The sequence below is a fragment of the Lithobates pipiens genome, unplaced genomic scaffold (genome assembly GCF_037356315.1).
Source record: "Lithobates pipiens isolate NorthernLeopardFrog02 unplaced genomic scaffold, aLitPip1_a1.2 Scaffold_3, whole genome shotgun sequence".
NCBI lineage: Eukaryota > Metazoa > Chordata > Amphibia > Anura > Ranidae > Lithobates > Lithobates pipiens.
This window is the reverse complement of record NW_027507790.1, coordinates 280829180-280901268: the sequence shown is the minus strand read 5'-3', so window position 1 is coordinate 280901268 and position 72089 is coordinate 280829180. Positions and strand designations below refer to the sequence as shown.

Below are 72089 nucleotides of genomic sequence, written 5' to 3'. Positions count from 1 at the left end.
TGATATCTTTTATATCTAGTCTACTATTTATCCTGTATTTCTACAGTAAAAAAGACAAAAGAAAGATATGAAAAAAAACACGGGGGGTGGGGGGAAGAAAAAAGAAAAAAGGAAAAAGGGAACGGGAAATAAAGATATCCTCCCAAAATATAACACACAGGTCCACTACGTGGACTTCTTCAGTGATATGTCAATATGAAGCCCACCTTTTTAGAGACACTCTTCCGGAAGTGCTTGAAAATACCGAAATCACTTAAACAAAATGGCAGATCTATAAATGGCATGGTAATACATGGTGCCGTCCTCCATAAATAATTTCAGAGTGTAGGATGTGAGTGTTACATTCGCTTTCCCTGTAACAAAGAGGAAATGTGTGGAAAGCCGAGGTTTGGAACTAAAATAAAACCAATGAGATATAAGTATGTTCAAATAACTCTATCCCGAGTGATTCAAAGTGCATACTAATCATATCTCCGGTGTATTTTGTGATGGCTCTATGGCACTTCCGGTACACGCGCATCTGGGATATGATGGTGTTTCCACCCTTTTGGTGCTGTGTTTCATCTAATGCCATTTGCGCATGTGCGCCGATGGTAAGGCGCTGAGTGTGTGGCGGATGTGATGTATGTGGTGCGGCCGCGCGTCTACGCATGCGCGGTCTGGGCACCACTCTTCCCATGTTTGGACGCCTTGTCGCAGACATTTAGGTGTCATCATTGACGCGGATGTCGACATATCAGATGTCTGTTTAAACACAAAGGGCCACTTACAGTTGAGCTACATCATTAGCCTGAGACCGCATGCAGCGCACACCGCCAGTTTGTTCTTGGTAACCATTTTAACTTGATATGATCGATACTTATCTTTTCTCTTGGCGATTACTTGATAATGGTTGGGCTTATCTATGGGCTTTATTTTAACAGGTATTTACACCCATAGGTGACGTGGGAAGCCTTATTTGGGGCCGACAACTCTGTCGATAGGGGTTGCTTATCATTAATAAACCCCTTTCAGTCTTTGGGTAAGCTCTGTTGGTTCTGCTAATTTTAGGCATGTCACTGCTAAGTTTATATGGTTACCAGGGAGTGGCGGGGATGTTTTTTTATTTTTTTTATTTTTTTTATTTCTTTATGTCTGTCTATATATACATGGTGTTTTTCTTTTTTGGACCAGTATATTATGGTTTCACCCGACACCCTTCGTATATGCATGCATTTAGGGACTAGTATGCACTTTGAATCACACGGGATAGAGTTATTTGAACATACATATGTATATATATATATATATATAGTGACCTCAGTGACCAAGGAAACATGGGCAGTTTTAGGGGTCACACTAGCTTTCCACACCCCATACCATCCTCAGAACAGTGGGAAGGTGGAAAGATTGCATGGCACAAGTCCAGAATGCTAAAAATGTCTCAGGAAATAGGAATGAGTTGTCCAAACAGCCTACCCATACAGTGTCAGGTACACTCCAAGGGGAAACCATGGCTTGTCACCCTGTGAGATATTGTTTGGTATAACCCCCAGACTGGGTTGTTACTTCCAACAGCAATTACAGCTCCAATCTGATGTATTGACTGATTATGTGACTACTTTATCTCAAGAATGAACCGTATCCATTTGCAAGTGTTTTCTTCCATTCCAGATCCTGAGTTAGATACAGGAACATACAAGCTGGTTCCCGGTAACTGGGTCCTGATAAATAACACTGATAAATAACACTGATAGATGAGTGTTATAACTCATCCAATACACATGTTGCCACTTTTATATTCTCTTATGAACAGATAATTCCAGGTACTATGTACAAGATCCAGTCCTGGGATGAAACAGTAAGACCCATGACTGTGTATTTATGCGTTAGTGATTAGTAAGGGGTAACAACTGTGATTCCCGAGGAGTAGTGGGATGAAACACTGGGGGTATATACTGGGGGTACAAACCTGAAAATGCCAAAAATAGAAAGGGCAAAAAGGGGAAGTCACTCTTAGATCAGTATTATTAAACCAAAGAGTTCAGGTTGATCATTGATAATCCTAGCCCAGGAGACAGTGGGACCTATGTTCTGGACCTATGGTGGGGAAGTGGGAATTCCAGTTTTAGAAAGACTTTCCAACTGAAAGATATGTTCCATTACCCAGAGTGGGGAGTTCCCCAATCTACATCTATCCCCAACCCTTTGAGGCCCCATATACAGACATTAAAGGACATTGTGGCCATTGCAGACCCTACCTTTGAGGGTACTATGGCTTTAGAAACTGGGTTCTCAGATGTCAACTTGTGGCTTGAGTGGATGAGATACAGTGCAGGGAAACACAATAAGACCAATTGCTATGTGTGTGGGGGGGCTAGACCTCGTTTAGGAATGGTACCCCTGAATATATCCCCCGAACATGAGACATGTTTCCTCAGCCTGTTTACCAACACAACCACTGACCAATCCCTGTGTAAACATTGGACAAAGGAATATCCCATAGTCACCAAGAGAAAGGAGAGAAAGTATCACCATATATCCTGGCAATTACACATTATATGGACGGTATCAGGGAGTGGAGAAATCTCTTGGGAATTTCACCAAGGGTAACTGTGGGTCTTATAGTGATGCCTCTGCAGATCTGGTGCGAAATCAAGTCCAGTCTTTGGGAGACGTGTACTGGATCTGCGGAGACATGAAAATTAGAAGCAGAATGACAGGACAGTGGACAGGAGAATGTGCACTGGCCAAGGCCATAATGCGTCTACATATTCTCTCAGATAACCCAAAACCAGATGCAAACAACACACCCTGACCTAACAGGAAATGTAGGAGTGCCCCAGCAGGAAGCTTTGACCCTCATGCATACATAGATGCTATAGGGGTCCCAAGAGGGGTCCCAGATGATTTCAAAGCAAGAGACCAAGTAGCAGCAGGATTCAAATCCCTAATTCCCATCATCACTGTAAACAAGAATGTAGACTGGATAGATGACATCTACTACAACCAACAAAAGTTTGTTAATTACACCAGAGATGCACTCCGAGGTTTAGCCAAACAACTAAAAGCCGCTTCACATATGACCCTCCAAAACCATATGGCCTTAGATATGGTCCTAGCTGAAAAGTGGGGGGGGGGGTGAAAGATGTTACCTGAAAGGAGTATATGCTGCACTTATGTTACCGATAACACAGGCCCAAATGGTAAAGTGACTCTAGCCATACAAAAACTTGAGTATCTGTTGTAGACATGTCACTGGAGAAGTGATCGAGGGGGTGTACATCTCACCTAGGTTGCTACACAGTGTGAGATGGTAAATCCAGGATGGATCAGTTTCTCAGCAGCGATATGCTGCTGAGTTGTTATTTAATTTTGCCGGGCCTGGGTTTATATGGAATGGCAGGTAGGTTTGGTAGAGGGACCTGTCATTCCACATCCCCCGATCCAGTTCTGGGTTTGGGATCAGGTGAGCTTGGATCCTAATTAGCCTGGGAAGCTAAAGGCTCTGTAGGGTCTGCAGGTGATTGCTTCTCAGCCAGGGAATGAACAATCTGTGTGTTGAAGGAAGCTGCAAGCACAGCCACTGCTGGAGCTAAAACTCACCCTGCGATATCCAGGCGAAAGACGCTGTGTTTGTAAGTGTCAGATAGGTGAGCAGAACCTGTTAGTAAGCGCCCAGCCGGGCTAGGACTTTTATTTTTGTTGTACTTAGAAAGCACGGTGTTGCTGTATATTTTGTTTGCTGGACTGTTTGTACTACGAATAAACGCCAAGATCTGCTTTATCAAATTCCAAGTCTGCTGTGAACTGTGTCCAAACACACCCTACCCCGGGAAGATCCCTTACAATTGGTGTTCGAATGCGGGCAAAGTCGGTTGCTAGGGGCAACGGTGTGGACAGACTTGGCTACAGCTGCTTATGTCTTGGGTGAAAGCTGCAATGACACTCCAGGAACAGTCCAGCAACATGGAGGAGATGCTGAAGCAGTTTATGCAAGTGAGTTTGCAACAACAGCAACGACATGAACAGTCCATGGCGGCACAACAGCAGATGCATAAGGAAGAGTTGCAAGCTTTGCGCCAAAGCCAACAACAACTTATCGAGCACCTGATAGTAAATCGTGAGGCGCGATTTTCCATTATTCTGGGCTCTCTGGGAAAAAAGAAAAATCCCCAAAAGGAGTGAGGATACCTCTAAGGGGGTTGCCTTGTCCACTGTGAATGATAAAAGTATGCAGGATGAAAATGATTGTTTTCCTTTACAGGTCCTGGCTGGGGAGGAGGAGGCTCCTCCCACTGAGCAAAATATACTAGACTTAGAGGTGTCTAGAGATCATTTTGGGGCTGCACAATTACAGGACCCCACTCTCAAAAATGCGAGAGAGCAGGTTGCTGTAATGAATGGGGTACCTCAGGAACCAGATGCTGAAAAAAGATTTCCACATTTTTCGGTGACTAATGATCTTTTCTATAGAGTTAATAAGGTTAAGGATGAGATTGTGGAACAGCTTCTGGTACCTAAGCCGTACCGGCGTCAGGTGCTTGACATGGCACATAACCATGTTCTTGGGGGACACTTGGGGACTGACAAAACGCGAGAGAGGGTTCTCCAGAGGTTTTTTTGGCCGGCCATATATGATGACATTAAAAAATACTGTGAGTCGTGCCCCACATGTCAGGTTAGTGCCCCAGTGTCACATTTTCGCAGTCCTTTGGTTTCGCTCCCTATTATAGAGGTGCCTTTTGAGCGTATTGCCATGGATTTAGTGGGTCCCATTGTAAAGTCAGCTAGAGGACACCAGTATATTTTGGTAGTCCTGGATTATGCGACCCGCTATCCTGAGGCTGTACCCTTAAGAAACACTGCATCTAAAACAATTGCACGTGAGTTGTTTTATATGTTCTCTAGGACTGGGATCCCCAAAGAAATCCTAACTGACCAAGGTACGCCATTTATGTCGAAAGTAATGAAGGAATTATGCAGACTATTTAAAATCTCACACATCCGTACCTCTGTGTACCACCCTCAGACGGACGGATTGGTCGAGAGATTTAATAAAACTTTGAAACATATGTTGAAGAAAGTGGTGGCAAAAGATGGTCGTGACTGGGATCATTTATTACCCTACCTCATGTTTGCTATTAGGGAGGTGCCCCAAGCGTCCACAGGGTTCTCACCATTCGAGTTGGTCTATGGTCATCACCCTAGGGGTCTACTAGACATTGCAAAAGAGACATGGGAGAATGAGTCCACCCCATACAAGAGTGTTATTGAGCATGTAGCACAAATGCAGGACCGTATAGCCACTGTAATGCCCCTGGTAAGGGAACACCTCCAGAGAGCTCAAGAGGCCCAAAGTAGAATTTACAACCGGTCCGCAAGAATCAGGACATTCAACCCAGGCGATAGGGTCCTTATACTAGTCCCCACTGTTGAGAGTAAATTCTTGGCGAAGTGGCAAGGTCCTTATGAAATTGTTGAAAAGATCAGTGAGGTGAACTACAAGGTGCACCAACCAGGTAGAAGGAAGCCTTTCCAAGTTTATCACATAAACTTGATCAAGCCCTGGAAAGACAGGGAATCCTTGGGGGCGACAAATACTGTTAATAATTTGTCACAACCAATCCCTCCAGTCAAGGTAGGTGATACTCTATCAGTGTCACAGAAACAGGAGGCTCAGGAATTTTTACAGAAAAACAAAAACAAGTTCTCTGACCTCCCAGGGCGTACACACCTCATCCATCATCACATTGAAACTGAGCCTAGAAGCAGAGTAAACCTTAAGCCCTATAGGATACCCGAGGCACGTAGGGAAGCCGTATCTGCCGAGGTAAAACGTATGCTTGCTCTGGGGGTAATTGAGGTGTCACAGAGTGAATGGTCCAGCCCAATTGTGCTAATCCCAAAGCCCAATGGAACTTGGAGGTTCTGTAACGATTTCAGAAAGTTGAATGAGATCTCCAAGTTCGATGCGTATCCTATGCCCAGGGTAGATGAGTTGATTGAGAAGTTGGGTAACGCCAGGTACATAACCACCCTCGATCTCACAAAGGGCTATTGGCAGATTCCACTTTCTGACGAGGCTAAAGAGAAAACTGCTTTCTCCACCCCTGATGGGCTATTCCAGTACGTAGTGATGCCGTTCGGGTTACATGGAGCGCCTGCAACTTTCCAGAGGTTGATGGACTTGATTCTGCGACCACATCGTGATTACTCAGCCGCCTACCTCGATGATGTGGTCATTTTTAGCCCTGATTGGGAAAGTCACCTCTGTAAGGTACAGGCCGTGTTGGATGCCATAAGTGATGCAGGGTTGACCATAAATGCCGAGAAGTGTGCTCTAGCCCTAGAAGAGGCCAAATATCTGGGCTACATTGTTGGAAGAGGATTGGTTAGGCCACAGCTAAATAAAATTGAGGCAATACAGAATTGGCCTAGACCCCTGACAAGGAAACAGGTTAGAGCTTTCCTGGGTATTACGGGTTATTACCGTAGATTTGTGCCGAACTTTGCCTCAGTTGCTGCTCCGCTAACTGACTTGACAAAGGGCGGAAAGACAGCAATGGTCACGTGGACCCCAGAGGCCGAGGAGGCTTTCCAAAGCCTTAAGTCTGCCTTGTGCCAACCACCTGTGTTAGTCACCCCCGATTTCAGGCGAGAATTTCTGGTCCAGACAGATGCCTCTAGCACAGGCTTAGGTGCAGTACTCTCACAAGTAGTGAATGGTGAGGAGCATCCGGTGACGTACTTGAGTAGAAAACTAACCCCGGCCGAGAAAAATTATGCCATTGTGGAGCGAGAATGTTTGGCAGTGAAGTGGGCCCTAGAATCTTTAAAGTATTACTTGCTAGGCAGGAAATTCAAGTTGGTGACAGACCATGCCCCCCTAACATGGATGAAGTTAAACAAGGAGAGAAATGCAAGAGTGACTAGATGGTTTCTCTCCCTACAAAACTTTAATTTCACTGTGGAACACAGGCCAGGGAAATTACAGGCAAATGCTGACGCATTGTCAAGGGTAAGTTGTCTGTGGGGACAAAAGGCTCAGCCCTCCGGTCTGAAAAAGAGGGGGGGATATGTAGACATGTCACTGGAGAAGTGATCGAGGGGGTGTACATCTCACCTAGGTTGCTACACAGTGTGAGATGGTAAATCCAGGATGGATCAGTTTCTCAGCAGCGATATGCTGCTGAGTTGTTATTTAATTTTGCCGGGCCTGGGTTTATATGGAATGGCAGGTAGGTTTGGTAGAGGGACCTGTCATTCCACATCCCCCGATCCAGTTCTGGGTTTGGGATCAGGTGAGCTTGGATCCTAATTAGCCTGGGAAGCTAAAGGCTCTGTAGGGTCTGCAGGTGATTGCTTCTCAGCCAGGGAATGAACAATCTGTGTGTTGAAGGAAGCTGCAAGCACAGCCACTGCTGGAGCTAAAACTCACCCTGCGATATCCAGGCGAAAGACGCTGTGTTTGTAAGTGTCAGATAGGTGAGCAGAACCTGTTAGTAAGCGCCCAGCCGGGCTAGGACTTTTATTTTTGTTGTACTTAGAAAGCACGGTGTTGCTGTATATTTTGTTTGCTGGACTGTTTGTACTACGAATAAACGCCAAGATCTGCTTTATCAAATTCCAAGTCTGCTGTGAACTGTGTCCAAACACACCCTACCCCGGGAAGATCCCTTACACTGTCCAAAGAATTAAAGAATAATTCAGGGCTCTCCAACCCCTGGAAACAGTACTTCACCTGGATCAAGGGGGGCAGGGAAGTTTAACACAGATCGGAATAGCCATTCTGATAATTCTAGTTACCCTAGCTGTCATTGTCTGCTTAGTTCTTCCCTGCTTTAAGAAGTGTGTAGAAAAAGCTGTTGACAAATCTACTCCTATGTTTGTGAATCAAGAAATACCAGACAATGATGATGAAGATTATGTAAGACTTACTGGTAATTATGATTTGCAGCCCATTACAGATGCCCCCGCCCCCATGAGGCAATACCGTAGGGCTGTAGGGATAGACAGCACCTGATAGCCCTTCTCTAAGCTGTATCGAGGGGGTAGTGAGTTAGTCGCTGCTCTCCTCTATATACAGTCCAAAAGAGTTGCTGAAGAAGAATGGGCCAGGTGAGTAGGACCTTCCAGTATGAGGGACAGTATTGAAAAGACAATTTCAAGGGGGAACTGTAATGGATGTGATTAATAAATGTGCTCATGATGAAATGTCTATTCCAATATATGCTTTATATACCTAGCATTATATGTATATGTATATATATATATATTTATATATATATATATATATATATATATATATATATATATATATATATATGCAGTAAGAAGAGAGGAATGTATTGAAATATATAGTATTGAAAAGTGTGAAAATAGCAAAAATAAATAAAAAAATCGCTAAATCAGGAATCGGCCTTCAAACTACTGACACAATGGTACCTGACACCCCAAAAGTTGCATAAATGGAATTCGCAGGTCCCCGACATTTGCTGGAGGTGTCAGAGAGGGGTGGGTTCCTTACTGCACATCTGGTGGCACTGTCCGCTGATTGTTCCCTTTTGGGATGCAGTGAGGAAGCACATCAGAGCTATGACTGAAACCACTTTGACCCTGGATGCCGCTGGCTGCTTGTTGCACATATCCAGCTGGTCTCTGAAGAAGTACAGGCACTCCCTCACCATACACCTACTGAATGCAGCAAAGTCCCTAATTCCAGTGCACTGGAAGTCTTCCTTGGTCCCTTCCGTAAAGGATTGGCTACACAGAGTTGTAGACACTTACGAAATGGAAAACACAAGGGCTCAAGCAGATGAAAAAGTGGAGAGTTTCATGGGAACTTGGCAACCGTGGATTATCTTCAGGCACTCCGCGGCATTCGCGGAGATTGCCTCAGGCTGAGTCGGGGCAGCACACTGCCCTAAAGGACTGATCCACATCTCGCAAAGCTACATGGTGGTGAACCTCTGGTTCTAGGGGTTGACCCTTAATTTCTAATTTCTAATTTCTGATTTCCCCTTTACCCTTCTATTCTTTTCACCCCTCCTTTACTTATTTGCCTTGTCTTATTTCTCTTCCCCGCCCCCTCAAGGCCCTTACCCTCCCCCTTCCCAAGCTTTTCTCTCCTGCTCTCTACCAACTATTTTTTCTGTAATTTTCTTCTGAGGCTCTCTGACTCTCCTAATCTCTGTCAAACACAATGGAAACATGTTTTCTGGTTAAATCTGCACGAGGTATTCAAATTCTGTTTGCTAACTCTATTCAGTAGCATTGTTATAGTATTTTGGATTCTCGCTTGAAATAGAACTTTTTGGCTATGTTGTTAGCTATCATGTTTTACAACTTTGGTGCCAGCTCCTGGTACATTGTATTATGGTTCTGTAGATAACCTTTCGTTTATCTGATTGTATAACCATGGATCACATTGTGTTTCTTGCTCCTATTGTATTATTATTTGCCTCAATAAACTCTTTAATGCAAAAAAAAAAAAAAAAATCGCTAAAACAACAAAGCACTAAAAAAGCAGCAGAACTTCCGGTTCCGGCGCCGCATGGAGTGACTGCTCCTTCACTCAGCTCCCGCAGCGCGACCCTATATTCAGCTTATAAAACCGGCCGAGCGGTTGGGAAACCACCAATCCACCCTTCTCATAGCCTTCTAAGCCATGGACAAGTACCTGGAGAAGTCCGGCGCGCGAACGAACGCGGCGCCGCCCGCGACCGCGGCGCGGCCGCAAATTGAGGCCCCGGCTTCGGCCTACTCAGCTACCTTCTCCTCACAGCGCTCTACAGACATGGAGGTGAGCAGTGACGCATCCTCCCCTCGCTCTGCACAATCCCCACTGACCTCTCAAGCTCCTCCATCCCAGGGCACTCTCCCCACAACCCCTGCTGGTGATTCAACTACGGAACGCATTGCCCAGGCCGTGGCTGCTCTATTATCCCCCATGATCTCTGCATCGGTGGAAAAGGCCGTAAATGCAGGCATGCAACAGTTGAAGGCCCAAATAGGCGAACACCACACCAGACTAAATGACCTGGAACACCGCGTGTCAGACATGGAGGAGGAATTGTACCAGGCCCAAGCCACTGAACGCTCCCAGGACAGGACGAACCAGTACATCTGACAGAAGCTCGATGATTTGGAGAATAGGGCCAGACGGAGTAATCTGCGATTCGTTGGCATCCCTGAGTCGCTTCAGACCTCCGAATTATCTGACTTTTGTGCGATCCGCATCCCAGAAGCCCTGGGCCTCCCGGGCCCCTGCACGGTAGAGAGGGCCCACCGTATGGGTCCCGCCGCACCTGAACGCAAATCCCCCAGACCCATAATTGCAAAGTACCTCAATTACTCTGACAAGGCCCTGATCCTACAGAAGTTCAGACAAACCCGTTCTCTTCAATTGGATGGAATCAAGGTCCTGATTTTCGCCGATTATTCCATCGAGGTCTCCAAGAAGAGGAAAGCATTCCAGCAGGTGTGCTCGGAACTTTTCAAAATGCAACTCAAGTTCTCCCTGGCCTTTCCGGCTGTCCTGCGCCTCAAAGCTCCAAACGGCGACCAGCTGTCTTTTCAGGATCCCTCCGAAGCGGAGGCATTTCTACGCTCTCTTCACTCGGATTCGCACCCCCACACCCCATCCAAGCCATCATTGCTTAACCGCTCCCTGGACCAACGGAGCCCGCGGAAAGACTCGCCCAAACGGTTCAGGCCCTCTGCCCCGGACCGCCATCCCCGTGATACCCCTCGGTGAGGACATGGCAGTCTCCCTGATTCCTCCTCTGCTCGCCTTTCCGGCGACCCTTTTGCCTGGTCCATCAGACTTGTAAGTTGTCTTGTTGGGTTTTCATTCATCCGACCAGGCAAGGTCGATTGCTCTGCCTGATGCTTACCGGGTCTTCTATTATTTTTAGGCCCCGTGCCAAGTTATGCTCCTATGTAGCAATCAAACCACCGTTGTTCTGTCTTCCTGACCACCTCTACATCGACTGACTCTTTGTCCTCGCTTAGACGTGGCCCTGCCGCTATTGCGGCCATTATATATGTTGTAATTTTTGGTTACACTAGTATCTTTGTATGTTTCTTTGTTTTTTATATGCTCTTTTGTTACGTATATTTCTACGGTCCACATTTTCTTTTTCTTTTATATATATGCTCCCCCCGTAAACTACCCTGTTTTCTTTTTTTGGGTCTTTTTCCTAAAATGCTTAAGCTTCATATCTATATGAAGCTCCCTCCTTACATGACTTATGACGATATTGTGTTCCCTCTGGACTCACTGTGCAAGACTAGCGCCGTACCATGGCACGTATTCTTTTTTTTGGCTCTCCCCTAGCACTTTTTACCGTGCTCATACTCCCACCCGAGTGCTTTTACTCTATGCCTTGGGTCGTGCACTGGGGGCTGGCCTACACAGTGACTCCATGCGGAAAAAAGCGAAGTTCGCTCCAATGTTTTTGTTTATGTATGTGTTTCAGTTTATTCCCCATCCCCCCTGCCCCCCCCCCCCCTATCTTTCTATTGGAGACTACGTCCCCCCTCTCTACGTCACACTTTACGGGTTCCACTGCTACACTGGATTCTTGCTATCCAATCCACAATCTAGCCTACTCGGTCCACCGGCTAGCGTTAAATATACAATATCGGCCCATTTCCCCTTCTCGCCCCCCCTGACATGAACATAATATCCTGGAATGTGAAAGGCCTAAGATCGCCCAATAAGAGAATGAAGATCCTACGGCACCTAAAAAGATTGAAAACAGACATTGCCCTCCTACAGGAGACCCACCTATCCGCTCCAGACTTTCATCGCATGCAGAAACTCTGGGTTGGAAAGGTCCTCGGCTCAGATGCCGTTAACCGTAAGGCGGGTGTTCTCCTACTGATACATAAAAACCTCCCCTGCGAAGTATTGTCCACACACTCAGATTCTCAGGGCAGGCTCCTCTCAGTGCATATTCGCCTGGGAACCAAAGACCTAGTGATCACTAACGTTTACGCTCCCAATAGCCCCGGTAAATCCTTTTACAGCAGTCTGACCTCCTGGCTCCTTCGTTTCACCCAAACCCCCCATTTGGTCGGCGGTGACTTCAATGACATCCTTCACCACGTAGACGACAGATCCCCTCCCCCACGACGTAGATTAAAAAGTGCTCCCTCTGACACCTCCGTTTTTGCCTCCACCATGGAGTCCCTGCATCTCCGTGATTTGTGGCGCCTGTCTCACCCGGCAGACAGGGAATATACCTTTTACTCCCACCCCCATAACATGTTCTCGAGAATCGACTATTTTTTCGGATCCGACGACCTCATCCCCAATCTGTCTGAAGCAGAAATTCTCGACATTGCTATTTCTGATCATGCCCCGATTTTAACTCGACTTGACAACTTAGATCTTCCACCACATCCTAGACTGTGGCGCTTCCCCTCCTATCTCCACAATAATCCTGACTTCCAACACTTTATGGCGGTATCATGGCGCGAATACTCGGAAGCGAATTCCCCCCACTCTGATTCCCCCAACCTCTTCTGGGACGCTGGTAAAGCGTTTCTCAGGGGCCGAATCATCTCCTATGCGTCTTCCTTCAAAAGAAACGCCCTGTCCCATTATAAACGGGCCAGCGCGAGACTACATCTAGCCCAAAGATCCCTCTCCACTACTGACTCCCCCAACAATAGAGCCGAATGGCAGGCAGCCAAGCAAGATTTTGACACTTGGGCGGACACACTCGAACGCGCGAAAAGATCTCAACTTGACGCAACGCTCCACAAGTTTGGCAATAAGGCGGGTAAACTCCTAGCGAGGCTATGCAAAGGCGCCTTTCATCCGACGCACATCACCTCTCTCAAAGATACAAAGGGTGTCCTTCACTCCACCCCGCAAGCAATTAATAAGGTGATGCTAAACTACTACACGGCCCTTTATGCTCCAGACCCTATAGATAATGCCTCCGCCCGCTCCTTCCTAGATAGTGTGCCCCTAACTAAAGTCACTTCTGAACAATTAGAAGCCCTTAATGCCCCCATCTCACTCGCCGAAATCTCCTCCACGATCCGCACACTAACCCCATCCAAAGCTCCGGGTCCCGATGGTTTCACCAGTGAATTCTATAAAACCCTCTCCTCCATCACAGAGCCCACACTACACAAGGTATATAATGGCATCTGGTCCGGTGGTCCATATCTCCCCTCTGGGAACCAGGCTGTTATTAAACTCCTCTACAAAAAGGGGAAGGACCCTCTCGAACCAGGCTCGTATAGGCCGATTTCCCTCCTCAACCTGGATGTCAAGATACTGTCCAAAATAATAGCCACCAGACTAGCTGCCATTATCCCCTCCCTAATCCATCCTGCCCAATCTGGCTTTGTGAAGGGCAGAACTGCCACCTTGAACATCCGTAAGGTTATGCTCGCCTTGGAACATGCAAAAAACAACCCTGATGGGGACTTTGCCATTATAACATTAGATGCGGAAAAGGCATTCGACAATGTCAGTTTTGATTGGCTCTCTATGTCCCTATCCGAAATGGGCTTCAAAGGCCACTTCTGCCACCTTATCAAAGCCATGTATTCCTCCCCTGTAGCTAAATTAGTTGCGGCTGGTGTTCTTTCAGATGAATTTCGCCTGCACAAGGGCACTCGTCAGGGGTGCCCACTCTCCCCACTCCTCTTTAACATCGCCCTAGAACCCCTGTCCAGATATCTAACACACAAGGCCCCCCTTCACGGTATCCGCATAGGTCAACACGATCTGCGCACCTCCCTCTTTGCAGATGATGTGCTCATTTTTTCGTCGGACCCTGCCTCCGACATGCTCACCATTAAAGAGGTCTTTGACGTATTCAGATCCTGCTCAGGGCTTCGAATAAATTACGGCAAAAGCGAAATCCTCCCGATAGGCTCCCATCGTACACCCCCCTGGACGCAACATTCTATCTTCACAACCGCTAGCTCCCACATCACCTATCTTGGTATTAAAATTGGTAAATTGCCTTCCACCCTTTACCACCTTAACTACCCCCCTCTGATCACAAAAATTTCTCAGGAAATGGTGAACTGGATGGATCTGCCTCTCTCGCTTCTGGGAAGATGCCACCTTCTAAAAATGGTTAGTTTTGCCAGGCTACTGTACCCACTCCAAACCATCCCTCTGCTCCTTCTCCACAAGGATGTCAAGACTCTAGAGTCAGCTTTTTCTTCCTTTCTGTGGCAGGGCAAACGCCCACGTATAGCCCTAAAAAAGTTGCATCTTCCCAGACACGAGGGGGGTATTAGCTTGCCTAACTTAAGATTGTATAATTTGTCATGTTTGTTACGCACTGGCTTGGATTGGATATCCCAATCCTCCAAATACTCCAACTACTCTATGGAAGCCGCCATGGTCTCTCCACTTTCGTTGACAGCTCTCCTCCACTGCCGGTGGAAATCGGTACCACCTCTGCTCCAACACAATCTCCTACTCCGGGACACTGCCATAGCCTGGAGAGAAACCAGGAAGTGCCTCAAGCTCCCCCCTTTTGTTTCCAGGCACCTCCCGATACAGGGGAACCCTACTTTCTCCCCTGGCCTTCTCCACAAGACATTCCACCTCTGGAAAGAGAAGGGCATCACAAGCTTTGCTACACTTTGTGACCTGGACTCTGGCCGCCCTCTGCCATTTGCTCTCCTAGCAGAAAAGTTTTCCCTCCCTCCAGCCCATGCCTTTCATTATAGGCAATGTACCAGCTACTTAAACGGCATCTGCAGAGAGGAACATAAACGCTTCACCCTAACTTTCTTGGACCGTCTGCTCAGAGATGATACCTACAAAATATCAGACGTCTACAAACCTTTGCTCCAGCGATGTTCCTCCCCCCTGACTTCTTCATCTGTCGCCAATTGGAAGAAAGACTTTCCTGACCCGGATCTAGTAGACAAAATTCTGCACGGTCTCAACAAAGTCTACCGACTGACTCCCAACGAACTTTGGAGAGAATCGCAATTAAAAATTGCCCACCGGGCATACCTTCCCTTCCTTCCATCTGCCACTGACCAGGACACCACCAAGTGTCCCCACTGTCTTCTTAACAGGCCCTCGCTGGCTCACCGCTTCTGGTCCTGCTCCTACATCTCATCATTCTGGGATCGGATACTCGCCTACATCTTCAAAGTTACCTTATTGAAACTGCCAAAGGACCCCCTCCTCCTCATCTTTGGCTATTGGGACCCCCTCTTGCTTCCTTGGTCTCCCAACGGTGGCCTCGTGCCCCCTAACTGCACACCTTGCAAACCTTCCCACAAAGACTGGGCTCTCCTCTGCTTGCTACTAGCCAGGAAATCTGTTCTGAAAAACTGGACTTCTTCTCTTCCCCCCTCCGTTGATCAGACGCAGAAAGACCTCCTTTCACTCCTCTACAAGGACCGATGCAACGCAAATTTTCAGGACGAAAAAGCAAAGTCTCGCTTCTACGCGCTGTGGCTTCCCTTCATACAATTCACTCTCTCCCCGGTGGACATTACCAATTTGGATCACTACACTTTTTTCTATTATGGCGCTTCTCCATCTGCTCTGGGGGTCAGCCCCCTCCCCCCCTCCTAATGGCTAATCTGATCTCAACAACTCACTACCCCCCAGGATCCACCCTACGGAACCCCCCGCCTCTGGGACTAGACACGAGAACCCATGGCTCCTTGCCCCCTCCCCCTCCTTCACCCCCCCCCCGTTTGCCCTTTCCTGTTTGCGTCCCCTCCTCCCTTCCACCCCCCCCCCCCCTTTTTTTTTTTTTTTTTTTTTTTTTATCTTTACTAAATCTTGGGAAATGTCATTTTATTGATTAACTCTATATTGCTATCGCAACAACCTCTTGCCTCAGGATCCATCCAGTTATTGTTGGCTTTGCCGCTCTGTTTTACTTGAGTTATTACTTGATATTTGGTTCCTTTGTTACAGTATGTGATGTACGATTAATATGTTGCAGCCTTACTCTGTTCTCCTTCTATTCGCGTACCTCATCTGTGATGATGGTCCTACTGTACTGCACTTACTTTTGTTGCATATGTACTATTATGTCTGTTTCATTTCTCAATAAATACTCTTTAAAAAAAAAAAGCAGCAGAACACTGCATGAGCTGTTTTTACCGCAACTATTAACTGGGGGGGGGGGATGTAACGATTGAGCCAAGCTTTTAGCTGTTAGCGAATCTAGGGCATGGATGTGGGTTGATGATGTGTTAGATGTTCAGGTGATCATTTCATCAGGTGGATCTGTGGCATCCCCCTCATCAATGATGCATGAGCGTTGATGGTAACGGTGTTGTCTCTGCTCAAGGGGGTCCAGGATGTTCCAATTTCTCAGCAGAGGGTTATCAGAGGGTTACCATCCTCAAAGGAGTGGACATGAAGGATCTTTTGTTCTTAGTGATTTATAATTTCACCAGGGGGCCCCACTTGTATGGAATCTGGTTATTGTGCAGGGGTTTAGTAATTGTAGCTACATTTTTATGTTTCATCATGGTGTACTTAGACAGGTCTACATAGAAGGACTGGCAGCACGCATTAGCTTCTCCTTAACATAGAAGAAGTGTATGCGAACAATGGTGTCCCTTGGTATGGTTTCTGGAAGATGAGTTGGCTTAGGGAGGCGGTGGATGCGATCGATTAACAGTTCTCCAGAGGGAATGTCAGGGAGAAAAGCAGCCATCAGTTGGGTAAAATATTCTTTTAAGGCAGGAAGTTGGAAAGACTTTGGTATTCCTCTATTTTCCTGTTGTTCCTTCTGGAACTGTCCTCAATATCTGCCTGCTTATCTTTTATCCAATCAATGTCATTTTCTTTTTTGCCATGTGCATCTACTAGATTGTTGAAGGATGTGGTAAATTCTCCCATCTTATCTTCTATGTTAGTGACTTTTTCCCCCACAGAAGACAGTTCAGATGTGAAGTGGTGCATTATTTTGACAATATCAGAGTGTATGAAACTCTGAAGGGATAGTAACACGTCTCTCAAAGTTGTGTCCAAGACTGGTTGGTTTGATGTGGGGAAAGATGCAATCAAGTTATGGAGATTAGCACTGTGTTTTGTGAAAGCCTGGATTTCGTTTTAGCTGGGCTGACAGAAGAAGAGGAGCTGCTGCCTGGTAGAGGTGTCACCCGCATTCCATTTCTCATCCCCTGTGTCTGTATACCTGACCTAGTCAGCCTGTTGCATGTAGAGGCTGTGCAGCTGCTAGAGTCATCTTGGAGAGATGGTCTGGCCTCTCATCCAAACCTTGTCAACTCTTTTATACCCTTAATTCCTTACTCCCCCCCCCCCACTGCCCCCACCCACGAACTTGCTTACCGCTCAACAGATTGCCAACCTTTTCAAAAGCAAAGTCGACACAATTCAAAAGGAGATATCCAGCATTCAACTTCCTCCCCTACCCAACACATCAGGTCCAACACCACCCTCAGTACTCTCCTCTTTCTGCCTAGTTACCACCGATGAAGTTGAAAAACTCCTCTCCATGGCCCACCTCACCACTTGTTCCCTGGACCCCGTCCCCTCACAATTACTGTGATCACCTTCAAAAGGAGATATCCAGCATTCAACTTCCTCCCCTATCCAACACATCAGGTCCAACACCACCCTCAGTACTCTCCTCCTTCTGCCTAGTTACCACCGTTGAAGTTGATAAACTTCTCTCCATGGCCCACCTCACCACCTGTCCCCTGGACCCTGTCGTCTCACAATTACTGTGATCACCATCCCATTCCATGCTAAATTCCCTAACCCACATCTTCAACCTCTCCCTCTCCTCCGACACCTTTCCTTCCCCGCTCAAACATGCACTGGTTACTCTCATACTTAAAAAACCCTCACCAGACCCAACCTCTTTGAATAACTTAAGACCCATCTCCCTATTCCTGTTTTCCTCCAAGTTCATCAAATGCCTTATCCATGACAGAATGAGTCGTTACCTCACGCACAACCTTCTCAACCTCCTGCAGTTTGGCTTCCGTTCACAACATTTCACTGAAACTGCCCTACTAAAACTCACCAATGACCTACTAACTGCTAAAACCAATGGCCATTACTTTAAATTAGTTGACCACCTGCGTCTCCTCAGCAAACCACACTCCCTTGGCCTCTGTGATTCTGCTTTTCCCTGGTTCTCCTCCTACCTATCTCAGCACACTTTCAGTGTCACTTACAACTCCATCTCCTCCGCTCCTCTTCTTCCCTCTGTTGGGGTATCCCAAGGCTCTGTCCTTGGGCCCCTCCTATTCTTGCTCAATACCTCTTCCCTGTGCCAGTTGATAACCTCCCATGACTTCCAATACCACGATATGCCAATGACACCCAGATCTATCTCTTCACTCCTCAACTCACCACCTCGATCTCCTCACGGATCTCAAACTTACTGAATGACATATTGGTATGAAAGTCAAACCACTTCCTCAAACTCAATCTTTCTAAAACTGAGCTTGTAATATTTCCTCCTCCCCCCCCCCCCCCATGACTTTACCATTAAGATCAACAGTACTATCATTGGTCCCTCCATACATGCCAGGGTTCTGGGTGTAATCCTTGACTCTGACCTCTCCTTCAGATCTCACATGCTTACCTTACCCCACCATATAAAATTCAAAATTCTAACCACAACATACAAGGCCATCCACAACATCGTCCCCAGCTACATTACCAACCTCATCTGCATATATTGGCCAAATTGTTCCCTCTGATCCTCCCATGACCTCCTGCTCTCTAGCTCCCTTGTTACCTCCTCTCATGCTCGCCTTCAGGACCTCTCCAGAGCCTCTCCCTACCCCTTTATTTCCATGAAAACTCACTTATTCAAGGAAGCCTATCCCACACCCATCTAACAACTGTCCCAGAGCCACTCCCATCAAATCATTCCTCGCATCTTTTACTTTTTGTACTACCACCCCCTCCCTTTAGAATGTAAGCTCTATGAGCAGAGTCCTCCTGTCCTTTCTGTATTGAACTGTACTGTAATTGTGCTGTCCTCCCCTCTACATTGTAAACTGTTGGCGCTATATAAATAATAATAATAACCAAATCATTACCTGTGATTTTAGTAGTGCAGTGGTCCACAGGAGAGCATTGGTCCAGGGAGCTGGAAGGGACATGGTCAGCTAATCCTCTCCACTCGTGAATGCTATTGTCACTTACAGTTGCGGCTAGGTAATGCCCTAGGATAGCGTGTCACGAGAGGATTAGCCTGAGTCTGCCTGAACAGTAGATGCATGAGATAGAGGATGGCATCTCCTCCTGAACAGTGACAGATTGATTTATATTACTTTGCTGTTTTAAATATTGTATCTTGTAATGCCGCATACACACGATCGGAATTTCGGCCAGAAAAAGACAGATGAGAGCCTTTAATGCGACCGTGTGTATGCTCCATCAGAATTTACCTGTCCAAATTACCGCCAGCCAAAAATTTATAGCATGTTCTCAATTCTCACGAAGGAACTATGTATGCAATTCCAACACGCCAAAAATCACGCATTCTCAGTTTCAACTACGAGACAGAAGCTATTGGCTACTGGCTATTGAACTTCCTTTTTCTTTTATAAATAATCGGAATTTGGTGTGACCATGTGTAGGCAAGACAGCTTCAGCTGAATTCCATCTGAGTTCCGTCGGGAAAACCACCAGAGCTTTTTCCGACAAGAATTCTGGCCATGTCTATGCGGCATAAGTGTAATCATAAGAGGAGTTGTTCTAACAATAACAGTAAACTAGAAATGAGATCACGCTATGTGGAGTGTAGGGATGAGCCGAACACCCCCTGGTTTGGTTCGCACCAGAACTTTCGAACGGACTGAAAATTCGCATGAACTTTAGAACCCCATTGAAGTCTATGGGACTCGAACGTTCAAAATAAAAAGTGCTAATTTTAATGGCTAATATGCAAGATACTGTCCTAAAAAGGGTTTGGGGACCTGGCTCTTGCCCCAGGGGACATGGGTCAATGCTTAAAATGTTTTTAAAAATGGCCGTTTTGGCGGGAGCACTGATTTTAATGACGATTAAAGTTAAAGAACAAAAAGTGAAATATTCCTTTAAATATAGTGCCTGGGGGGTGTCTATAGTATGCCTGTGAAGTGCCACGTGTTTCCCGTGTTTAGAACAGTCCCTGCACAAAATGACATTTAACTGAAAAAAAGTCATTTAAAACTGCTTGCGTTTTTAATGTCATATCTGGTTCCAGCAATATGGATGAAAATAATTGAGAAAAATGGCATGGGTAGCCCCCCCTGCCCATTACCAGCCCCTTTGGGTCTTGTATGGTTATTAAGGGGAAACCGGTACCCATATTAAAAAAAGGAAATACGTGGGGCCCCCGGCCCTATATACTCAGAACAGCAGTATACAGGCGGTGCAAACAAGACAGGAATTGTATAGATTTGTTGTTTTAAGAAGAATCTGTGTGTAATTTTTAACTGGTACATTTTTCAAAGTGTAGCTCCAGTCAAAAAATCTATTTTTAAGCTTTTTGGAAAACATAGGGAAGGGTTATCACCCCTGAATAATTTGTTTTGCCGTCCGTCTATTTTCATCTCATTTCCTGTTGTCTCCTTCCGTTTGCAAGTAGGAGACTTTTGTAAGTTGGATGTTTGAAAGTAGGGGCCTGCCCTATATTCTCTGCAGAAATGGCGAAACAAGGTGTTGGTGTTGCCACAACATTGTAAGCCCTCAAACTGACTCGTGGTGGGCGCTGGAGCGCTCCCATGCTGTGAACGATTATATCAAGAATTGTAATTACATACCATTGTTAAACAGTGGTAGAAAAATGTACTATTGGTGGTTGTGGTGCTGGTGCCACAACACTATAAGTGCCTCACAGTTACTCTGGGTGGGCACAGGAACGGGCACTGCTGTGAAATATTATATCAAGAATTGTAATTACATGCCCCTGTTAAACAGGGGCTGAAAAATTGGGCCTTAGGCACTGGTGCCACGACACTGCAACCTCTCCCATATACTCTAGTTCTAGTGCAGGAATGAGCCCTGCTACAAAGCATTGCATCAAAAGTTGTAATTAAACGCTCCCATGTTAAATAGGGGCAGAAAAATTGGGCTGCTGGCACTGGTGCTGGTGCCACGACACTGCAACCTATTACAAAAGAGCAATATAGCTAACTATATAGGTGGATATAATGGTGTATACTGCGGTCAGGGCACACAGACAACACGCACAATCTCCTACAACCGACTGCAAGCTCTATTACAAAAGAGCAATATAGCTAGCTATATAGGTGGATATAACGGTGTATACTGCGGTCAGGGCACGCAGACAACACGCACAATCTCCTACAACTGACTGCAAGCTCTATTACAAAAGAACAATATAGTTAGCTATATAGGTGGATATAACGGTGTATACTGCGTTCAGGGCACGCAGACAGCATGCACAATCTCCTACAACTGACTGAAAGCTCTATTACAAAAGAGCAATATAGCTAGCTATATAGGTTGATATAATGGTGTATACTGTGGTCAGGGCACGCAGACAGCACGCACAATCTCCTACATCTGACTGCAAGCTCTATTACAAAAGAGCAATATAGCTAACTATATAGGTGGATATAACGGTGTATACTGCGTTCAGGGCACACAGACAACACGCACAATCTCCTACAACCGACTGCAAGCTCTATTACAAAAGAGCAATATAGCTAGCTATATAGGTGGATATAACGGTGTATACTGTGGTCAGGGCACGCAGACAACAGGCACAATCTCCTACAACTGACTGCAAGCTCTATTACAAAAGAAAAATATAGCTAGCTATATAGGTGAATATAACGGTGTATACTGCGGTCAGGGTACGCAGACAACACGCACAATCTCCTACAACTGACTGCAAGCTCTATTACAAAAGAACAATATAGTTAGCTATATAGGTGGATATAACGGTGTATACTGCGTTCAGGGCACGCAGACAGCACGCACAATCTCCTACAACTGACTGAAAGCTCTATTACAAAAGAGCAATATAGCTAGCTATATAGGTTGATATAATGGTGTATACTGCGGTCAGGGCACGCAGACAGCACGCACAATCTCCTACATCTGACTGCAAGCTCTATTACAAAAGAGCAATATAGCTAGCTATATAGGTGGATATAATGGTGTATACTACGGTCAGGGCACGCAGACAACAGGCACAAACTCCTGCAGATTGCTAACAGCTCAATTACAGAAGACCAAGAATGCAAAATCGGCCGATAATGAATGGTGTATACTGTGTTGAAGGTACACAGAGAACACCCACTAACTCCTACAGACGCCAACACACTACACAAGGCATCCTGCCTGTGGGCAATCATGGCTCTCCTTGCTGCCGGCGCTGTGATTGGCCAAGCATGCGGGGTCACAGTGCATGCTTGGCCAATCATGAGCCAGCAATGCACTGCGATGGCACAGTGCATTGTGGGCTGTGAGCGCCACACGAATTTGGCGCAAACGGCCCATAACGTTGGGTATTTGTCGAATGGGCGAACAGCCGATGTTCAACTCTAACATGAAGTTCATCCCTAGTGGAGTGTTTCTCTTTCTCTTGTGATCAGCAACCCATGGAGTGATGAACTGAATGGATGGAATCCTGAACAGGTGGATGACCTTGACCTTTTTTAAGGCTTCCGCATTTTAGCAGTCTGGTGAGTGTTTACCCTTAGGAGAGAGTGACTCACGAGGTGTGGACTCTGGTCTTTGGTGCATGCTTTATGGATAATGACAGGGATTGTCACCTACTGACTGTACATCTCATCACCCAGTATCATGCTTTATTTCTCTTAGCCCCCGTATACACGGTCGGACATTCCGGCAACCAAATCCGTCTGATAAATTTCGATGGATTTAGTTCGGAAGTGGTCTGGAAGTGGTGTTGCATACACACAGTCGGACTAAGTTGTCGGAATTTCCGGTTGCCAAGAACACGGTGACGTAAGCCGCGTACGATGGGACTAGAAAAAGGAAGTTCAGCACCACGTCCGGCACCCTTTGGGCTCCTTCTGCTGATCTCGTGTTTATCGCGTGTTAGTAGAAGTTTGGTGAGAGAAGATTCGCGCTTTTCAGATTTGTGCTTCAGATCGTTACTGCTCTTCAGTGTGTGCTTGGCATTGCTGTTTATGGGTGCTTTCTGTTGTCCGTTCTGACCAGCCGACCGTTTTAAGCTATTTTTCGTGTACGTACTCGTCATAGAGAGTGTGCTGTCCAGGGGCTTGGTGTTGAGCTTTTAGCTTTGACACAAGCCCGATCCATGAACAGGGCGAGGAGGAGTTTGTGGACCAAGAATTGGTTGCGCCAGCGTGACCAGTTCTCGCACAGGCCTTTGCTTCGTGAGATCCGGGAGAATAATCCTGATGATTTCAGGAATTATCTCTGGATGACAGACCCCATTTTTCACCATCTGCTGGCTTTGCTGTCCCCTTATATCAGCAGGCAGGATACCATCACTCCGGAGCAAAGGCTCATTGCCACGTTGGGCTACTTGGCGACAGGGAGAAGCTTTCAGGACCTAAAGTTCTCCACAGGCATCTCCCCCCAGGCTCTTGGAATCATTAATCCAGAGACCTGTTCTTCCATAATTCAGGTCCTGCAGAAGGACTATATGAAGTTACATTTTCTCCTTTAACATCACATTCTATGTATTTAATGATTGCTAATCTATTGCATTTTTCTTCTCATTCCCTAATTACCATGATTGCAATATGCTCTAATTGATATGCTGTGCCTCTTTGTCCTCATGCATGCTGGAAGCTTTTCAAGTTCCTTTTTTGTCCTTCATACATATTTACCTTCACTAACTTCCCCAGCATGCTCTTCTGGGGCCATAAACCTGTACAAATTATATATAAAGTTGCGCTAAAGTCACATGAAAAATTAAAATAAAAAAAGTCCAATACAAATTATTGAGATAAAAATTGAAAAATATCCTGTGTAGAGTTCAGTGAAGAAAAAAAGAAGTCTTTTTATAATAAGGGACTCTTTGTTTCCACGAAAAACCAATGAATAGAAAAACCAATCCTTTTTACGAGTTCAGTGTAATCTTCTTACAAATCCAAAGTTAAAAAAAGTTTGACCCTTACCACAATGGGTGGACTCCCAGTCAATGGAGTCGTTAGCGCGAGCAGACAGCCCTCTGCGGGGTTCTTTTGCGTGTAATCCGTTCCGTTATGGTACTAAACATAAATATAAATGTGAATCCTTCGGAAGTGATCGACATAGATTACGACAATTCCATGCGTCCTCCTTCCCTTCTCGAACACCGTAGGCAGTGGTAATCCAATCTCTCTGTACGTCTGGAGTTTGTTTATAGCTCCCCAGCGAATCCTCCGATATCAGGGTTTTACAATAAGCAAACCTGTGGTAAAATACAAACTACTCGGGCCTCTCGGCCACGAGTAGAAGGAAGGGGAAAAACAAAGAAGGACTCCGATCGTGAAAATACCGTTTGGCAAGCGACAATTTTATTAAAAAATCCTTTTTTGAACATACAGCAGACCAATGACCGAATAGGTCCGATTCTAGAGAAAACTTTATAGTATACAATAGACCAAAAGGTACGACCGAATCGGTCTAGCTCTAATACATGAAAAAAAATATATATATGCATAGAAAACCGGTTAAAAAATAAAAACAAACATACACCCGTGCTAGGGAATATTCTAAGCGTGGTGGTATCAGCACAAACAGCCCGACATGTTTCGTTAAAACTTACATCCTCCTGGGGCACAGGTGATATGCTGATCCATCATGTCTAAATAGCGTTACGATTAAACCAAGCCTCGATTGCGTTCGAAAGAGGGGAGGGTCGGCATTCCGGCCGAACCAAGCCTCACTTCCGGACGGTAACCATTTTTTCGAAGGCTATACAACGAATCCCTCGTCCTACAAATCATTGGTCCCGCCCAGGTCGCCATTTTCATGGAGACCAGAAACACGGTCCAGGTCCGGAACGAAGTGTTAAGATTAAAACAAACCTCGATTGCATTCGAAAGAGGTGGAGGTCAGCATTCCGGCTGAACCAAACCTCACTTCCGAACGACTAATTTTTTTCTCTCGAAGGATATAGAAATGAATCGAATCCCGCATCTCTCAAACCATTGGTCCCGCCCCGGTCTCCATTTTCGTGGAGACCAAACGCGGTACAGGTCTGGAACAATACCTAAGCTCAAGTTCTATTTTCATAAACATTGAACCTACACATGAACTGCACACCTCTAACTAAAAAGCACTTATCGAAGAGTATACAACTACTCCTATTCGAATGGCCCACGGTGTCCAGTTCATATTTATGAAATCATTTTTCTAAATAAAATCTAAATAAAAGAAAGTGGTCCGTCCCCATTTAATTCAAAAAATAAAATAAAAATAAAAAAAGACCCGAAAAATTATAAATGAAAAAATAAAATAAAAAATACCTATAAGGCGTACCCTATCTATGTTATATATCAATTGTAATTCATACCCCTCATGCATTATCTATGAAAGCATTAATTTCTATATCTACATTGAGTCCAAAAGGCTTAAGGCTCTTAATTTTATATATCCAACTCATTTCGAGTTTTGAAATTGCCCTCTTTTTAGGACCACCCCTCCAAGGTAGCTGTAATTTATCAATTCCCAGGAGGGATGTCCCCCTAGGGTCATGATCGTGTACTTCCAAGTAATGTTTTGAAACCGGGTGTCCTTTAAAACCCCTTCTAATATTACCCAAATGTTCGCCCAACCTCACCTGAAGTAATGTGCGACCCACATAGTGGAGCCCACAGGGACAGGTTAAGAGATATACCACGCCCTCTGTAGAGCAGGTTATAAATTTTTTAATAGGGAAGATTTGTTTAGTACTTCCTGAACAAAATTCTGTTGTTTTCTTTACCTTTATATTATTAATGGAACACACACAGCATTTATTACATTTAAAAAACCCTATCAGATTCTGAAAGAACATAGGTTTAATTATCGGGGGATCGCACACATTAGGTGCGATTTTTTGTCTGATAGATGGCACACCCCTAAACACCACCTGTGGTCTCTCTGGGAGAAATGAACCCAGAATTTGGTCATTTTTAATTATATGCCAGTGCTTACGCACAATTTTCTTGACCGAAAAGTGTTGTTGAGAGAATCCAGTAACAAATGGACACTGGAAATTGCTGTTAATACTATTCCCCTCCACCTCAGTTCTTTCTTTAAGTAAGAGGCTACGGTCAATCTCTCGTACCTGCCTCAATTTTTCTTTTAAGTCTCGTTCCTCATAGCCTTTGGCCAATAATCTCTCTACAAGGACCCTGGCCTGTATATCAAAATCTTCCTCCCGGGAGCAGTTACGCCTCATTCTAATGAACTGGCTTTTCGGAACGGACTGTAGCCACGCTTTATGGTGGCAACTGTCACGTGGGATAAATGCGTTACGATCAGTGTCCTTGAAAAACGTGGCTGTCAGTAGGTCATCTCCCTCATTCCAGATTTTCAGATCCAGAAAATTAATAGTGTGTTGACTCGCTTCATACTTAAATTCTATCCCTCTATCATTCCTATTAAGTTCCATCATAAACTCCTCAAGTGACTCAAAAGAGCCATTCCATAGGAGGAGGACGTCATCTATATACCTAGCCCAGAGGGCCAATTCAGGTCTTTTATCCAAATAGATGACGTCCTCCTCCCATTTCCCCATAAAGAGGTTCGCCAAGCTGGGGGCGAATTTAGCCCCCATGGCCACTCCCCTCTTCTGGAGAAAGAAACCTCCCGCATGCCAAAAGAAGTTATGCATAGTGGCATATTCTAGGAGTTCCATAATGAAATCCTTCTGTTTGTCCACCAAACCTGAGTTTTTATCCAAAAAATACTTTACTGACCAAAGGCCCCAGTCATGTGGGATCACTGTATATAGGGATGTCACATCCGCTGTCACCATCCAAACGCCCTCCTGGTATTGACAGTTTTTAAGGATATTAATAGTATGACGTGTATCCTTAATGTAAGCAGGTAGGAGTTTAACTAGAGGTTGTAGGAACCCGTCTATGTATTTCCCTGCTCTCGACGTTAATGAGTCGATACCACTAATAATGGGTCTACCCGGTGGGTGAACCGGATCTTTATGTATCTTAGGCAGGTAGTACATGACGGGTATCCTAGAAGAGACAGGGACTAAAAAGGACTTCTCCTTTTTATTTACAATACCCGTCTCAAAGCCTCACTTGACAATATCCTCTAGTTCCTTTTTATATTTAAATCTTGGATCACCGGGTAGTGGAATATATGTATCAGTATCTCCGATTATTCTATTGAGTTCACCTAAATAGTCCTCCTTATTTAATATCACAATCCCCCCTCCCTTATCCGCGGGTCTAATAACCAGATTTTTCTGGTTACAAAGCTGATTGAGACCCAATTGTAATTCCCTTGTCCTCTTTGTCTCTTTGATTTTTAGACATTCAAGATCCCTAATGACAACGTCCCTAAAGACCCTGATAGATGCAGATAGACTGCCTGGGGGGTTGAAGAGGGATGCGTTACTTAAACCAGAATGTTTGATATCAGTCTGGCTAATCGCATTCCTCTCCTGTGTATTAGACAACATGTACCTTTTAACGTTCAATTTCCTGGTGTATTTTTGTATATCCATATACGTTTCGAATTTATTAAGAGCCTTGGGGGGGGGGGCATATTTTAGCCCCTTATCTAAAACGGAAATCTCAGCCTCAGTAAGAATGACACTACTGAGATTGAAAATTCCCTCTCCATTTATTCCCTTTTTCGTTTTGCTTTTTGATCTCCGTCCACCTCTCTTTCCTCTCTGGGTTCTATTGGTCTTTCTATGTTCTGTTCCTCCTGTTCTGATTGTTGTTCTTCCCATCGGGGGTATTGAGGAGGTCCCCACTCCAATTCCCTTCTTTGAGGGTACGGGGGTTGGTACCAAGGAGTCCTTTCTCTTCCTCCACCTCTTGGTCCCCTATACTCTCCTGGTAAGTCCATCCTATTTTCAAAGTATGTATCCTGATTGTTCATACCTTGAAATCTATTTTGGGTTGGGACATTGTATTCCTGGTATCTACCATCCCTATATATGTTACCCTGGTTCACATAAGGTCCATACTCATTCCCATACGCTCCATTCGGAAATGTAGCGTATGGATAATAATTCCCTTGTCTCACATCATTAAAGGGCTTCCTATTTTTTGGTTTCCAGTGAGGGGATTTTTTTCCCGGGTTCTTTGCGGGGTAACCTGGAGTTTTTGGTCTCAATTGAGGTGGTTTATAGTATCTCTCAGGGGATCTAAAAGACACCCTTCTATTATTATCCTGTCGTTGAGTTTGACTTAGCGGGGGTCTATACTGATTATTATCCGTTTTCTTAGGCCGCCCAGTATTACCCTGACTTATGTTAGATGTGGAGGGTTCTACCATTTCTGAACAGACCATAGGTTCCACTTCATTATTAGTGATTTTACTTTGCCATTCAAATACTAAACCATTCTTATAGTCTCCTACGTCCCTATTATACTTTTTTATTTTCTTATTCTTTTGTTCAACCTCTTCCTTTTCTAATAATTTTTTAAGACTAACAGATCTTTCTTTATATTCCTCACTTCCAATGTGGGGTAAAAGTTTATCTTTAATGAATTTAATCTCTGTGTCTAAGCGACCCAGTTTGTTATTCTTCCTCTGCGTTAAAAAGATGAGGAACTGAACCCCTGCTGTATTAAAATATTTAAACCAGTCTTCCAAGTCAGCCTCACCTTTTTGGGGGCCTACATCCCACCTTAGACTCCGTGGGACCATGGATTCTGCCACATATTGCTCTAAAAATGCTATATCCCATTGGGTGTGGATCTCAGAAATCATTAAATTTTTTAATCTCATAAACAAGCCTCCAAGATCTCCTTCGGGCTCCCTATCTTCAAATACTCCATCTGTCTTGATAACCCTAGTGGATCTATATTCAAAGACATCCATAGTGATGCGATAATCCGTGCGATTTGTGAATTTAGACAGTATTATCTATCAAATATATATTGCAATCCGTGCAACTTGTGAATTTAGACAAATATATATTGCAATCCGTGCAACTTGTGAATTTAGACAAATATATATTGCAATCAGTGCAATTTGTGAATTTAGACAGTATTATCTATCAAATATATATTGCAATCCTATGGTTACGTGTATCAACAATAAAAAAATATACTAAATAGTGCACCAATATTTAACAAAACACCAATATTGAAAAGTACATGTCCCCAGCTGCGAATATAAGGATATTACCCAAATACTATATAAAAAAAGAAAGAAAAATATCGCGCTTGGGGTAAACCTAAAAGCTGCAACTACAACCATCTAATATCAAGATATGAAGAAACTCAAACAAATTATATATAAAGTTGCGCTAAAGTCACATGAAAAATGAAAATAAAAAAAGTCCAATACAAATTATTGAGATAAAAATTGAAAAATATCCTGTGTAGAGTTCAGTGAAGAAAAAAAGAAGTCTTTTTATAATAAGGGACTCTTTGTTTCCACGAAAAACCAATGAATAGAAAAACCAATCCTTTTTACGAGTTCAGTGTAATCTTCTTACAAATCCAAAGTTAAAAAAAGTTTGACCCTTACCACAATGGGTAGACTCCCAGTCAATGGAGTCATTAGCGCGAGCAGACAGCCCTCTGCGGGGTTCTTTTGCGTGTAATCCGTTCCGTTATGGTACTAAACGTATAGATAAATGTGAATCCTTCGGAAGTGATCGACATAGATTACGACAATTCCATGCGTCCTCCTTCCCTTCTCGAACACCGTAGGCAGTGGTAATCCAATCTCTCTGTACGTCTGGAGTTTGTTTATAGCTCCCCAGCGAATCCTCCGATATCAGGGTTTTACAATAAGCAAACCTGTGGTAAAATACAAACTACTCGGGCCTCTCGGCCACGAGTAGAAGGAAGGGGAAAAACAAAGAAGGACTCCGATCGTGAAAATACCGTTTGGCAAGCGACAATTTTATTAAAAAATCCTTTTTTGAACATACAGCAGACCAATGACCGAATAGGTCCGATTCTAGAGAAAACTTTATAGTATACAATAGACCAAAAGGTACGACCGAATCGGTCTAACTCTAATACATGAAAAAAATATTAAATAAGGAGGACTATTTAAGTGAACTCAATAGAATAGTTGGAGATACTGATACATATATTCCACTACCCGGTGATCCAAGATTTAAATATAAAAAGGAACTAGAGGATATTGTCAAGCGAGGCTTTGAGACGGGTATTGTAAATAAAAAGGAGAAGTCCTTTTTAGTCCCTGTCTCTTCTAGGATACCCGTCATGTACTACCTGCCTAAGATACATAAAGATCCGGTTCACCCACCGGGTAGACCCATTATTAGTGGTATCGACTCATTAACGTCGAGAGCAGGGAAATACATAGACGGGTTCCTACAACCTCTAGTTAAACTCCTACCTGCTTACATTAAGGATACACGTCATACTATTAATATCCTTAAAAACTGTCAATACCAAGAGGGCGTTTGGATGGTGACAGCGGATGTGACATCCCTATATACAGTGATCCCACATGACTGGGGCCTTTGGTCAGTAAAGTATTTTTTGGATAAAAACTCAGGTTTGGTGGACAAACAGAAGGATTTCATTATGGAACTCCTAGAATATGCCACTATGCATAACTTCTTTTGGCATGCGGGAGGTTTCTTTCTCCAGAAGAGGGGAGTGGCCATGGGGGCTAAATTCGCCCCCAGCTTGGCGAACCTCTTTATGGGGAAATGGGAGGAGGATGTCATCTATTTGGATAAAAGACCTGAATTGGCCCTCTGGGCTAGGTATATAGATGACGTCCTCCTCCTATGGAATGGCTCTTTTGAGTCACTTGAGTTTATGATGGAACTTTTTTTTTTTTTTTTTTTTTTTTTTTTAATGAGCAAACTCCGAAATGTATTTAAAATGTCATTATAGGCATTGCAAATCAGGCAGGACACTAAAGCATGATATACTTCACTTCCCAGCCCCGAGAATACATTACTATAAAAACAATTAACATTTATCGGTAACAGGATAGATACTTCACATTTAGGAGGATGGAGACTGCCTCAGACAGGCACCTGTGTACTTTGGCTTTACCATCTTCTTCAAACCAAGGACCCGGGGCACGGTAAAGGCTTGAATAGCTGCCTATTTTCCCACAGAATAGAGGAAACCGTAAAGTAATTTATGCCAATTTAATGGAGGGAGTAAAAACACAGGGGCTCGATGTAGCTGTTAAATGAGTGAAGATCACACCGTCACGTCACACCCTGCCCATTAAAACCCACAAAGCATTTGCCAAACACAGCTTAAAATAAAAGTAAAACAAAGTTCTGCATCGTTATAAAACTTGATAAAAAATAGTATTTCAAACTGTACAGTCACCAGAAGTACACAATTATCAAAATTCACACAGTTCACTTGGCATCAGCAGACGCCTCTGCTTTCTGTGCCTGGTCAGACTTTGCTTCTCCATTCTCTGCAGCATTGGTGGCATCTTTTCCAGAGTCTCCCTTTCCTTTCTTGCCTTTGGGAGCTTTGTCAGCTTTCTTTGGAGGAGCTGCCTTCTTGGCTTTTGGCTCTTGTTTAGGTGGGGCTGGTTTAGAAGATAGCCGGGCAGATCTCCTTTGTGGCTCATCCTTTGATTTGGACTTCTCAACCTTTGAGTCTCCTTCAGCCTTTCGTTTGGGCATTTTGATTTCAGACGGAACGAGTGGAAGCAAGAACTTCAAAGACTTTTGGCCGTTATTTCGAGCGAATGAAACCTTATGATGGAACTTAATAGGAATGATAGAGGGATAGAATTTAAGTATGAAGCGAGTCAACACACTATTAATTTTCTGGATCTGAAAATCTGGAATGAGGGAGAGGACCTACTGACAGCCACGTTTTTCAAGGACACTGATCGTAACGCATTTATCCCACGTGACAGTTGCCACCATAAAGCGTGGCTACAGTCCGTTCCGAAAAACCAGTTCATTAGAATGAGGCGTAACTGCTCCCGGGAGGAAGATTTTGATATACAGTCCGGGGTCCTTGTAGAGAGATTATTGGCCAAAGGCTATGAGGAACGAGACTTAAAAGAAAAATTGAGGCAGGTACGAGAGATTGACCGTAGCCTCTTACTTAAAGAGAGAACTGAGGTGGAGGGGAATAGTATTAACAGCAATTTCCAGTGCCCATTTGTTACTGGATTCTCTCAACAACACTTTTCGGTCAAGAAAATTGTGCGTAAGCACTGGCATATAATTAAAAATGACCAAATTCTGGGTTCATTTCTCCCAGAGAGACCACAGGTGGTGTTTAGGGGTGTGCCATCTATCAGACAAAAAATTGCACCTAATGTGTGCGATCCCCCAATAATTAAACCTATGTTCTTTCAGAATCTGATAGGGTTTTTTAAATGTAATAAATGCTGTGTGTGTTCCATTAATAATATAAAGGTAAAGAAAACAACAGAATTTTGTTCAGGAAGTACTAAACAAATCTTCCCTATTAAAACATTTATAACCTGCTCTACAGAGGGCGTGGTATATCTCTTAACCTGTCCCTGTGGGCTCCACTATGTGGGTCGCACATTACGCCCCCTTCAGGTGAGGTTGGGCGAACATTTGGGTAATATTAGAAGGGGTTTTAAAGGACACCCGGTTTCAAAACATTACTTGGAAGTACACGATCGTGACCCTAGGGGGACATCCCTCCTGGGAATCGATAAATTACAGCTACCTTGGAGGGGTGGTCCTAAAAAGAGGGCAATTTCAAAACTCGAAATGAGTTGGATATATAAAATTAAGAGCCTTAAGCCTTTTGGACTCAATGTAGATATAGAAATTAATGCTTTCATAGATAATGCATGAGGGGTATGAATTACAATTGATATATAACATAGATAGGGTATGCCTTATAGGTATTTTTTATTTTATTTTTTCATTTATAATTTTTCGGGTCTTTTTTTATTTTTATTTTATTTTTTGAATTAAATGGGGACGGGCCACTTTCTTTTATTTAGATTTTATTTAGAAAAATGATTTCATAAATATGAACTGGACACCGTGGGCCATTCGAATAGGAGTAGTTGTATACTCTTCGATAAGTGCTTTTTAGTTAGAGGTGTGCAGTTCATGTGTAGGTTCAATGTTTATGAAAATAGAACTTGAGCTTAGGTATTGTTCCAGACCTGTACCGCGTTTGGTCTCCACGAAAATGCAGACCGGGGCGGGACCAATGGTTTGAGAGATGCGGGATTCGATTCATTTCTATATCCTTCGAGAGAAAAAATTAGTTGTTCAGAAGTGAGGTTTGGTTCAGCCGGAATGCTGACCTCCACCTCTTTCGAATGCAATCGAGGTTTGTTTTAATCTTAACACTTCGTTCCGGACCTGGACCGTGTTTCTGGTCTCCATGAAAATGGCGACCTGGGCGGGACCAATGATTTGTAGAACGAGGGATTCGTTGTATAGCCTTCGAAAAAATGGTTACCGTCCGGAAGTGAGGCTTGGTTCGGCCGGAATGCCGACCCTCCCCTCTTTCGAACGCAATCGAGGCTTGGTTTAATCGTAACGCTATTTAGACATGATGGATCAGCATATCACCTGTGCCCCAGGAGGATGTAAGTTTTTACGAAACATGTCGGGCTGTTTGTGCTGATACCACCACGCTTAGAATATTCCCTAGCACGGGTGTATGTTTGTTTTTATTTTTTAACCTGTTTTTTATGCATATATATATTTTTTTTATGTATTAGAGTTAGACCGATTCGGTCGTACCTTTTGGTCTATTGTATACTATAAAGTTTTCTCTAGAATCGGACCTATTCGGTCATTGGTCTGCTGTATGTTCAAAAAAGGATTTTTTAATAAAATTGTCGCTTGCCAAACGGTATTTTCACGATCGGAGTCCTTCTTTGTTTTTCCCCTTCCTTCTACTCGTGGCCGAGAGGCCCGAGTAGTTTGTATTTTACCACAGGTTTGCTTATTGTAAAACCCTGATATCGGAGGATTCGCTGGGGAGCTATAAACAAACTCCAGACGTACAGAGAGATTGGATTACCACTGCCTACGGTGTTCGAGAAGGGAAGGAGGACGCATGGAATTGTCGTAATCTATGTCGATCACTTCCGAAGGATTCACATTTATCTATACGTTTAGTACCATAACGGAACGGATTACACGTAAAAGAACCCCGCAGAGGGCTGTCTGCTCGCGCTAATGACTCCATTGACTGGGAGTCCACCCATTGTGGTAAGGGTCAAACTTTTTTTAACCTTGGATTTGTAAGAAGATTACACTGAACTCCTAAAAAGGATTGGTTTTTCTATTCATTGGTTTTTCGTGGAAACAAAGAGTCCCTTATTATAAAAAGACTTCTTTTTTTCTTCACTGAACTCTACACAGGATATTTTTCAATTTTTATCTCGATAATTTGTATTGGACTTTTTTTATTTTCATTTTTCATGTGACTTTAGCGCAACTTTATATATAATTTGTTTGAGTTTCTTCATATCTTGATATTAGATGGTTGTAGTTGCAGCTTTTAGGTTTACCCCAAGCGCGATATTTTTCTTTCTTTTTGCCATAAACCTATAGCCTAGTCACTTAGCAATGCATTTTGTCAGCTCCATAGTATTGCTTTCCCGTAATCACCCCCTAACACGTGTACAAATGTTATGTGTGTGCTTAAATTCATGCAGAGTGCCATTTTTATTTAGTTTTTGGTTGGGCAAAACTCATTAGGAACCCCCCTCCCCCCAACTGCTAGGTCGGCTGATAGCAATCCTCTATCTGCTGACTTTGCCAAAACCAATACACACTATACCTACCTTTTTTCTGGTCAGATTTATGGATGAATTCACCAAAGCATGTAGTGCAAGGGCCTGCCTCAATACTTTCAAATGCTACAGTTTCAAGTATTTTTTATCCTATTATTATCTTGATAGGTAATAGCAGAATGTCAAAATGTGCTTCCATTTGTTCTTTTTTTGGTATTATGACACTTTTTACCTGTCCGGTGGGCTGCCAAAAGTGTAAGTAAGGAGTGGCTGGCCAAAGTATCACACATTATTTATGCATTCAGCTCTCAATAAAGTGGAGAGGGTTACCTGTCCAAAACAACCCCCCGTCATTTTTTGCAAGGGTCCATCAGATGGGGGGGATGGGGGAGGTGATGACTCTGATAAGGGGACCTTATACTTTAGGCTTTAAATACTAATTTCCCAAAATGTTATACTGATATTGTCCAAAAATGTTTGTGTTTAATCTGCTTGCAATGTTGAAGTGCGAAATGACTATTTTTTTTTCTTGTTTCACTCCACAGTTTCCTTCAACGCCACAGGAATTGCAGACTGTGGCCTCCCACTTTTCCAGCCGTTGGGACTTTCCCAATTGTGAAGGTGCAATTGATGGGAAACACATCCGCATCGTCCCACCCCCCAACTCGGGGTCGTACCATTATAATTACAAGGGATTTAATAGTATCATGATGTTGGCGGTGGTGTCAGCGACCTATGACTTCCTTTATGTGGACATGGGGCAAAATGGTAGGATGTCGGATGGTGCAGTGTTCGCACGGATGGAATTCTACTGGCGTCGCCAGAGTGGCAGTATGGGCTTGCCACCTCCAGAGGAGAATCTGGAAGAACTCCCGTTCATTTTCGTCGGATGAGGCGTTTGCTCTGTCAAACCATCTAATGCGGCCTTTCCCGATGAGGACCCTCACCCCGGATCAGAGGATGTTTAATTTCTGGCTGGCCAGAGTCAGAAGAGTCGTGAAGAACACTTTCGGAATACTGGCCAGCCGGTTCCACCTATTTTTGAGGCCAATACACATGGCGGAATATAAACAAAATCACATTGTGCTTTCCCGCTGCATTCTGCACAATTTTTTGAAAAAACATTCCTCAAACTATGTGGTCTCAGTTGGCCCAGATGCAGACTTGCTGGAAAATGACAACCTCACGGCCCTTGAAGCTGCTCGTCCTGGCTTGCCCCCCGAAAGCGCCTGCGAGGTCAGAAACCAATACATGGAGTACTTTGTGGGTGGGGGGGCCAATGATATGCCAGACAATATCTGAGGCATTATTTGAATAAATTTTTCTTTGAAACTACAATAATCTTTGTTTTCATTTACTGCTTGGCTTTGTTTTAGGTGTCTCTGAGCAAGATGAGGTGACAGTCTCTTCTTCACATAATCTTATTATGTTGTGGGTCTGCTACACACACACCTTGTTTTTGTTGATAATGTATGTAGTGCATTACTGACAAAAATATTGCTCTTTTTCAGCACCATGGCAGAAATATGTGGGGTTATGAAAATGGCGTGATTGGGGAAATTTAAACATCACTGTGGGTGTTGTTTACTAAAGGCACATCCACTATGCACTACAAGTGCACTGCAAAAGTGCACCTGAAACTGCACTTGGAGTGCAATGTGGATATGCCTTTAGTAAATAACACCCATTGCCACAGAAAACAACAACTTTACTCCAAATACTGCTTTTGCGCATTGAAAAAGGAAACCACACATTGTTGATAATTTCACTTTTTCACTTGTGTGTTTAGAAAAGGGTATTACAACAAACCAACATATTTGGTGTATATAAAAAAATTATTTTGGGTAACATTTTTCTAACTTGGCATTTTTGTGTAAACAGGCATGTATCAAAGCATAACATACAGTACACAGGAACTTACAAAGTTCAACTTTGAAAAGTGAAGACAATATCAGACATGAGTATGTACAAACTGTGCTGATACTGCATTCATCAGATGGGATGTCACCCCTGAAAAAGCTAAATTGGGAAGATGCACACACATTGAAAATCCAAAAGTGGCCATTTTCCTCCTGATCCCATGCTTAATGTCAACATGTGCTATCTCCCATCATGGGGTATCAATGTACATGTTTTGGGGGTGCAACCCCTTCATCTCAACCACTTTCCAAAAAACACGTACATTGATACCCCATGATGGGAGATAGTACATGTTGACACACTGTGTGCATCTTCCAAATTTGGCTTTTTGAAAAATATAAAAGTTTTTTTGAAAAAAAAAAAATATGCTAGCTAGTTTGGGGTGTTTCAGACTCTCCCCAAAACATCAGGGATGTTCTTCATTTTCTGTTGAACATCATTGATGTTTTTCTGTATATTTTCTAAATCACGATTGCACCCCATTATCTCCCCAATGAGGATCTGGGCATTTTCACTGGTAAAATGTGATTCTTCTTCCACATCACCTAAAAAAAGAACACACCATGTATTATAAATATGCAGACATACATTGATTAGCTTACCAGAAGCTGTGGTCTCCGACACTCACCTGTTGTGGTGACAATTTGTCCAACTTCAACAATCTCTAATTCCTCCTCCTCCTCTGCTTCTGGTGTTGGAATTTCCCCTTCTTTGGGAAGTGTGGGGTCCCTGGTGTCCTCAGACGTTCCGAGTCTTCTCTCCCCTATGAGAATGTAAAAGGAATACTTAGCACACAGAGGGCAGAAATAGGAATATGAAACATTGCTTGGAAGTGTGGTACTATTGTGTTTTTTGGCTGAGTTCAAAGGTGAGAATATTATTTTGGACGCTTTCTAAAGCTGGAATACTTACCTGCAGTGTGAACAAATGTAGTGAAGTATAAGTTGGGAAATCATCGTTTTGGGAGTGGGCTAACGAACAATGTTTATTACAAACGATTGAACCCATGAACTTGAAAGTGCCCATTTTAAAATGAACAACATTAAATCAAAGCACATGGAGCAGTATGCAAGCAATAATAATAATATGAACACACGACAACTACTGAAGAACTCACTTGATCCTTCTGTACTGATCGTGCTCCCTCAGTTTCAGGTCTGACCAGCGTTTTCTCAGTTGATGCTTGGATCGTCGTATCCCAAAATTCTTCTGAAGACTCTTCACAACTTTAGTCATGGTCTTGGCCTTTCTGATATTTGGGTTTGGGTAAGGTCCATACTTCCCATCATAGTCGTTCCTCTTCAATATGTCCACCATCTCCAACATCTCTCCAAAATACATATTTGAGGCCTTAAATCTTCTCCTCCAGGATCAGGACATTTCAGGCTCCGGGCTTTTCTCGCCATCCTCCTCGTTAGTGGAATTATGATTGCGCACCTGCTTTGTCTCCGCCATGTGCTCTCCCCACTGCGCCGAAAGAGAAGGGGTGGGGATTAGACTAGAAAGAATGTCAGGGGCAGGCAGAGTTTCACGCATGCAAACTGTATGTAAAACGCAACACGCATGTGTCGTACGTACGATCTATGAACAGAGGGAGAATCTGACGCAAACGAAGGTACAATTTTTAACTTGGTACATCATTAGCCTATACTGCTTCTAGATTGAGGCCTGCATTGGGACAAGATTTAGTCAAGTTTAGCCTGACATTAGGGTTTGTCTTGTGTTGTGTCTTGCAGAGATTATGGATGGGTTTAATGACCACAGTTTCCTCCCTCTGTTCATCAATAAGTACAGAGAGCTGCCCTGCCTGTGGCAATCTACGCATCCCCATTACAGTAACAAATTAAAGAGGCAGGCAGCAATGGAGAAACTGGTTGAGTTTGTGAAGCCAGTGGTCCCCAGGGCAGACATCAACTATTTAAAAACGAAAATTGGTGGCCTCAGGAGTACATATATGAGGGAGCGGAAGAAGATGCTGGAGTTGAAGCAGATTACTTTTATGTCCCCAGGCTGTGGTATTATGACAGGATGCAGTTTCTGTCAGACCAGGCTGAGGTCAGGGAATCCCTCTCTACCCTTCCTTACATGCATCCTTCTATGCTACATTCCACTCCTGCTGAGTCTTCCGACGCTCAACATGGGCCTTCCACTCAGGAAGAACTGGGGGAGCCCAGCTTCAGCCAGGTATAGTATTGTTCTACATATTTTGGGAGTAAAAATTAATGATGTTAACTTGATTTTTGCTCTCTAATTGCTGATTTTAGAAAGTGTTTCACATATCAATAGACAGTAGTGGCCAAAACCTTTGGTCCAAGAATGAAAAACGCTGGGCTCAGAATTATAGTCTTTTGTATTGGTTAACAATTTGCAACAGTCTTGAGCTGAAAATTGTGTGTGTGTTTGATGAACCAAAAACTAAAACGATATCCCTTTTTCATACACAGGAAGACATCAGTCAGGAGGAGGGTGGGGAATGCAGCAGCCAGGAGGTGGCTGTGGAAAGTGGCAGCCAGGCGGAGGCAGCAGTAAGCGGCAGCCAAGTGGTGGGCGGGCGGAGGAGCCTGACTGAATCCCAAGTCCCTCCCCTCCGCCTTCCACGCAAAAGGGCCAGAAAGGGGGGGGGGATGTGGAGGAGTCGGCTCTGAAGCTGATCGGAGAGGCTTCAGTGGCCCTCAAACCCACTCCACCTATCAATAGGCCTTTGCTGCCTTGGCTGCCTGCAAACTCCAGAAAATGGAGGAGGGGCAACAGATCTTGTGAGGAGCTAATTATCCACACCCTCAACAAGGGGCTGTTGGGCCAAATCACACAAGCAACACACACTCCTCCTTCTGCTACACCTTCAGCACCACAGCCACAGCCTGTAAAGAAGCATGGAAGGAAGACTAGAGAGTGATGACCTGGGTTCAGTCTGGTCTGACAGAAGATGCAGCCTCTTGTAGTACCACAGCCTGGGAACATAGATATCATCTGCTGCTGTTCCGGGTTTCTTGGACTTCAGGACCAGACTGTTCTCCCTCAGATATGTACTCCTCTGCCCACCAATTTTTGCGTTTAAATATTTGATGTGTGCCCTGGGGGCCAAATGCTTCGCTAATCTCCCCAGTTTCTCCAGTGCTGCCTCCCTCTTTATTTGTTACTGACACCTAAATAAAGTTTTTTTTTGGTTGAAGAAATACTTGCGTATGTGTTTTACTTTAAAAAGGACAGCTTATTTGTGAGTAGGCAGGAACATTTCAAAAATACAAAGTCAAATGAATAACAAGGGGCACCAACACCAAACAACCTCCTGTAGATTAAAAAAGAAAACAATAAATTAAGTTGTGGTAAGTTGACACACAAAACACACCAAAAAAAATGCAAAGATGAGCAAACTGTCAAAAAAGGAGATGTTGATTAAAAAAAACAACCACAAAATTATAAAAAAATAAATAAATAAATAAAAAGATTGGGTAGATGTGACGAATTAAAATATTGTGTTGCTGAAATGAGTAAAAAGAATAAAGAAATAAGTTTGAGAGAAGTGTGTGTGAATATGAGCATCAAAACAACTTCATACTTGTAGCATTGCAAAGAAAAAGAGAATGCGCTGCATGAAAGAATTTTTAACATTGCAGCGTGACGAATGTGCTATATCGATTACGAGCGGTAGTTTTACCTGACCTAACGCTTCTGGCTCAGAATTTTATTGTGAGCATGCGTGGCACCTTGTCCGTTGGACTAGGCTACACACGATTGGAGCTGAAAAACTTGGTCCATCGGATATTCCGATGGAAACAATCTGATGGAGACCACACACAGTTGGATTATCCAACAACACGGTCCTATCGGACATTGTCGGAATATCCAACTGTGTGTACAAGGGCTTATGGGGCTTCAGCCACACTTACACTGTGTGTGGCAGTGAGCGCTGCTTTGAATACAAATATCTAGAGACTTGTCTAAGGATTGTTTTTATTCATGTGTATATATTCTATGATCTTTTAAGTGGCTGCTTTTATATCACAAAACAGTTTTATTTATTTATTTACCTTCATAAGAAGGGTTCTTCAAGGCACCATAGTGCTGAGTGTTTTATAAAGGCCATTTGTTTGTGTGTTTAAGAATATGCTTATTGTGTCTGTTTTTAGTGATGATTTTTTAATAAATAAGCTTTGATTTGCATTGCATGGGTGTGCAGCCATCCAAATCTTCTTCCTCTATACATATTTATATGGACTGTTTTCTTTCTTTCTAGATTAGTTATGGAGCCAGAGATACTTTACTGAGTGATAGAAAGATGTATCCAAACTTTTTCCGGACAGTTCCGGATGATGAGATGCAATATGTGGCCATAGCAAAGTTACTGGAAAGGTTGGAGTGGAACTGGGTCGGGATCCTCACATCTGATGATGAATACGGAGAGAGGGAGATCCGACAACTCAGCAAACATTTATCTAATCATGGAATTTGTATTGAATTCAAGATTCTGGTGTCTATAAAGAATCATAGAAAAATTCCTCCAGAGCTGCGGACCTCAACTACGGAAGTTCTTATTATTTGTGGCGCAGTTAGTATGATTTATTACAAGTTTTTGTTGCATAATGTCCCTTATTACACAGAGAAGACATTTATTCTACCAGATTCTTGGTCAATGAGTGGAATATTTTTTGTTCTTAGTAACTGCAGCTTGGTGTTTACGTTCCCCCTTCTCTCCACAAAGGGATTGCTGGGATATTTTCGTAGTATTTATCCATCCAGTCGCCCAAATGACCCCCTGATGGAGGATATTCTCATAACTGAACATAGATGCTTTTCAAAAAACCAAATGAAAAATGTCCTTATTCCACTCACAACTGGATTATCTCTTAGGAACTGCGGTTTGGAGAGACTTCCATTTGGTTTATATTATCCTGATGAGAAAACATCCTATAGAGTGTATATCTCAGTCTACATTTTGGCTCAAGCATTACATGACATGGATTTCTCTTTTGAAATAAATAACAAAAAATCTGAAATAAATCCACACACACTAAAGTATAAGGTGAGAGCGTCCAATGAAAGTTTCCTCGTATCTTTTTATACTCGGTCAGTTCAGTACTGGAACACAATGTGCCCAGACAAAAATTACACCCAGTTTAGGTTCATGTTTAGTTTAGGGGTGTTTAACCCTTTCACTTCTGGAGCTGTTTTTTTTATTTTTGCCCCCATGTTAAAAAAAAAGAAAAATAGGCCTGAAGATGATATAAAACCCAAAACAGTATACAGTATATTTTCTGAAAGCTGAGACCCTGGAGAATCAATGCTCGCTGTGTCATCTTTTTCTGTCACATGATATTAGTGCAATGGTTTACCAAATGCAATCGTTTGTTTTCAGTAAAAGATACACTAAGTTAATTTTAGGGCATACAAATGTAATATATTACCCAATTATTTGGTAAGATATAAAAGATGAGGTTGCATTGAATAAATAGATAGTCAGTATGTCAAGTCCTAAAATGACTGGCACCTCTGAATTGGTGACAAACTTTAGTACCTTCACTTCTCCATAGGTAGATTATTTTAAGACTCACCTTTTGGAACATGTTACATGGCACATCAGTATTTAGGATGTAAACTGTTCCAGCACATGTTCCCTCCCTCCCATACCTCCCATGCCAGTGGGTAGGGGGTTCCTCTCCCCAAAACTGCAGCCACATTTAAAATCTCTCTGCCCACACAGCCAAAAAGCTGAAGGACTTGTCTGCAGGAGCCTGACATTGCACCCATGATCCACTCACACCAGATAACTGATGACAGGTCTAAAATGATTGTTCTCACTCCAGCATGTGTGTTGATAACATGTGAAGAAAAATTGAAGCTTTAGTGCGCAGGCGCCCCTCCCATCAGTGTTTATTTTTGTATATGCGTGAATGTGGGGGTGGGGGATGTTCATATTTATGTATTTTGAGGGGTTAAAGTGCTTGTATTTAACTTCATTTTCTTACACTTTATTTTTTATCACATGAGGACATGGATCCCTTATGTGATACTTTTTTTGGGACAGGTTCCCTTTAATGAGACCCCTGATATCTCCGCCCCCCCTCCATTAAATGAATGAAGTGAAGATCACACCCCATTAGCTTCTTCCCAGTGGAAGCAGGGCCCTGAAGTGACATTTTACCGATCACTTTTGGGTTACAAATAGATAGAGGAGATCAACAAACAGGCATTCACTGGTCTCCCTAATGGAGGCTACCATTGCTGAACTCTCATTGGAGAATGCTAGTTCTTTGGCTGTTCAGATGCTTTCATTTCAGAGTTGTCTGACTCCAGTTATATATTAAATAGAAAGGAGTTTCACATCCTTAACAAGCTAACAGTAAATAACCCCTTGCAGAGTTTAAGATTAAACCGCTTCTCATTCAACTTCTTCAAGTGGCTGCGTATCTTCTTAAGAAACCTAACACTGAATAGTTTACTCTCTATGTTGGAATCACCATTTAAAAATTGTCATCTTCTGATCAGATCTCATAAATGCTTCTCCTGGGAGAATAGGTTTAATGTTTGTAGTCATTCTTCATAACCAAGATCCTCCAGCTTTCTTATTAGCTTTGAACTAGAACTAGATGGCATACCCCGGATGTGGCCAAACCAGATTTTTGTAAAGTTGTAGAATTGAAGTCTTATCTCTTGAGTAGATACCCCTTTTTAATGCATGCTAATGGTCTGTTGGCTTTGATTGCTGCACCTTGCATGCTATTGCTGAGCCTGTGGTCTACAAGAATCCCCCAGATCCTTTTCCAGCCTCAATTCCCCCAGGGGTTCCCTCACTAGTGAGTAAATTGCATTAATATTTTTAGCACCCAAGTGCATTACTTTACATTATTCAATAATAAATCTCAAGCACAACGAGCCAGCTAAGCCCCCACCCACAGACTCCCACAACTACCGGACCGTGTTTGTGGTCAAGTGGCCCCCCTGGGAAGGTAGCCCCATGTTGAGGGCATGTGACTCGGCATGGTTCAGAATGGGGCAGACAAATGCCCACACCCCCTTCATCCCAGTCACCCAGGGTACATGTTTGGATAGGGATCTGGGGTAAAATTTTGAAGAGATCGCATTCTATTTTTGTTGGGTTCCACATAAGATTTATATCAGGACTAAAGGGCCTGGTATACATTTTGGGGGAATTCAAAGCCTTTTTTTTAATATCCCTGTTGTATATTACTATTCTGTCAGTCAGGAGTCCTGGAATCCCTGGCTGGCAGCTGAATGGAACAGAAGGGGATGAGTCACTGGTTGTTAGGATGCCAACAGGTACCAGTTCCCTAACAACCAGGAGGAAGCTGTCACATTTAGCAGTGGCAATAAAAGGTATCTGCTCCTTCTGGGACTAGCACCTGTAACAGAGATAGAAGCTGATGGGACTTTACACACAGTAGGTTTGGAGCGGTGCTGTCAGAACTACATGTCTTTGGGTTCTGTTTGAGCGTTGTTCAGCTAACAAATTAAAAATGCCCATTTTCTAGGCTGCTAGGGAAAGAAGTGTAAAAATAACATGGAGGCTGGGCACTGCCCTGGGAACATGTACCAATACAAAAACATTTTCAAAAATTCCATTTGACCAGGAGCAGTGATTTGTTAAAATGCTTAAAGTGAAACTGTAAAAATGCAAAATTCCTTTAAATAACATTCCGGTGGGAGGATGGGTATCCCAATCTCGCCTTTAAAAGGGTGCCTCTCTATCGTGTTCAGAAAGAAAGTGCTGAATCTTTTTATTTCTTTCAATAAGCTGGCAGTAGAATGACATTTGCCGACAATTTAACCTTTTCTTCTTTGTAAAAGTAAATGTTTTATTTTGTAGCATATCCTAAAAAAATGATTTTAAGACAGAACCTCACAAAACAAACAGAAATACATTTGGGGGTCTCCCTAAAAATCCATACTAGACCCTTAATCTGAAAGTGCAGTCTGACTGGCCAGGAAAGGGAAGGAATGAGCAGGACCCCCCCCCCCCCCCTCCAAACTATACCAGGCCAAATACCTTCAACATGGGGGGATGTCTTGTTGATAAGGACAAGAGCCTCTTCTGCACAACCCTGGTCAGTGATCTATTGGTGGGTTGGCTTATCAGAATCTAAGAATCTAGAAGCCCCATTTAATGACTACATATTATCCCTACTCATTCACAAAAAAATGGATATTGGTGATTTTTTTGTAAATAAAAAATGCTCAAATAGGGCCAGTGACCATATTTAGGCAGTGATTTCATTTCCCCACCCCTTTGATTATGTGGCCGGGATTTCCAGTGATGTCATTGGTTCCTATGGATACCTCATGTGCAAGCATGCACTGCTTCCATAGGATTCACTGACAGCAGGAGGTTGTCATATATAGAAGCTGTAGAAATATTGCTTCTATATGAGATTATCGACTCCAAACAAAAAGAAGGTTGGATGGGCAAAAAGTATGGCCACTTGTCTGAATGCCCATGTTTATACCAGACCATCGTCTCATCCTGACTGAAAATCCTTTTGTTTTTCTATTCACACAGGATTCTCCATGCAGAGGTCTTCTTCATATTATTTCCCCTGCTGGTCCAATGTTCTTAGTCTATAATGTTAGGCCATTTTATCGATTGGTAAATGGCAAATTTCATGGTCAAATGATCTCATGACGATTTTCCTCAAATGTTAGAGAATATTACATTTGCCCGGTGAAAAGTAATAAAGATATCATTACACACATATTACAAACATTATAGTATTATTCATTACACTTGCACAAATGTTTAGACATTCATAGTTTATATAGTTTAAAAGGCTGAAAAAAGACACAGGTCCATCCATTTCATCCTGTGTGTGTGTGTGATTCTCTAAAAGTTTTCATCGCCCCATATATTCTGCTTTCTTTCCCCCTAGGGAAGGGAATTTGTTTCACTTCTCTAGCAGTAAAGATCCCTTTCCATAATTTAAGGTTAAGCCTCCTTTCTTCTAACCTCAAATCATGGCCACATGTCCTCTTCGGGGACCTTACAATAAAAAGTTTATCACAGTTACTGAAGTCACTTTTAAATATATTTGTACATTGTACTCATGTCCTCTCTTAAAGTATAACTCCACTTTTGTTGATAAAACAACCTTCCACTCTGGGTGATCTATGTACATTGCATGGATTTTACCAAACTTTGTTGCAAATTCCTACCTTTTGTTACGCTGAAGAAATAGCTGTGTGTTTCTCTATGTCCGTGTACTGGGTAAATGTGAATGGGAGCAGTTTAATAATTGTAGCTCCCTCTAGTGTGCTAGAGTAGGAATTTTGTAGTGTAAGAAACTGTTCAGGCTTGGCTAGTAGCAGTAGTAGTAGTAGTTTCAGTTTCAATAGTTTTTTTATTAAGATAATTTTCAAACAGGAAATAAGAAACCCTTGGGGGCAAATCTTGTACGTCCTTTACTTATCGCTAAACTTTAAATGGGGGTAATAGAAAGAAAAGTGTAGAGGACAGAGGGAGATGGGGGATGTGGTGTAGTGTGTTGGTACGATTATATATTACTACTAAGTCCTCTAGAAATAAACATGTGAAATATTAAACAGCAACATAACAATACCAGCATATCATTAACAGAAGATTGCATGTAATATCATGTGATTAAAGAGCAGTCAGGGTGTTTGAGCTAAGGAGCCCAATGAGAATAGAATTTCTTAAGAAGGAGGGGAGCTTTAGCAAACATGAACTCATAATAAACTTGGTCATTGAGGATCAGGATAGTAGTAAGTGGGTTGGGTGGGGATGATTGTTTTCACTTGTGAGCTATATAGAGTCTAGCTGTGATAAAGAGGTGGGTAATGGGAGGGTGGAAGTCTCCACCAGTTGATGTCACATGGTGACCCCACCCCCTTATGATGTCACAGTCCCAGCATCCTCCAGGACTGTGACATTGTAAAGGGGTGGGGTCACCACGTGACATCAACCGGTGACCCCGCCCCTTGCCCCTATATATGTCGCCGCACAACGCGTCCCTGGCCAGAGAGAGCGTTGAGTCAACATCTCAAGGAAGAAGAAGAAGAGAAGGTGGCGGCAGCGACAGAAGACCGGGCCACCGCTAGGAAAAGAGCTGAAAGAAGGAGCGGAGGCCCGGCAAGAAGAACCGAAGAGGGGGACTGTAAAAAAATGTCTTATATAGTTGATAAGACAAACTTACGATTGTGAGACGAATTTCCTTAATTCGTTCTGAGTCAGCGTAAATCAAAATGTGTGTTTTATTGTACACACCAAAGTAGAAAAATAATACTTACAAAAATAGTACAATGATACAAAAGAATGTGTTGATTCATAAATGATTAAAATTCTAGTATTGTTCATTCATTTCAAAAGGTATGAAAAGAGTTCTTACAAGTTAGACCAGGTGGTCTATTGTCTTAGCTTTTAGAAATGGCCAAATAATCCTTTGTATGCTGAAGAGTACCTGAAAAAAGTCTGTGTGCTGAGATGTATGTTGTGCCTCGAGCAGGCTGGATGAAAGAGCTGAGTGTAGGTCAAGAAGGGCTCGTCTTCAAGCAAGCTTTTGCTTATATGAACTCAAAGCTTCTAAATTTGCGCCAAAGGAATACACACACCCCTTATGCTATTAACATCACCTCCCCTTTTGTTTCTCACAAGGGTGAGGGCTAAGGACTGGATACCTGAGCTTTTCAACATCTGGTATTTTTCAGACACACAGACTACTCTCCTAATGACAGGAAAAGGGGGAAGATAATGTTTAGACTTTAAACAAAATATCAGTTACATAGGAAAATGTCTTTAAAAGCATATATAAGATTTACAATATCCATTAAAATCCTGACAGATTTCAATTGTTTACTATTTCAGCTTCAGAATGTCACCATCTGGAGATTTATTGATTCAGAGTTATACACACAATTATGGAGAATTCATATTCTAAATAAAGTATAATAAAGACAAATTACATTTTAGATATTAAGAATATAACAGGGACAAGACCCCCGAATTCGGAAGAAGAGGCGGTGACAGAAGACTGGGTCACCGCTAGTAAAAGAGCTGGGAGAAGAAAGCGGAGGCCTGGCAAGTGTCAGAAACCATGAAACAGACTGAGACAGAAGTACAATCAAATCACACTTGTTTATTAATAAAAATAAAAAGGTAAATAGAAAAAAGCGTAGTCAAGCATAGCCAGAGTCCTGTAGCCAGATCGGGTAGTCAGCCAGTCCAAAGTTCATTAACCAGCCAGGCCGGAAGTCAGGGATCCAAGGAGAGCAACCGCAAGCAGGACAAGAAGCCAGGTGGGATGTCAGCAAGCCAGTCTTGAAACAAACATCAGGAGATGGTTCCCTGTGATGTAACCAATGCGAAGGCAAATTAAAAAGGTGAGCAGGAAGGCTTTAAATAGGCAGGTCAGATGAGCATCATTGGGAACAGCTGGTAACTGTGGAAATAGAAGAGAGATGGCAATTAGCCATTAGCTGAGCGGCCAGCCCAGAGGAGGAAGGGCTAAGCCAGCCCTGGCAGTAACCCTCCCAATTACCCCTCTCCCTCGGAGGGCCACCGGCCTTGAGGGGAAACCGTCTATGGAACTCGTGGAGGAGAACAGGGGCATGTACGTCAGAGGATGAAACCCAGGAGCGTTCCTCCGGACCGTACCCCTTCCAATGCACCAGAGCGCCTAGAGGCGATTCAGTTCGCATTGTGCGCTATACAAGTATTTCATTCATTCATTCATTCATTCACCAGGTACTGTATGCGCCCAGGCAACCTACGGGAGTCAACAATGGATTGTACCTCATACTTCTCATGGTTCTCAACCTGAATAGGGTGAGGACGTGGCACCGAGGTGGTAAATCTGTTACAGACCAATGGTTTCAATAAGGAGACATGAAACACATTTGAGATGCGCATACTAGGAGGAAGGTCCAATGTGTAAGCTACTGGGTTAATCCTGCGAAGGATACCGAACGGCCCAATAAACCGAGGTGCAAACTTCAGTGAGGGAACACAAAGCCGGAGGTTGCGAGATGACAGCCAGACCCTGTCCCCAACCTGGTAGGAAGGCGCAGGCAGGCGTCTGCGGTCAGCATGGAGTCTGTACCTATCATTAGCATGACGTAAAGCCTCCTGGACTTGTACCCAAGTGGAACAAAGACTACGGAGATGCTCCTCTAACGCAAGAATACTCTTCGGAACAAACGAGTCAGGCAATATGGAAGGTTGGAAACCATAATTCGCCATAAATGGAGACAATCGGGAGGCAAAATTCAAGGCACTGTTCTGAGAAAACTCTGCCCAAGGTAATAGGTCAGACCAGTTGTTATGATGGTCAGAAATATAGCAACGTAGGAATTGCTGCAAGGACTGATTGGCTTGTTCTGCAGCCCCATTAGACTGCGGGTGATATGCAGAAGAGAACGCAAGCTGGATTCCCAACTGTGCACAAAAGACTCGCCAGAACCGGGAGACAAACTGACTGCCCCTATCCGAGACAATCACCTTGGGTAGCCCATGTAAGCAAAAGATCTCCCGAGCAAAAATGGAAGCCAGTTCCTTAGAGGTGGGCAACTTCTTAAGTGGAATACAATGACACATCTTTGAGAACCGGTCAACTACCATAAGGATAACAGTGTTGGCTTGGTAGTTGGGCAATTCCACAATGAAATCCATAGACAGGTGAGTCCAGGGCTTCTCTCCATTGGGTATGGGTTGTAGGAGGCCCACTGGAAGGTGTCGTGGAGTCTTACTCTGATCATACATGGGACAGGCAGCTACGAAGGCAGTAACATCAGCCCATAGACTAGGCCACCAGAATTCTAAGGGAGATGGCCCAAATGAGTTCATTCTTCCCAGGATGGCCAGCTGCCTTGGGAGAATGGTAAGTCTGGAGCACTGCAGTACGGAGACTCTCTGGGACAAAACAGCAGTCACAAGGTTTATCAGGAGGAGCAAGGACCTGAGCAGCAAGAATGTTGTCACCCAAAGGAGAAGTAAGATTGGTGTGAACCGTAGCCAAGATACGATCAGGAGGAATCATAAGAACTGGAACCGACTCCGACTTGGACGTGGAGGAAAATTGTTGTGACAAGGCATCGGCCCTTACATTCTCAGTACTGGGTAAGAATGAGACAATGTAATTAAAGCTCGACAAGAAAAGAGCCCATCGCGCCCTCCTGGGAGAGAGTCGCTTAGCCTCAGACAAGAATGTAAGATTCTTATGGTCAGTAAAAATAAGAACCGCACAGTGGTACCTTCAAGGAGATGTCTCCATTCTTTCAGGGCTAAAATGATCACCAACAGATCTCTGTCACCAATCTCATAATTGCACTCAGCAGGTGATAATTTCTTGGAAAAGTAGCCACACGGATGCATATCACTCTCAGAGTTAGGACGTTGAGACAGAAGTGTGCCAACTCAGAAGCATCAACTTCTAGGATAAAAGGCAACATAGGATCAGGATGTGCCAACACAGGAGCAGAAACAAAGGCAGCCTTGAGAGTCTCAAAGGCCTTAATGGACTCTGGAGAACAACTCTGTGGGTTACCGTCATTTCTGGTCATATCAGTCAGAGGCTTGACCAGAGACGAGAAGTTACGAATAAACTTCCGATAGTAGTTGGCAAAGCCCAGGAAACGCTGCAGAGGACATAAACCCATGGGTCGAGGCCACTGTAGGACAACTGACAGTTTCTCTGGGTCCATCGAAAAACCAGCAGTGGAAATGACATAACCCAAGAATGTAACCTGTTCACAATGGAACTTGCACTTCTCCAGTTTACAATAGAGATTGTTCTCTCTTAGTTTCTGAAGCACACGACAGACATCTGTGTGGTGGCTCTCCAGGGACTTGGAAAATATGAGGATATCATCGAGATAAACCACCACACACAATTGCAACAAATCTCGGAGGACGTCGTTAAAAAATTCCTGGAAAACTGCAGGGGCATTATAAAGGCCAAAAGGCATTATCAGGTATTTATAATGGCCTGTTCTGGTATTAAACGCAGTTTTCCACTCGTCGCCCTCCTTAATGCGCACAATATTGTATGCTCCTCTCAGGTCAAGCTTTGTGAAAACCGTTGCTCCCTTGAGGCGGTCAAATAACTCTGTAATAAATGGAATCGGGTAGGCATTCTTAATCGTGACATGATTGAGACCCCTATAATCTATACAAGGTCTCAGTTCACCGCTCTTCTTTTTCACAAAGAAGAAACCAGCACCAGCAGGAGATGAGGACTTGCGGATGAAACCTCGAGAAAGTGCGTCAGCAACATACTCCTCCATGGCCTTATCCTGCAAGACCGACAGAGGGTAAACCCGGCCGCAAGGAGGTATGGCACCAGGTTGAAGGTCAATTGCGCAATCATAAGGCCAGTGTGGAGGCAAATTACTTAGAATTGGATTATCTCATGGTGAAGAGCTCCTACAGCCATGGACAATGGAACCGTCTCATGACTCACATGGGCAGGCTGTAAAGGTCTCCCATCAAGAGTGGAGTGTCACGCAGCTCCAGCAGAATCAAGTGCTGCGAAACAAATGCAGCATCAATGAACAGGCCTCCAGCCCCAGAGTCGATAAGAGCCTGTATCTTGATGGATGACACAGCCCAAGAAAGGGTGACCAAAACCAGGGGCTTATCCTTCTGGATAACTGGGGACGAAACAGCGCCACCTAAGGTCTGTCCATGACAGGACCTCAAGTTTCGGGCGTTCCCTGGACGGGTAGGACAAGACTTCAAAAATTGACCTGCCTGGCCACAATAAAGGCACAATCTCTCCCTCCTCCTAAAGGCTCTCTCATCCGCAGAGAGACACGTGAAGCCCAGGGGCATGGGTTCATCTTCACTGACCAACTCGATACCAGGAGGCATGGGAGGCGAGGGAGGCATGGGTGGGACTACAAAGCTCGGAGGCAAACGTACAGGAGGCTTCCGCAAGCGCTAGAGTCAATGAGGATGGCAAACGAAATCAAGCTCTCCAGCTCAGTGGGTATATCTCAGGTTGCTATCTCATCCTTGATGGAATCCGAGAGACCATGAGAAAAAGCAGCCACGAGGGCCTCATTGTTCCAAGCAACCTCTGCTGCCAGAGTACGGAATTCAATAGCATAGTCGGCAACAGTTCTCGTACTCTGTTTGATGGACATGTGGCACTTGACAGCAGAAGCGGAGCATGCGGGAATGTCAAAAACCCTTTTAAAGGAGGCCACAAACTGAGGGTAACTCAAGACAACAGGTTTTTGCATCTCCCATAGAGGGTTAGCCCAGGCCCAGGCTCTCTCAGAAAGCAAAGATATCATGAAACCTACTTTGCTTCTGTCCATGGGAAACGCCTGGGGCAGCATTTCGAAATATATCTCAACCTGATTGAGAAACTCTCTGCATTGAACTGGATCGCCCCCAAATCTCTGGGGAAACGGAGCAGAACCAGACATACCTCTTATAGAGGTAATACTCGAGGCGGGTGCCTGCACAGAGACTGGCGCAGGCAAATGAAAAAGTGAGCAGGAAGGCTTTTAATAGGCAGATCAGACGAGCATCATCGGGAACAGCTGGTAACTGTGGAAAGAGAAGAGAGCTGGCAATTAGCCGACAGCTGAGCGGCCAGCCCAGAGGAGGAAGGGCTAAGCCAGCCCTGGCAGTAACCCTCCCAATTACCCCTCTCCCTCGGAGGGCCACCGGGCTTGAGGGGAAACCGTCTATGGAACTCGCGGAGGAGAACAGGGGCATGTACGTCAGAGGATGAAACCCAGGAGCGTTCCTCCGGACCGTACCCCTTCCAATGCACCAGCTGAGCGGCCAGCCCAGAGGAGGAAGGGCTAAGCTAGCCCTGATAGCAAGAAGAACTGAAGAGGGGGACAAGACCCCCAAGTCGGAAGAAGCGTCCCGGAGTTGTGCTACTCCGCTAGTAAAAGAGCTAGTAAAAGAGAAGAAGATAGTGGAGGAGTCCGGCGAAAAGATCCCCTCAAGACGGAAGAAGACCACCGGAGCTGTGCAATAATTTTTTTTAAAACATGTGTTTCGTTTCTTTTTTATACTTTTTTCACCAGGTTAATGGGTAGGGGTACATGGTACCCCAATACTTATTCACATAGGGTGGGGGGCCGGTATCTGGGGGCCCCCTTCTTAAAGGGGGCCCCGGATTCCGATAAGCCCCCCGCCCGCAGACCCCGACAACCAACGGCCAGGGTTGTCGGGAAGAGTCCCTTGTCCTCATCAACATAGGGACAAGGTGCTTTGGGGTGGGGGGTTGCAGGGCACCCCCCTTCCCCCAAAGCACCCACCCCCCCATGTTGAGGGCACGCGTGGCCTGGTATGGCTGGCCTGGTATGGCTCAGGAGGGAGGCGCTCGCTCATCCCCACCCCCTTTCCTGACGGACGACCTGCTTGTTCAGATAGGGGTCTGATATGGGTCTTGGGGGGACCCCCACACCGTTTTTTCGACGTAGGGGCTTCCCCTTAAAATCCCTACCAGACCTAAGGACCTGGTATGCCTCCGAAGGCATGCAGGTCTCATTAGTGAGGCAACATTGTCGCCGATCTCTCTCGCTCGCTACTATAGGAAAATTTTATTTTCCTATTGCAGCCAGCGTGAGAACCAGCGCATCGGGATCTTGCTGGTTAGAGAAGCCTGTCGCCGGGAACCAGCGCGACAGGATTGCGCTGGAAACACAATTTTGGCGGCACCTACTGTAGCAGTAAGTTTATCAGTGTTGAAGTGCCAGTGGTGTAAATGTTTTTGCAGAGCTTCCCAGTGGTTTACAAAGCGGGAGTACTTTAGAGGCAGAGATATTGCTGAGTACCATTGTGTTTGGGAGGCTGTAAATTGTAAGGAGAGTTCCCATGAAGACATGGTGGCAGTTTTTCCTGTAATGGTTGACGTGGCAAGGAGCGTGTATAACGGTGATATTCCATTTAACGTCTTATTCGCTGAGGAAGTCCCACCCACTGGGACTATACGCGTGCAGGAGGACTCTGTCACATCATCTGCAGCCACCATTCATTCATCTTCTCATTGAGACATTACATTGAATGCTCTAAAGCCAAACACTAGGTCATTCGTGCTTTGTTTGTAAGTAAATTTTCATTCAAAAAAATGTGTTTAAAGATATACAGAGAGCACTATGCAATTTTTATTCATTTTACATGGTGCAACAATTTTAGTCCTCTAGTGATTGTGAGATCTAGCTGACGATTTGGAGTGGTGTGATCATATTACTATTGGATCCCTACAGAGGCATTAACTACCCATTACACCCTTTATGGGAAAGCTTGTTTTTACAGAGGTCCACATAGTGAGGTGAGCGGCCTGTATTGTTTATAGTGGAGGCTCTGATAAAGATGGACACAGCTGAGATGTTTTTCTGAGCACACCAGGCACTGCGGAGGAGATCTTCAGTTTGGTCCATCCATTCTATTTTTCTGCTCCATTTTCACCTTTTATCTTATTATGGACTAATATTTATGAATTTGGGCTATTCATTTTTACATGCCTGATTGTATGCTTGTTTATCTATGTTTTTAATTTAGAGCTGCATTGTACATTTGTGAATTTTGCCTAGGATTTGGTATATTGATCTTGAGTGCTTAGCTGCTTTTCAATTAGAGATTGTTCTTGTTCTTTTTGTGCTGATTGACCCCTTTTTATTTTCCGTTACATTTAACCAGTTACCGACCGACCGCCGTCAATTGACGGCGGCACAATGGCACTCCTGCACGAATCACCATAGGTGTACGGCAAATGCCTTAAGGAGTATAGAGGGTACCCGCCACATCCCTAAGGGGCTGATGCGTATGCCTGGCGGCTGCGAGAGCTAGCATGCGAATTTGTGTGTGTAAACACACAAATACACGTTCTGTCAGGGGTGAGGAGACCGATTTGTTGTTTGAGGTATATAGGAACAACGGTCGATCTCCTCCCCCAGTCAGTCCCACCCCCCACACACTGATTGAACACATTTAAACTCTTGATCACCCCCTAGTGTTAACCCCTTCACTGCCAGTGACATTTCTCCAGTAATCAGTGCATTTTTATAGCACTGATCGTCGTCTAAATGTTAATGGTCTCAAAAATGTGTCAAAAGTGTCCGATCTGTTGCAGTCCCAATAAAAATCACAGATCACTTCCATTACTAGTAAAAAAAAAAATAATAATAATAAGAAGAAGAATTCCATAAATCTATCTCCTATTTTGTAGACACTATAACTTTTGTGCAAAGCAACCAATATATGATTATTGCATTTTTTTTTTTTTTACCAAAAATATGTAGAAATATATATTTGCCTAAACTGATTTTTTTTTTTTAATTTTGGAATATTTATTATAGCAAAAAGTAAAAAATATTTTTTTTCCAAAATAGATGCTCTTCTTTTGTTTATAGTGCAAAAAATAAAAACTGCAGAGGTGATCAAATACCAACAAAAGAAAGCTCTATTTTCATAAAAAAAAAAAAGACATACATTTTGTTTGGATATAATGTTGCATGACCGCGCAATTGTCAGTTAAAGTGATGCAGTGACGCATCGCAAAAATGGCTTGGTCAGGAAGGGGGTAAATCCTCCCAGGGCTGAAGTGGTTAAAGCATAACAATAACACAGAGCACATTAAGTATTGTTAACAATGTTTCAGGATTCAGAGATGTGAGGAGGAGAAGAGCGATTTGGGGAGAGGTTTCCAGGTGAAGAGGAGAGACCCCAGTTGTGAAGCTGTTTGAGGCCTTGTTTAAGATGGTATATAGTAGTAGGTTTGCCTCGGTATGTGACAAACAGCTTGAATGGGTAGTACAAGGTATATAGGATATTGTGTTCCCAGAGGGTGGAAGTTAAGGGTGCAAATTCTCTGCGTCTTTGAGCGGTTTCTGCAGATATATCAGAGAGTAATGACGGGGTAGTAATGTGCACGGGAGCCGACACTGGCCGCGATCTGCAGCCTGCCCAGTGCGCCTGTGCACCGCTGTCTACGGCACATGTGCCGTAGACAGTGGTGGCTGTCTTCAGGGAAATATCTCCTAAACCGTATTGGTTTAGGAGATATTTCTTGGACCTACAGGTAAGCCTTAATCTAGGCTTACCTGTAGGTCAAAGTGGTTTGTAAGGGTTTACAACCACTTTAAACTAAAAGATATTCAAAGGATTTCTGCCTAGAGACAGACTCAACGTCACAATGTTTGACCTTATCACCTTGGCTTGAGCCCAATGTTCTCAACACACAATATATGTTCTTAACGTCCAGCAACTAAATGTCAACTCTAACCGCAGACCCATCCTGCTTCACACTTTGCCTTAGCATTTCTGGTAAAATTTGCACAAGCTAGCATGAGATGGAAACATTTTCTAAAACATTATCTTCTAAAACAGATTCTAAGGAGTAACTCTACCTTTCCTTACAGGCAAAGGGGCTGCCCTCTTAGAGCTGTCCCTGTTTTGTTCTCCTCTAGGAGCTGTGCAGGTCATGGGATCCAGTGCTGTTGGAGTGGAGGCACGCTGTGAGGCTCGTAGTGCTGTGTTCTTTTTAGTCCCTGGGCCAGGAGCCTCTGAATAACTCAGTCAGCTTCCTGGGACCCAGCAGTTGATTCTTATTGTGGGTCATGATTCTCCAGTGTATGGGAGGATGTAGAGGTGTCCAGAGGTGTGATATACTGGCCAGTAGTGCTTGTCCTGTGGCTAATAGATCCCCTGTGTGGCGGTGAAAAGGAATCAAGTTGACATGTCAGAGCACTGCCAAGCTCCGCCCCCACCTGTGTTGTTTTATCTGGGATGGTTGAGTAACTTAAGGAGGGCTGGGTGACTCACAGACAGCATCTCTGAGACCTCCTCCTACCCCCAAGAAGAATGAGGGTAGAGGTGAGGAGTACCCTGACCAATCCCCAACAGATGGGATTGCAGGGGGCAGGTCCCCTCAAATACTCAGGGCCAGCCAAGCTTGGGCAGAGAAGTTTGGGTGGAAGCTAGAGATGGAATGTTAGGCTGTTGGTGGCCCTTGAGTGTGCCCCATAGTCTGAGGGGTGACCTCAGGCTTGGGTGCAAGGGGACCCTCTTCACATCACACAGAGGTGTCTGACTGGTAGCACAGGAACAAGTTGAAGACAGCAGGAGAATACTGCTAGACAAATTTCCAGGGAGGAAGACAGCCAGGTGGGCTGGTGAGTGTTGCAGTTGGAGAGAATTGAGAGGCATGCCTGAGAGGACTGGAAGAGAGCAGTCTGGGATGGATGCAGTCAGTCTGGGAGGACTGTAGAGTCTTGGCCAGGAGGACTGGAGAAAGGGGCAGCTACAACCAGGTAGGCTGGCAGTGCCTGAAGAGGTGGTGCTGGGATCAGTAGCCACAGGATGAGGACAGTTAGGTACTAGGACTTTGCTACACAAACAAGGGGCCTCTGGTTCCTGCCTGTAAAGGTTTTTTGCTTCTCATCTGACTGAGCCTTTGTCAGATCATCCAAAAAGTGCCATCTGACCCTGGGAGTTGTAGTTTTACAAGCAAGATTTGTGCTGGAGGTAGAGGAGAAGTGTATATAAGGACCATATATAGTTGTGTCTCAGAAAATTTCTACTGCTTTGATCAAGTGTGCATCCCATAATATCCTTATCCAAATGTATTAAAAAAAGAAATATAATAAAACATAAAACAAAGCACTGGACTGTTCTTCAGACTTAAGTGTGATGTGAAGATGTGGTGTGCCTGGCTCTGCAGGGTGGGGGATCCCTTTACATTTGTGGCTCCATAGGGGGTACACTACATAATTATCAATCAGCTGCTACACCTCCAGGGATCTAATGTGGAAATTGTCAGGGTCTGCATCCCTTTAGATCAGATTTCCCTTTGTTAGTATCTCAACAAAAATTACAATTTTTTTTCCTGGGGATGCACAAAATCTGATTTGTATCTGACTGATTTGTGTTTGACTTCTGGGAGAATCATTGAGCCAATCACCAAGCAGGAAATTACATTTCAGGGGGGAGGGGCTTTCTGTATACCATCTATGTAAAGAACTCCTCCAGGTGGCCATATTGCATTTTACAGAACATTACAGAGCTGCAGGTTGAAAAGAAAAGGTCGTATTTATTAATGTTCAATTACAATATGACTTGAGCAATTGTATACCCTATATTATTTTTATTTTTTTGTTTACTAATTTTTTTCTCATGAAAGTGTAATTGCCCTTCTTCTTCTCCGGAGTGAATACCTGTAATCTATCAGTCCTCATAGCTGAGATCTTCTGTCCTCCTTCTTCATTATGTTGCCATTTGCTGAACTCTTTCTAATTCATCGACATCTTTCCTGAGGATTGGTGACCAAAACTGAACTGTATATCCAAGATAAGGCTGAGCCAGTGTATTGTAAAGGGGGAGAATTATTCATTTACGGTATCTCTGGAACATTCACAAAGCAAATTGTTTATAAATAGTCCCAATAAAATGTATCTGATTATAAGTGCTCAGCAAACAGGTCATCTCATCCTGATGGCATTCTCTAAATGAGATTTAACTAGATAAACAATTTATAATCAAACATGTTTTAAACATTCTATAAACTTGTAACCTATAATCATTTCTGTCATTTTTTTAAGCTGTCCCGCTATGTAAAAGAAGTCCAGTACAAGGATCCGAATGGCAAGGTCATGATGTTTAATGATAAAGGAGAACTGCCCAGCCCACTGGACATTGTAAATTGGATTTCAAGAATTAATGATAGAAATATCACTGATTGGATGCTTGTGGGCCAGTTTGATGGGTCCCTTTCAGAGGGTCAGCAATTTACACTAAATCCAGAGATAATAACATGGAAAGGAGACAAGGTGAGTTACATTGGGGAAGCTGATCCAGAACTTACAAGAAACATACTAGTTTTGACCCTAAAGCAGGGCTCAAGTCCTGCAGGAACGCATGGGAATGGAGTTCCTGTACTATTTCCACAACAGGAACGCAGTTCCCGTTAGCAGTCCTGCAAGACTTTGAAGTATGCAAGCTGAGTGGCAGGTGCTACACCACCAGCTGCCTACACAGCTCGCAATAGTAAGTAACACACGCCAGGGGTGGACTGACCATTCAGGCATTGCCAGTAGGCGGCCCCATGACAGCTTCCTCTTCGATCTACCTGTCAATCACAGCTAGCTGACAGGTAGATCAGGTCCCTGTTGCTAAGAGATTGTATTTAGTCAGACCTCTCGTGATACGCTCCTCCCCGCCTGCCCCTCCTGATTTTCTGTCTCCTCATCCTCCCCTCCAATCTCCTGCATACTTGCTCTGTGTGTCCCACTGAATCCCCCCTCCTCTATCTTCAGTGCCATATGATGAGAGAAACCAGAGGAGGAGCAATACAAAAATTGGATGAAAAATACCACTTTTGAAGTGTTTGTGCATATGAGCGTATCATTTTTTATTTTTTTTGGTGGGGGAGTGAATCTTGGGTGGGAGTTCCCACACTTTTTTCCCCAGGACTTGACCCCTGCCCTAAAGCCCATCTCCAGACAAATTCTAACCCCATCCTGTTCATAGACGGTCAACATCTGCCCTGACTGAGCTGTGGTAGACAGAATTGGAAAGGTCCGGGCAGGAAAGGGTGAGATTTGGTCATAAAGGTATTTGGTTGCAGAGTAGATAAGAGAAGGGCTAAAGTGGTGAAGATTTCTATGGGTTTGCTGGTAGTAGGGATGGGGGGTGTACAGGACACCAGGAATGTGTCCTGGATGTCAGATATATTCCCCCAGTATTTGAGTTGTCCTCCCTTTAAAAGGGACAGTTTGAAGACATTGTTGTGTACTCAGGGGTTCTCATCCATGTTGCGTGGAATGTTCCAGGGTAGTCTGGCCGTAGAGGACTGACATTCAGTACTCTCTGGATTGATAAGTCCTATTTCGGTTAGAAAAGTGTTCTGTTGCAGAGTAGATACGAGAAGTGCTAAAGTGGTGAAGATTTCTACACGTTTACTGGTAAGAGGGATGGGGGGGGGAGTAAAGATAAGGAGAGTAATAAACTGACAAGATTATGGCCAGAGAGAGGTAAATGGGTGTTTGGAAAGTTGCATGGAGTGTAGAGGTGTGTGTCTATTGCGTTAGTCCAAAGGAAGAGGTCGGGTTGAGGAGTTGGGAGGTAGCTGGGGTATAAACATTATTAGAGATGGTAAAGTTACCAAGAATGATATTGGGCATTTCAAAGAAAAGAAAATAAGGTAGTCGGGCAGAAAACTCATCCATGAAGAGTGACCCAGACCCAGAGGAAGATAAATCACAGCGCAGAGAACCTGGAGGAAAGAGAAGAATACAGTGAGCTTCAATGAGGAGAGGGATAGAGAGGGAGGTGCAGGAAGGGCTTGAAAGGTGTTTTATGGGTAGAGAAGCTGAAGGTCATTGTAGTCATATTAGTGCACTTGCAACAATACTTTTTTTTTTTTGCACAAGAGTTACCTGTATTTTAAGGACACAAAATTGGGGGAATTCATCCTTCTAAGATTCAAGTAGTGCAGAGGAGCAGTGGAAAAGCCATGAAGATGAGAATTGTCATAAACTATGTGATAGAGATTTAAAATATTGTGCTTCACATTCAGACCATTGCCTTTTTCTCATACAGAATTATTACTCACCGTTCAAAGGTTTTCCTTTCCTGAGTATTTTTAAACAAAGTCTCTTTAGGACCCAAATCGTCTTCCATATAATGGTCTGGTTGTGGGAAATGATGTTCCACAGGTACAAAGTAATCCTCTTCTTTATGTTCTTTTATATTGTGTCTATAAATATTTGTTCTTTTTTGTAACATCTGTCCTGTCTCACCAATGTATGATCCATGCTTTCACTTTCTGCATTGAATGAAGCACATCCCATTACTGGAGGCCAAGCTGTATGATCCTGTAATACTGAAGGCACCTTTGTTTGTGTGACAATGTTTAATATATTTATATGAATGCACAGTTTGCAGCATTTATTGTTGCAATGCTTTGACCCCTCTATACATTTTTATTGTTGTTAATAAAGGTACAAAGACACAACAAGCATACTAAAGAAAAAGGGGTCGTGCAGTGCAATTTTCAAAGTACAATCATTCAATAACTAATTGATGTGAACTATCAACTTACAACGGTTCACCAACATTGTTGTTTTGCAAATTACGTCTGTCTGTTCATATACTCTAGAATTTACTGAAGGCATCATAGGACAATGATCTAATGGCCAACAATCTCTTGTACATGTAGTCTTGATTAATTATAATTATTGCTTCAGAAAGGTTAGGTGCGAGAGGTGAATTCCATTGTTTGAGAATTATGGATCGTGCAGCAAGAAGTATGTGAGTTATAACTGGCAATATGTATGAGGGTATCTGTCTATACCAATGTTAGATAAAGTCAGTGCAGGGCAGGGGGGAGATATTATCCCCATGCATGTTGATATAAATTTTAATATTCGTCTCCAAAAGCTGGTTAGGATAGGGCAGTCCTAGAGGGTGTGTATTAGTTTCCTTATAGTAATTATTAAGCACAACTGTACTTTGTGAAACGCGTCTTCAAGACCCATTTGTTGGTGTCCTTTGATGTCATCTTGGTGATCAATAAACAACATTTTGGATTTCAATCGATGTGAAGCCATTTCTTCCTTTATCCTAGTAAGTTTCCTACTTGGCCACAATTGCACCAGCATAAAGGGGAACTGGAAGAGGAAAACCTTGCCATCAAAATGGGGTATATTACCATCTGTTAGTGATTTTCGGTGCCATTCCCCAGTGGGAAACACAATGTGTCGCCTTGGTGATAGAATTGAAGGCAGCACACCATTGTCTAGGGGTGAATGTGGATTTAAGGTCCGTTTCCCATTTGGTTATTGTACTAGTTTTAAAGAAGATTTCTTTGTCTTGCAAAATGTTATAAAACAAGGAAATGCCTTTCATTTGTTTTTCAATAGAGGTATAGAAGAGCAATGCTTTTGGATGAGTGGCAAGCACAGGAGGGGGGTGTTTAGTGAGAAAGTGAAGTATGCATACACTTATGAACATTGCCTGTCTGGGCACATTACATTTCTCCTCCCGCTCCATCAGGGTTTTAAGGTTACTTTGTGCAAAAATGTCCCTAATTTAAGATATGCCACATTGCATCAGGTGTCTAGTATCTAGCAAAGGTATCATGGATTCCAGAATCCTTATATGGAGTGACACTTTAGGAAATATGTCACATATTGCATGGTGTTTGTTTAGGTGTCTCCCAGCTAGTAGTGATGCTTGTGTGGATAAGGGCAGAAGGCCCAAATCCCAAGGCTTCCACATGTTGCCTAAGAGGGGAAGACATAGGTTTCTAGTGGGTGATTGGGCTGTCTTAATTTCTACCCATAATGGAGCTTTCTCTGTAACGAACCAGTGTTTGTTTGGTCTAGTTGTACGGCCCAGTAGTAGTCCCTTAGGTCGAGTAAACCCGCACCACCTAGAGTCTGGCACCTAATGAGACAGGAATATGCGCATTTAGCTTTCTTCCCTTTCCAGATAAATTTACAAAGGAAACTTGACAGATATCAGGTAGTGATTTCCAACTGTAATCATATAGGATCAAGTGTAGTGTAGTCATTTTGAAAGCTGAAACTTGCCATACTGTGTAAATTCAAAATGTGATATGCGTTGGAGTTCTGTAGTCATTTTGGTTATCAGGGGTTTAAAGTTAGAAGGTGTTAGACTAGATGAGTTGGCTGTTGGCCAAGTTTTGTATCCCCTTAGTGCTCGAGGAGAATGGGAGTTGTTTTTTGAGGATGTGTTGGGTGTGTAAGCTCACACCCAGGTCTAGGATCATGGACTTCAATGTGTTTACCTTATAGTAAGAGATATTACTAAACTGTAAAAAAAAAAATTGAATGCTTTGGGAAGGGAGTTTTCTGGATTGGTCAAAAAGAGAATAATGTCACCCACAAACAGGTTAATTTTGTGTGAGCGCTTTTGAAATTGGAACCCTGTAATTGATGGGTGGGAGTGGATTGATTTGGCCAATGGCTCGATCATTAAGTTAAATATTGTGGGGATAAAGGACATCCCTGTCGAGTTGTTAATTATACTGAATGTTTTTGAAAGTAGGCCCAAGGTATAAACCTGTGCTGAGGGATTTGAGTATAATGCTAATATAGCAGAGGAGATAATGTCCAGGAAACCAAATTTCGATGGCACTATAGACATGTAATGCCAATGCACCCTATCAAACGCCTTCACTAGAGACACGGCATGTCTATATAGACACACAGTGTCTATAGCCTACAGAAGAGAAGGTGTTTGAGTTTTTTTAGCACAGGGAATCACATTGATCAATCACAATCAATCACAATTCTTCTTGTCGCATCTGAGGTTTGTCTGCCTGTGACAAATCCCATTTGATCTCTTTTGATCAGAGTGGGTACTACATTCATTAGTCATCTAGCTAGCAGTACGGCAGCATTTTGGACATCAGAGTTCAATAATGATATGAGGTGGAAGTTAGCAGAAGTTGTGGGGTCCTCCGGGGGAAATTAAGACATTAATATTGCTCTGGCGAATACATCGGTCAGGTGTGGGGTAAAAATAGTAATAAAACTTTGGTAATACTCATTTGAAAAGCCATCTTGCCCAGGGGATATGCCGTTTGGAAGAGATTGTGTTGCAGTTGTTCTGCAAAACGGGTGGGAAAGTGCAGGTGATCCAGGAATTGTTGTATATCAGAATTACATGGCTGGGGGGGGGGGGGGGGGTGTCATGATCTTCCCTTAAATTATAGAGTACTCCATAATAATTAGCAAATTCATCCGCCATCACTTTTGGGTTGCTTATTCTATGTTTGAAAGTGGGATGAATAAGGTGGGAGATTCTTAATCTAGCCTGTGGGATCTTAAACCTATTAGCAAGAAACTTCCCTGCTTTGTTGGCGTGTGCATAATAGCCAAGCCTAAGTCTTCTAAGGTGCTTATCATACTGATCAGTCAGCAAGGATCGTAAATCTACTCTTATGCCGCGTACACACGGGCGGACTGTATGGCCTACTTAGTCCGCCGAAACACATTTCAGCGGACAGTCCGCTCGTGTGTGGGCTTCAGCGGACTTTTTCAGCGTGCAGTACGGCGGACTAAGTATTTTGGAATGTTCGAAATACTGTCCGTCGTACTCGCATTTCGGCGGACAATCCGCCCGTGTGTATGCCAGTCCGCTGTACTTTTGAAATGAGCGGACTTTTCCCGCCCGGAGAAAAGTCCGCTCATTTCGAGCGGGTATCCAGGTAGGCGGGGCCCGCGAAGGAGACGTCGCTGGCCCCGCCGCCTGGTATGGACTTAAAGGGGAACCCCAACGCCGAAAAAAATCGGCGTGGGGGTCCCCCCAAGTCCACAACAGACCCTTGTCTGAGCACGCTACCCGGCCGGCCAGGAAAGGGGGGCGAGCGAGCGCCCCCCCCTCCTGAGCCGTACCAGGCAGAGTGCCCTCAACATGGGGGGTGCCTTGGGGAAGGGGGGCCCCGCGGCCCCACCACCCAAAAGCACCTTGTCCCCATGTTCATGAGGACAAGGGCCTCTTCCCGACAACCCTGGCCGTTGGTTGTCGGGGTCTGCGGGCGGGGGGCTTATCGGAATCCGGGAGCCCCCTTTAATAAGGGGGCCCCCGGATACCGGCCCCCCACCCTATGTGAATGAGTATGAGGTACAATGTACCCCTACCCATTCACCTGTAAAATAAAAGTACCAAAAAAAACACAACACACGAGATAAAATACTTTATTGCACAGCTCCGGGGGTCTTCCGTCTTCGGGGGTCTTCTCGCCGGACTTCTCCGCTATCTTCTTGTAGCTCTTTTGCTAGCGGAGGAGTCCGGCTTTCTTCCTCCCCACCGGCCTCTTCTCCCGACTTCGGGGGTCTTGTCCCCCTCTTCGGTTCTTCTGCCGGGCCACCGCGCCTTCTTATAGCTCTTTTACAGGCGGTGGCCCGGTCTTCTGTTGCCGCCGCCGCCGCCGCCTTCCGTTCTTCTTCTTCTTCTTCTTCTTCTCCAGGAGATGTTGCCTCGACGATCTCTCCAGCCGCAATGCCAGGGACGCACTGCGCGGCCACTTATATAGGGACAATGGGGCGGTGTCACATGGCTTTATGTCACATGGGTTGGTGTCACATGGTGACCCCGCCCCCTTACGATGTCATAGTCCCCATGTGACATCCACCCATGTGACCAACCCATGTGACATAAAGCCATGTGACACCGCCCCTTGTCCCTATATAAGTGGCCGCGCAGTGCGTCCCTGGCATTCCGGCCGGAGAGATCGTCGAGGCAACATCTCCTGGAGAAGAAGAAGAAGAAGAACGGAAGGCGGCGGCGACAGAAGACCGGGCCACCACCTGTAAAAGAGCTATAAGAAGGCGCGGTGGCCCGGCAGAAGAATCGAAGAGGGGGACAAGACCCCCGAAGTCGGGAGAAGAGGCCAGCGGTGAGGAAGAAAGCCGGACTCCTCCGCTAGCAAAAGAGCTGCAAGAAGATAGCGGAGAAGTCCGGCGAGAAGACCCCCGAAGACGGAAGACCCCCGGAGCTGTGCAATAAAGTATTTTATCTCGTGTGTTGTGTTTTTTTTGGTACTTTTATTTTACAGGTGAATGGGTAGGGGTACATTGTACCCCATACTCATTCACATAGGGTGGGGGGCCGGTATCCGGAGGCCCCCTTATTAAAGGGGGCTCCCGGATTCCGATAAGCCCCCGCCCGCAGACCCCGACAACCAACGGCCAGGGTTGTCGGGAAGAGGCCCTTGTCCTCATCAACATGGGGACAAGGTGCTTTGGGGTGGGGGGGCCGCGCGGCAAGGCACCCCCCCATGTTGAGGGCACGCGGCCTGGTACGGTTTAGGAGGGGGGGCGCTCGCTCGCCCCCCTTTACTGTAGCGTGCTCGGACAAGGTTCTGTTGTGGACTTGGGGGGGACCCCCACGCCGATTTTTTTGGCGTTGGGGTTCCCCTTTAAGTCCATACCAGGCGGCGGGGTCAGCGACATCTCCTTCGCGGGCCCCGCTTACCTGGAGACGCGCTCGAAATGAGCGGACTTTCCTCCGCGTGTGTGGGCGAGTCCGTTCATTTCAAAAGTAGGGCGGATAGTATGGCGGACTTAGTACGCCGTATTAGTCCGCTCAAAAAGTGGTGTGTGTGTGGTCAAGTCCGTTCATTCGAAAGTATGACGGACTGTCCGTCGGATTGTCGGACGGACTAAGTTGGCCAGACAGTCCGCCCGTGTGTACGCGGCTTTAGTTTGGTGAGGAAATCAGAGATAGTTGGTGTAGGGTTTTCTTTGTTTTGGAGTTCCAGAGTGTGGGTCTCCCGAGAGGAGGCTACACAGCTTAAGGTTGTATTTTTGCTTTTTGGCTCTAGAGCTCACTGTGGCGGTTGCTGGGTCCTGCAAAATTCTTACATTATAGTGCCAAACTGTTACTCGATCCAGAGGTGCCTGCTCTTCTAGCATTACTGAAATTGAATCATGGTCAGACCATGTTATATCATGGATAGAGGAGGAGGATATCATCTGGAGCAGCCACTTATCAGTGACAAATAGGTGTATGCGAGAGTAGGTACGATGTCTGGAAGGGAAAAATGTGTAATCTCTTTAGTTAGCATGCTGACATCTCCAGGCATCGTAGACTTCCTCTGCATGGAACAATGACCTTAATGGTGGAGTGCAACCTTTAGAAGGTGAGTTGGAATCTATTTGGGGGTCAACTGTGAAGTTGAAGTCCCCACACATTAACAAATGCCTGTACTTAATACATGATACAATTTTAAAAACTCTATGCATAAAGCAAAGTTGGTGTGAGTTGGGTGCATAAATGGGTACTAAGTTGAAAGGCTTAGTGTTAATATCACAAGTAAGGATGATGTATCATCCTTCCTCATCCAGTAGTGAGATCTTCAGTTGGCCAGCATGACTCTCTTCTTTTTTTCTGATGCATTTTCTAGAAAGATGTGGGGGTAGTTCCTCTGGGTACATTTTGGGGCTGCCGTCACTTGAAAATGTGTCTCTTTAACATTTACAATGTCTGCTTTAGCCTTCGACACCTTTTTCCAGAGTGAGAACCTCATGCACTTGTACTAGCAAATCAGTGATAGGAAATAACTAATAAGGTGAAAACAGTGAACAACAAGTGCAAATTAAAAAGGGCAGAGGATGGGCCCATGAGCATATTTAACTGCAATAACACTTGAGGGGGCCATAGGGGTGTATACATCACATTCCTGTGGCTGGGGAATTGAAGTGGTAGTATATGTGAATTTTCCAGAATTCAGTTATCAGCATTAGCAGATTTCTTGGATGAACACTTGTGGGACACAACTTTCCAGGCGTCAGCAATGGCTTTAGGCCTAGTTGGTCCAGGATCAGTAGGAGGAGAATAAGGGAGTATGCCCCATTAGTGTAGGGCTTGCACGCCTACTTCCAATGTTGTCACCGAAGAGGTGGCTCCATTGTGGGTGATGGAGTGGGTTGCAGGGTACTTCAATCAATGGGGAAACTTGGGGTTCCTTAAGGCTTTTGTGACCGTGGTGAGATTCCTACAGTGCTGAAGGGTGTGTTGTGACAGATCAGGGAACAGTTGCAACCTGGAGTAGTGCTTTGGTAGGTTATTTATTTGGCGAAAGGTTGACATGATTCTGTCTTTTGTTTTGTAAAAGTGCACCTGAAAGAGGACATCTCGTAGTACTTCGGGAAGTAAGAAGGATGGTTTGTTCATCTTTGGATTATATCTATGATCAGCTCAGTTGCTGACAGGAATGGCACCACAGTGGAAAATAGCTCCTGTGCATATTGCATCATCTGCGTGGTTGGGACAGATTCAGGGATCCCTCTTATCTTCATGTTGTTCCTCCTTGACCTATCTTCCATGTCTGCCACTTTCTCTTTAAGCCACATAATTTCTTCTGATTGTGTGGTATGTGAATCAATCAGGTCAGAATGCAGGGAGGATCTTAGAGAGGTTAACATCTCCTTCAGAGTGGTATCAGAAATAGGTTGGCCCAGTGTAGGGAACACATCAACGGGATCAGGGATAGGTGGGCGAAGCTCAGTAGAAGAAGCCTATGCTTCCCTCACCTCCATGCCATGGCCTTGTTCTGGTCTCTGTGGAGAGTCCCGGTGTGGCTTTGATTTTGCAAGGCTTCTAGAGGAGGGTGTAGAAGCACCAGAAGACCCTCCGCTGTCCAGGTTTCCTATTTGTTCTTTATTCAGGGCTGTATTGTGGCTCTGCTTTGAGCCACTGGTGACTCTGTGTGGCTGGAGCAGCCGCGGACCACCTCTATTTTGTTGGGGACCATGCTGTGACTGCTGAAAGAACCCTGGCAGCTTGTGAAGCTGCAGTGGGTCTTTGCAGTGCCTTGTCATTAAGTGGAGGTGCAGGGAGAGGATGGGGTGATCTGGTGTTCAGTGTGGGCAGTGGAGGTCACGATAACTGCAGTTGTCCCCGATGGCCGAGCAGAGCTACTATATCAATGGGCCATCTTTTTGCTCACATGCCAAGCCCCCTCTGTTTTGTCCCCTTTATTTCCATGTCCCCAGAATGAAGCTTTCTGCTGATTATTATTATATTATTATACAGGATTCATATAGCGCCAACAGTTTGTGCAGCAGGTTAAAATATAAAGGGAGACAATATAGAAACAATACAATTCAATACAAGAGGGTTAGGAGTGCCCTGCTCCTGCAAGCTTACAATCTAAGAGGGAGGGGCTGGTGAAACAAAAGGTAGTGACTGCGAAGGAGTAACTGATGAGGGAAGTAGAAGATTTGGTTGTTAGCTGGAGGCAGGATAAGCCTCCCTGAAGAGATGAGTTTTCAGGGATCACCTAATAGTGAACAGAGTATGATATAACTGGAAAGATTGGGGTAGTGAGTTCCAGAGGATGGAAGAGGTTCTGGAGAAGTCCTGGAGATGATTAATGTATGTCTGAGGTTGGGTGGTTGCCTGAAGGTCAGCACTGGGGGTTGTTGGAATATTCCTTTCAGGGTTCTGTCCTCTGTTATGATAGGTTTCATCTATTTCATTATCTCTCTCATCCCTTCTAGTTCTGGATTATATGTGGTTATTAGAGGTACATGGCTATTTGTTTTCTTCTCTTTGTATTGTAGGACATTTTCTCTTTGGATTTTTAAGGCAGCGTTTATGCTTGTAACTGCTAGTTTTGTTGCTGTAACCTTTATAACAAAAAGGATTCTGCTAGTACTCCTAGATGTCTATTTCTATCTTCTGGAATGGTTCATGCGTTTATACCAAGGTATGCATTCTACATAAGTTTAAACACCAGAATCTTGGCTTATTTACATTATTACTGTATCTGTAGTTTTTCTCTTGAATAGTTCATATTGTTCTATATTATCTTAGGTCCCAAGGGGTCGATGCTCCGAGGAATGTCTTCCAGGGTTCAGAAAATCTGTAAGAGAAGGATATCACCCATGTTGTTATAATTGTGCTCCATGTTCAGAAGGAGAAATATCAAACCATTCTGGTAAGCTTTGTGTTTCTTCAAATAGAAACTCTGGTATTGGATTGGAAAATTTAAATTAAGTCCTTTAAAGTGATTCTTTAACCACTTTTTTACACTTTGCAGGCTGAACATCTCCCTAAATTGTATGAAATTAATGATTACTGATGGTGCCTTTCTCCCATTTTTGGTGAAAGTTTGCTGTACTTTTCTTCTACCGCTGACCCTTCTGGGAGTGTTGGAGGCTTTCTCAAGCAAAAAATGGGAATCAGCTTCCTCCTACTGTCTGCCTGAGAACGCCTCTAACAGTTTTTCACTTATAAAAAAGTAATGGTGTGGAAAACGATTACACGGAAGAGGCCAAAACTGTCAAATAGTTGCATTCTTGTTATACCATGCCTAATGTTATTTTCACTTATTTGTACTCTACAGACAGTAAAAGCTGCAAGAAATGTCCTGAAAATGAATGGCCTAACAAAGATAAAACTATTTGTATTGACAAGGTCAATGAGTATTTATCATATAAGGAGGATATTCTAGTTTTATTTTTTTATGTTACTTCAGTCATATTTGCTACAACATCTCTCCTTATACTTGGACTATTTGTTTGGTTTCGGAACACTCCCATAGTCAGAGCCAATAACCGGAACCTCAGCTTCATTCTGCTCCTCTCCCTCATACCGAGCTTCCTTTCTGTATTCCTGTTCCTTGGCCGTCCTGTGGATATTACCTGTATGCTGCAACAAGTCACCTTTGGAATTCCCTTCACCATCTCAGCATCTTCTATCCTAGCCAAAACCATCATGGTCTTCATTGCTTTTAAAGCCACCAGACCTGGAAGCTCTTGTAGAAAATGGGTGGGAGTCAAACTTCCCAATACAGTCATGTTATTCTGCTCATCCATTCAGATTTTGAATTGCATTCTCTGGTTGTCCATCTCTCCACCATTTCAGGAGTATGACATGGACTCCTATCCTGGGAAGATCATCATTCAGTGTAATGAAGGGTCAGTTATTGGGTTTTACTCCATGTTGGGTTATATGGGGTTTCTGGCAGCTGTGAGTTTTGTTCTGGCTTTCATGGTGAGGACATTACCGGATAGTTTTAATGAGGCCAAGTACATCACCTTCAGCATGCTGGTGTTCTGCAGTGTCTGGATTGCCATGATCCCGGCCTATCTGAGCACCAGAGGGAAATACATGGTGGCTGTGGAGATATTCGCCATACTGACCTCCAGTGCCGGAATATTATTGTGTATGTTTTCTCCAAAACTCTACATTTTGCTTTTAAAACCTGAACTGAATACAAAGGAAACAATGCTGGGGAAGAGAATGCTGTAAACATAACACATTGATTTAATGTATAATGCTGTAGACCAGATTAAACTAATTCAGCCATATTGTTAAATCATCATCATCATTATGATTTTTTGTGTATATTAACTACTTTCTGTCTACCTATTGTACATAAGTGGATGGAAGGTGGATGTTTCAGGATGGCAAACTATATTACAGCTTATTTTTTTTTCCTTGCTTTTACATTCCCCCAGTATGCACAAGCAAAACACTGTGACTACACTGTCCATTGGGTGGTACCGATCCCCAAAAAATGCTATGACTAGGGTCCAGGACTACACCTAGGACTTTGGCATGGGGGACAGGTTGATAGTTGAGCTGTTGATTTTGATAGAGAAATCAGGGGAAGAAGCATGATGGGGAGAAAATATTATGAGCTCAGTTTTGGATAAATTGAGTGTGAGGAAGTGATGTGACATAGAGGCTGATATCTCTGATAGTAAGTTGGTGAAAAGTGAGGAGACTGATGAAGTGAGCTGAGGTAGAGAGATAGATTTGGGTGTCATGGGCATAGAAGTGGTATTGAAAGCCATGAGAGACAAGCAATTGACCCAGAGAGGAGATGTAGATTGAGAATAGGAGAGGTCCAAGAACATTTACCCCTCTACAGTACATGTAGGCAATTGTTTTCTTTCAACCTTTTCTGTTCCAGCATGACTGTCCCCCTGAGCACACATCCAGCTCCATAAAGGCATGGATTAAAATGTTTGGTGTGGAGGAACTCAAATGTCATGAACACAGTCCTGACCTAAACCTGATGTATGAGTCATGTCTTCTCATTCAACATTGGTTGAATGGGCACACATTCCCATAAATATGGTCCAAAATCCAATGAAATGTGGAGACAGTTATAGGCATAAAGGTGGGAGGGGCAACTCCATATTAATGATCGTAATTCTGAAATGTGATGCCCAACCAGCCCAGATAGGTGTGATGGTCGGGTGACTACAAATGTTTGGCCATATATCATATGTGTGGAATGCTATCTCCTGATAAACTTCCATTTCAGTATATTGTTTCTGTAAACATTTCTACTTATATCTCATTGTGCTGCTGGATTCCTTCCTTGTCTCTTTCACAAAGTTGAATTCATAATTTGTCAATGTTGAACAGTATTTCAGGTGGCCCATACCTGCTTAAAGGGGTTGTAAAGTGAATTAAAAAGAAAATAACAAACATGTTATACTTACCTCCACTGTGCAGCTCGTTTTGCACAGAGTGGCCCCGAACTTGCTCTTCTGGTGTCCCTCGGTGGCTGTCTGCTTCCTCCTGCAGGTGCTTCTCACGTTCATGCGAGCTCCCTCGCATGGTGAGAAGCACCTCCGGGTGTGCTCCCGTGATACAGCCGGCGGCTATAGTCGCTCGCTGTATCACACGGCCCCGCCCCGGCGCTCCGCATTAGTGAATGTGATTGACAGCAGCGCGAGACAATGGCTGCGCTGCTTTCCATCCATCCACTCCAGCCAATCAGCGGCCAGGCTGAATGGTGGAAAGTACGTCGGGGGACGAGCGCGGGACTTTCGAGGGGTCAGGTAAGTAAAACGGGGGGGCTGGGGGCGCAGGCATTGTCAGATGTTTTTTCACCTTAATGCATAGAATGCATTAAGGTGAAAAAACATTTACCTTTACAACCCCTTTAAGTCTAGAGTCTGT

General features: G+C 44.1%; 2 protein-coding genes across 2 annotated transcripts; one reads left to right on the top strand and one right to left on the bottom strand.

The window, feature by feature from the left end:
- Nucleotides 1–31197: 31197 nt before the first annotated feature.
- Nucleotides 31198–31724, bottom strand: LOC143941165 (non-histone chromosomal protein HMG-17-like). Its single transcript, XM_077463189.1, has one exon. The coding sequence runs from the start codon at nucleotides 31707–31709 to the stop codon at nucleotides 31434–31436; it is 276 nt and encodes a 91-aa protein (XP_077319315.1). The 5' UTR covers nucleotides 31710–31724; the 3' UTR covers nucleotides 31198–31433.
- Nucleotides 31725–32000: 276 nt separating this feature from the next.
- Nucleotides 32001–70421, top strand: LOC143941290 (vomeronasal type-2 receptor 26-like). Its single transcript, XM_077463326.1, has 6 exons — nucleotides 32001–32114; nucleotides 58232–58459; nucleotides 60231–60346; nucleotides 68729–68874; nucleotides 68982–69032; nucleotides 69514–70421. The coding sequence occupies exons 1-6, from the start codon at nucleotides 32001–32003 to the stop codon at nucleotides 70419–70421; spliced, it is 1563 nt and encodes a 520-aa protein (XP_077319452.1).
- The last annotated feature ends 1668 nt before the right edge of the window (nucleotides 70422–72089 follow it).

Coding starts and splice junctions, on each gene's coding strand:
- LOC143941165 (XM_077463189.1), bottom strand. CDS start 31,709: ATGCCCAAACGAAAGGCTGAAGGAGACTCAAAGGTTGAGAAGTCCAAA.
- LOC143941290 (XM_077463326.1), top strand. CDS start 32,001: ATGAGGCGTAACTGCTCCCGGGAGGAAGATTTTGATATACAGTCCGGG. Junction 32,115..58,231: donor TAAAAGAAAAATTGAGGCAG/GTACGAGAGATT, acceptor CATTTTTTTAAG/CTGTCCCGCTATGTAAAAGA. Junction 68,875..68,981: donor GTTCATGCGTTTATACCAAG/GTATGCATTCTA, acceptor ATATTATCTTAG/GTCCCAAGGGGTCGATGCTC.